The sequence below is a fragment of the Capsicum annuum genome, chromosome 12 (assembly GCF_002878395.1).
Source record: "Capsicum annuum cultivar UCD-10X-F1 chromosome 12, UCD10Xv1.1, whole genome shotgun sequence".
Taxonomy (NCBI): domain Eukaryota; kingdom Viridiplantae; phylum Streptophyta; class Magnoliopsida; order Solanales; family Solanaceae; genus Capsicum; species Capsicum annuum.
The window spans coordinates 212,613,318-212,683,066 of NC_061122.1; the positions used below are offsets into that span (position 1 = coordinate 212,613,318).

A 69,749-nucleotide genomic window follows, 5' to 3' on the forward strand; every position below is an offset into this window, starting at 1 on the left:
TAAATAAAATATTTTTCTACGATTTTATTTTATGACTAAAAATTATACATGTAGTATTACATATAATCAGATTTTATACACATTATGTTAATATACCATACATTAATTAACATTCCCAATGCATACTAATAACTAAAACATATGCATTGACATCTGTTGTATGAATAAATATCAAACATGTTATGGACTTTATAATCACATTATAGAGATGTAATGAAAACAAATCATTCATTCAACTTCTTATGCAATACATAGTAATAACGTATTAATATGCAGTTTTATTTCAGTGCTTAACATAACGTACCCATTTTAAAATGTAGCACCTAGATTTGATATTCTACCATTTGAGAAAAAAATCAAGGTTGTAGCACTGTGATACATATAGATATACGACAACCAGCTGCTTCTTCAAAACATACATGGAAAAAACATACGAACGTTATTTTTTAGCAGTTAAAATAGAGCACATATCCACGCAAGAAGACTACACAGAATCTGTTGCTTGTTCTTCTAATGAAATCGCTATAACAAATATCATTAATGGATTCTGTATTCCTGTGGGTTTACCATGGCATTTGGTTGATGAGGTATATGTTCCTGTTAACTGTGGAAAAAAATACCACTGGGTATTGGCTGTAATTGTGTTAAAGAAGAGATCAATACGGGTGTATGACTCATTGTCAAGCAAAAAGAAAAGTGAACCGCCAATTGAAATACGAAAGTTAGCAGCCATGCTGCCTACTTACTTGTCAGACAGTGATTTTTTTGAAAAGACTGAAAGTATTGACTGGTCAACACTTAAAGCGTACGAAAGGAAGCTTGGTCTGCAAATCGGTGAGATAAGTCACAACCCATTTGATGTTGAATACATCCAAAATATTCCAAAACAAGCGTCTGATAGTTTGTAAGTGTCTCTTACTTTTTAAATTTTCACATGTATAATCATGGTAAATTACTAAACTTATCGGTGTTTCATTTTATTAAAAATTCAGGGACTGGTAGGTCTTTGTGGCTGCATATGTAGAAATATTGAGTGAAGGACAGTAAGTTCATTCATGTTAGTTTGAAGCTGCTAGTCAACGTGCACGTTATGCTTTGTTACTATGGCATTGCAGAGTGACGAAGACAAAGAAAGGTTATACGAGTGATAATGATGATCCTCCTCGTCCAAAGAATACTTTTCTCCAATCACTTGATGAAAGTGCAATTGTTACTTTGGAGTAGCTTATTCTAAAAAATATTCTAATTGCTTTTTTTGTTGTTTCTGCTAAATAGTTATATACAGTAACGTTTTTTTGAATGTTGGTTTTTAGGCAACATTATATGGATGGCATTATTGGGTTCTAATAAATTTACATTTACATAAACTCTTTTCTGCTTATTCTATCTTGTTTGTTAATTACTCATTTTACCTAACTTAATATTAAAAACACTGTATAACAACAATTTACATATGTAAAAACCACATATGTATAATAAATTATATATATGTAAAACATTATTTTTTTCCAACATTAAAGAAGTTAATATTATAGTACGAGTTAATTATACATTGAACAGGTATCACTTTATTTTTAATAAATTCAGTAGATAACATCATACATATTGCAACGTCTCATTGCTTAATTGAAAACAACTTTGGTATTCAAAATATTTTTAGAAGAATAACAATAGCTCGTAAATTATAAACAAACTTAATGTATCAACATTTAGACGTAATGCTGATAACAAAACAAGAATATTTTTTACTATCATACATACAGCTTATTGTATAATCCATAATCCTCACACAAATTCGTTTGCTTCATATTTTGGTAGTTGTTATGACTTTTTAAAAGCATTTACTTTGAATTCATACATATTGTTAACGTATAATATTATACATGTTAAATGTATTATACATTAAAAATACATATTGCTATGCTGCAATAATAAGCAGTAAAGTCATAAAATATAATAATTCAAAACTGTGTTACTTTGTTTCCAAAATATCATACATTAAGTCATAATTAAAAAACACATAACAAATAAAAACATAAAATAAAATTCAACAACCAAATCAATCAAAAACTAAAAACAATTGACGTTCTGTAGTTCTATCCAAACAAGCACTTAGCATTTAGAACAATAAACTAAAATCTTCAACTTTCTTTTAGGAAGAAACCGCACGTCCTACGGTTGTGGCCTGCACGATCGCATTTACTGCAATGGTTTGAACTTGTAAGTGATTCACTAGATTTCAAATGTCTTCCTTTTTTTAGCCTCCCAGGAGGTCTTCTGTATTTGGATAGCAAAACTTCATCTGCATCAACAAAATTTGGAACAATCCAATCTTTCATATCTGGCATAGGAATTATGGGGAGTTCATATGTCTTGACAATAGTGTTTGGACGGTATAATTTTAAACAGTAACGCTCATACTCTTTTACATCTATATTTATACTCTTCAAAACCGCAATTGCGTATGCACATGAAATTTTATCAATTTGATACCGACAACAGCTATACATGCCACGCTCAATATCAACAATGTACCTCTTTTCTGATTCATACACACAGTACAGATAACTACTATCTGCCTTAACTCGTTAGCAATGATTAATTTTATACATTTAAAAATATAAAAATTAATAACAAATATAAAGTAGATTCAACTATCAGAATACATACCGTCATCTGCAATGATTTAACCCCATTATCAGTTGGTATTTCTTGAAATATTCTCCCAAGCGTTGTGTTTGTATAAGATGCAATTTCACTATTCTTAAAATTCCATGCAGGAAATAGAATCCTAACTTCTTCAAGGAAACCTAAAATAGGAAGTACTCTAACCTCTACCAAACAACCGTTAATACATTCAGCTATATTAGAGGTCATCATTCTACCTCTATTAACAGGGGCGTGACATCGAGACCATTTATCATAACCAGCTTCTTCCATATATTCCTTAACCCTTGGATCAACCTTTCCAACCTTTGACATAATGTAATCAAAATCTTCTTTTCTATACGCTTTAGCCATGGAATAATAAAGGTCACTAAGTCTATCTTTGCTTTTTCTAAAATATTTACAAACATTTTTTCATAAATGCCAAATACATGCAAGATGGGGATATTAGGATAAACAATGCTCACACCTTTTATGATACTTTTGTTTCGATCCGATACAACACACATGTTGTCCCATTCTCCAAATGCTTCTCTAAATTGATGAAAAAACCAAGTCCATGAATTGTCATTTTCGAAATCCACTACACCGTAAGCTAATGGAAGAATACATCCTAAACAAAAAAATAACAGTTCTATAATATATGTACACCATTGAACAGGCCTCAAATTATTTTACACTTACGTAATACATGACATCATACATGTTGTCCCACCATTATCACTTAATTGAAATCAAATAAAATATATAACTCCACAAATTTTAATAACGTATAACAATACATCATACATCGTAAATATACTATTAGTGAATTATATATTTAATTATTAGTAAATGTATCAGTTATTAAACGTAAAATTTATAATAAAGTATGAATATTTTACAACATCATACATACACCATGACGTATAAAAGATAATCATACACATAGCACAAAAAACCAAATCTACTTACATTTTACTCGTTCAATTTTAAAATAAAAATAAAATTTCTAAGGTTGTTTAAACAGAAACTAGCATCTACTTTATAGAAAACATCAAAAAAACAAAATTAAAGGCATGTATTGGTAGTTTATGTAATTAAGAAAGTCCAATTTTTATTATACATACAAGAGCAACACATAATCTGATAGAACACATGCACAATGATGAAATACCAAATGTAAATATTTCAAAGTATAATACATGCACTATCAAGAGTGCTTGCCGATACAAACGGTCCTTGATATGGCCCGTTTAAATGTGCACCATCTACAACTACTACTGGACGACAAAATTCAAACCCCCTTATCATGGGATGTAAGGCAATAAACAAGTATTTAAACTCGTTATCTAATGCCTTATGCATCCGAATGTATGATCCAGGATATACCTGGTTCAGCATATATATATAAAGAGGCATTTTTTGATATCCATCAGCTGGTCCACCTCTAAGCATCTCAATTGCCTTTTTTTTGCCCTCCAAGCCATCATGTAGTTAATATCAACACCGTAGATGGCCTTCATCTCTTCCATTATGTCCGACAGTGTGTGTATTCTCTTGTAATTAATTAACTTTGGTGCAGTAAACTCACTGACAAAAGCTGTTGTTGCAACCAAATTATTCAGTACTCTATCACTCAGGCTGCAACTATGTTCCGAATCAAATATCTTTATCACAAAGATTTTCGAATGATTCATCGAATATGCCTTCAGGATTCATTTACAATCTTTGACACGGCAATGTAACACATAGCTGCAGTTACATTTTAAAGCATGTTGTCCATTTAATCACATACATATAAAATCTATAATTTAAATTAAAAAATCATAACTAAATTGTTACAGTTTTATTATACATTCGAATGTATGTATGATGGAATATTATACATCGTAAATGTAACTCTTTTTTATGGAAACAGTAAAGCCAGAAATTACAGTCAATAATAAAGCTCGTTTAACATATGCTATTACAACACAACAACATCCTTCACAACATCTACAAATAAAAAATAAAAATTTATTCCATACCTTTGTTTGTCAGATCATTTAGTAAAAGTGTTAAAGCCATTCGATAGCACATATTTTGCCATAACCGATACCAAAGTTTGCTTATCCTTATAAAGTTAGTTCACTTTTATTTCAGTGTTCTTGCAATCAGTAATGAAATTATTAACTTCAAATTCTGGAACGTATAATGAATACTGATTCTGAATTTCAACAATAGTTAAAGCAACCGAATCAGATTCACTACCTTCAATACACATTACAGCCCCAGTTTCGCTATCAAACTCGATATCCTTAATCGATTTGTTGGAAGTTGTTATGGATAGCGAAAAACTTATAAGCCTAGAACATTGTATCTTCAACTCAATATAAACCTTGGCTCCATTATCATTTCTTATGATAATTGGAGAAGAATTACCATCAACAATATATTTTACTTTAATTTTTTTTGAACATCATCAATACCCAATTCCATCGCGATTGTTGCAACCAATTTCACAAAGTTAATACTTTCAGAAACAATAATTGCATCACTTTTGTATGCTTTAAAACTTATTTTCGTCTCCCATACACCGGAATGACGCAACAATATTGGGATATTCATATTTTTTCTCAGAAGAACTTACGAGCAAATATTTTTTTTACCCAGAATAGTAAATCAGAAAAGAAGACAATTAAAGGTAGTGTTTAAGATTTTTTGTTTTTGAAATTCAACTTTCAGTTACTAGTTTAACTCATACAATAATAACATCACGTAATTAAATAATGTAATTTAAGGAATATGGATACATTTACTGATTCTTTATCCCTTAATTTTAGTTAAATCAGATTTATCATACATTCAGCGAATGTATAACAATCAACCGAATGTATGACAATATTTTGCGTAGTAGGGAGAGAGAAAATCTCAAGGGAAATTATGTAAGTGGTTTCACTTTATGAGGTATATATGTTGTTTACACTTTATTTAACTCAAAGTTGATGGTGATGACCTAAACTTGTAAAACTTAACATGATTTTGACAAATTTAGCATTTAAACAAACTTGTCAACAAAGTAAAAATAACATGTGATTAGAAAATCATTCTTCTGAATTAGTGGCGAATCTAAAATTTCCACTTAGAAGATTTGGAAAATAGAAACATTAAAAATGATACAGAATGTCCTGATTCGCTAAGCTAGCTTGTTTTTTTTTTTTTTATATATATATATATATATGTATGTATATATATATATATATGTATGTATATATATATATATGTATATATATATATAGACATACTAGATGAAACGAAACTAAAAGCCCCATAATTTGCTTGAACAGTGACCTAAGGCCTATTCTCGTTCCCGACATTTATGTATATATATATATATATATGATATATCCTGATGTTTATGTATATATATATGTATATATATATGAGATATCTCGACGTTTATGTATATATATATTTATATATATATATGTAGACATGTAATTTTGTCCCTCCCGAGAGTGTGTTTTTACCCATTTACCCTCACTTTACCATAGACCTTCACCATGTGATAAATTTTACTCAATAACAAATCCAACAAACTCTTAACCATTTTTGACACCTTACCCTAACAAATTTTACCTCATCCTAACCATCACCTAACACCCTGATAAGAGACTAAGCTACTAAAATGAAATTAAAGCCTAAAAGAAACAAAAACCAGCAACTACAAGAAAGGAGATGAAGTAGAGCACACAAGCAACAATCAGATTTAATACAAAAGGAAGATAAATTGCATTAAGATGAAAAGATAGTAGTGAGACATACACCAACACTAATGAATAGCATCAAGGTGTGTATCAAACAGCAAGACACACAACACCAATGATGGATAACACCCCACTCTTAGGTGAACACAAAAGGATCAATGTCCTCAAGCACTCATCTTTCTTGCCAAAATGTTAACACAAGGCTAACCGTAGTTTCAATATCTTTTCCAAGAACTACAACTACAATATGAAAGTATCACTCAACAATTCATCAAGGCTAAGGAAAACAGAAACCTACTTGCCTATTTATACTTATTACAAACAAATACTAAAATACCCTTAATAAAGGGTGCTCCTTTGGAGTGTAAAAAGGGAGTCTCAAAAGACCATAATATCCCTAAGCTGAGGCATCTTTGGAGTGTATTCAAGGCTGCCTTGGAGTGTATTCAAATCTCTTCTTCATGTTTTAGCAAATACCTTCCTTTGGTTGATGGCATTAAACTCTCACAAGCCTCCATTTGCATGAACAAAGCTTGAAGACGTTGCAACTCCTTGGCTTGGATCCTTGTGCTCTTTATGCTTGTATCATCCTCTCCATCTTGAAAGGAATTTGACCTAAAATTCACACCTTGCAAAAACAAAGAAAGAAAAAAATAAGAACACAATCCTCATTGTAGGAAGGTTAGCATTAGTACCATAATTATATAAACACACCAAGGGGGTACACTATTGCAATACAACCAACAATCCTTCGTTATGATCATGAAACACTTACTACAAGCATTACAAAGGACACGACTAAGATAGATATAAGGAAAGAGGAGTGCAATCCGAGACTATCACGTATATCATCAAGCCAAGGTTGTTCACATTTGAAATATATCTATGGGTCCTTTGTGTGTTACATGAAAAGCTTAGCATGAATGGCACAAAGGAAGTGGCTTTGATAAATATCAAGAGATAAGTAAACTACAATGGTCTTAATGACTTTACTATACCCAAGAGGTATGACTACCTTTATCTTAGGAACCATAAGATACATTTGTTTCATTACCTCTACAAAGGGCCTCTTCAAATATGGTGCCACTAATGATCTTAAGATCCACCTCAACCATATATACTATCATGCAAACAAGGAAATCAGCCACCAAACTTCCTACCTCTACAGAATACATATTTAAAATTAATATTGTTATCATCATAGGTAAAGAGGTAGTGTAGGAAGGAATCAAGTGTGAAGACATCACGCCAAGGGGGTACACTTTTAAAATACATCCAAAAATCCTTTGTTTTAACCATGAAACACTTAGTATGATCATTACAAAGGATAAGGCTAAGGCAATTATCAAGGAAAAATGAAGACACGCCAAGACAATCCCTTCCCCACCCCACTAGTGCACCGGGATAAAATGGATGAAGTAGCCAAGGATATAAGCCAAGGTTACTCATCCCTTTTACTAGGGAATCATACAATCTCCCAAAGCATTTGATTTTAAGGGAAGAATAACATTCAAGAATAAGGATCTAAAACCTAGAAGACTTTCCTCAACAAGATGCATTCCATCCTTCACAACTTCACTAGTTGTTGGCAACTCACAAAACAACGTAGACTCACCTTGGTCTTCACAAGGGTTAACTAGTGTGTGAATACTCTTGTCACTTGGTAATGAAAACTTATTCAAGTTATAAGTTCTAGCACTAGATGGACACAAATCATTCTTAAAAAAAAAATTGATTTTGTCATCTAAAGGATCAACTAGTGCTTGTGTACTTACAATAAGAGTTTGATCCTTATGCAACCTAACAACACCAAGAGTATCACAAAAGGAAGATTCATACATCTCTACACTAAGCAAATCCAAAATGACACCACTTTGGCCACTACTAGCCACATCACAACAATTCAAGTTTTTAGGAGTGTAAAAGATAGCTTTGTTACCTTGTAAATCATGAGAAGTGTGTTCTTCACTTGGTTTTGAACCATGGAAGCCCTTATTTTCCATATCACAATGGAATATGTCAAGATTTCCCCTTGGATTTATTTCTTCATCACTTGTACCAAGATTGGAAATTTTGGCCAAGGGTTCCATTAACTCATCAACCATGGGTGCATGTGGAACTCCTTTTGGACTTTTCTTTGAGAATATATGATCTTGAACCTGCACATAATAAGAATCAATGATAGGCAAAATGCTAGCACTTGGGTTAGTGAGTAACAAGGGTTCTTTGTGGACAAGACCCACAATCAAGCATTTTTTCCCTTTCCAACTTCACTACTCACGGATTTTCTTTTCCTTTCTCTCTTTTCTTCACATTCTTCTTGTACCTCACTATCAAATTTCTCTCCATCTTGAGGCTTGGCTCTCCCTCTTCTTTTAATTAGATGGGGTGATTTTGGTTTAGTGAATCTTGAAGAGGAGGTATTGGATTTTGTAGAGTGTATGGTCTTTGGACTTGAGGTATTTAGACTTGTGAAGGGTAAGGCCTTTGGTAAAGTGGGTTTAGAACTTGGTAGTTTTGGTTTTGTGGAGGTTTTGGTCGACACAGTCTATCAACTCCTTCTTTCATTCTAATTATGTCACCTTTCATTGATCCCAAATCACCCTCAATTGACGCCACATCCTCTTTCATTGTTCCAATATTTGATTGCATCATCTTCATTTCACGGCCAAGGAAGTCAAGTTGAGCTAAAATTGCATTAGCAAGATCATTTTCCAAAGTTTGGGAAGTATTACCCTCGAATTCCATAGCTCAAATACCTAAAATCAGCAAAGAACAAAATCCTACAAAACAAACACGTTAGTTCAAAAAGAAAGCCTCACCACTCTCACACTCTATTCTTACCTCACACTTGGTCTTACAAGTGTTGAAACTTTGGCTCGTACTTAGTGAGTGATTGAGGGATGAATAAACTTTAGTCTGGAATGGATTTTCATTTGATATGACTCAAAGAGAAGTGCTCACGGACTTGAACCAACAAACTACAATGAATCGCAAATGAGAAAAGCACAAAAAAAATGATTACACAAAACAAAAGGACTCTAAACTAATTATCAACCTAGTAGGTAGTTACTAGTTTGCTAATTAGTGATATAATCAATACAAAAGAAGCTAGAAACAACAAATTAAAACTTAGAAATCTAAATTAGAGCTCAATTTGGTTGTTCATACAAGTGATGATGTGGCACTATGTGATTGGTTGTTAATTTTGCAAAATTTTCCAATTTTCAAACTTTGTGTTTTGGCCAAGGATCCACTTAAGAGAGTGTCTTGAACGAAATTGGGGGAAAATGGAGGATTGGAGCCTTTTTTCAAGTTCAAATGGATTTGAAATCAATTGGTCCCCCCACTTGTACTTTCAATTGTACTTTGATGTTCCCTTGTCCCCTCTTCCTTTTGGAAGACTTAGAATATGCTAGGGAATATTCTTTGTACAAACAAATTGTACACTCTCTTTCTTTATTTTTGTGGATCTAACACCCTTTTTGAATAGTCTTTTTCAACCAAATATGAAGATGGTGAAGAACAATATGAGTATTCAAGAGTTGACTAAAGTTTGACCATAAGGCAAATGAACCCTAACTTTAAATTTTCTTTTAGACCTAGGTCCACTTTGCCAATACAAGCACAACCAACAACAACTTAGCAACAATACTCCACAAACAAGATGTTCAAAATAATATCCCACCACAAAAAACTTCAAACACACCTCAACAATGGTGAAATAGCCCAAAATCAATTGAATCTTGCTCCAAACTTAGATCTAGACTCCTTGAGTGCTAGGGAGCAAGGATCTAGCACTAGAAACTATCAAAACAAGCAAAAAGTTAGTATATCTAGGTTTTAATTTTTGGATCTATCACTACCAAAAATGAGATTCACCTTTTTGTGATTTTTTTGACTCTAGACTTTTTTTATGAAGATTTTCTTAGATCTAAGACTTAGAGTTGTGGGAACAACTCTAAAACATGGCTCTTGATACCAAATGATAAGAGAATAAGCTACTAAAACAAATTTAAAGCCTAAAAGAAACAAAAACCAGCAACTACAAGAAAGGAGATGAAGTAGAACACACAAGCAACAATCGAATTTAACACAAAAGGAAAAGAAATTGCATGAAGATGAAAAGATAGTAATGAGACATACACCAAAACTAATGAATAGCACCAAGGTGTGTATCAAACACAAAGACACATGACACCAATGATGGATAACACCCTACTCTTAGGTGAACAAAAAGAGATCAATATCCTCAAGCACTCACCTTTCTTGCCAAAATATCAACACAAGGTTAATCCTAGTTTCAATATCTTTTCCAAGACCTACAACTACAATATGAGAGTATCACTCAACAATTCATCAAAGCTATGGAAAGTAGAAACCTATTTGTCTATTTATACTTATTATAAACAAAGACTAAAATACCCTTAATTAAGGGTGCTCCTTTAGAGTGTATAAAGGGAGTATCAAAAGACCATAATATCCCTAAGTTGAGGTGCCTTTGGAGTGTATTCAGGGCTGCCTTGGAGTGTATTCAAAGCTCTTCTTCATGTTTTAGAAAATACCCTCATTTGATTGATGGCGTTAGACTTTCACAAGCCTCCATTTGCATGAACAAAGCTTAAAAATGATGCAACTCCTTGGTTACCACACACCCCTACCCTACCCACACCCCCAAGTCATGTTTTTCCATGGTCATCACATAGACATACACCATGCGCACAATATAGAGATCTACACACAAAATTCTATGACCCTTACCAACACTCATAATTCTCACAGCTCATATCATTCACCCCCATAATACAATATACACATAATACTCACACACGACCTAAAAAATACACCTCACAAAATATACATTTCACCATTAAAATACTTAAAAATAACTCAGGATACATGTACATGTCATGAATAAATATACACGTACTGGAATCGAAGAGCTGAGGGAGATTAGAGGTAGAAAATAGAGGGAGTTTGATCAGAATTGTGAGAGAAACACAAATCCTGCATTTGTTACTATTACGGCGATGGATTCACCAAAAATGTGTCAAAACATCCAAAATCAGTTGAAACCTACCAAAAAGTGCTATTGAACAATGTCTAAATACCCATTAGCTCAAAATCCACTGAATTACGACTTAAACCACCAGCTCCAATTATAAGCACCAAAGCCCGCGACCCAATCTGGCTCAACCTTATCGAGTTTATCACTGTTAAGGCTTGATGGAGCTCTGTTAAATCCGTAACCATTCAGCCCAACGACCACTCCTTTTACCAATGAAACCCATAACCCTGTTGATGTGAATAGCATCGTGAACAAAGTCGCAAATATTAGTTTCTTGGTCTAAATTTGATTTGGATTTTTGGGGGTTTTGATTTGAGATTGTTATTTTCGATTGTTCGGCTTTGGGATCGAGTTGGCGGTTTGAATTGAATTCGGTCACTGAGGTTCAATTCGAGGTTCTCGCCGTGGAATACATATCATTTAATTGAATAATACATGATTGAAAGCGGCTTTAAGGTCCATTCTTTATCTTATTCTTGATTAATTTTTGATTGTTTGACACTTTGTGTGGCAAATTCATTGGTGTGTGGATTTAATTTTCATTGATTTGATATGTTTGAATCATCGTAAATGTTTGTTGATATTGATTGATTATTTGAGTTGGTTAATTGAATGATTTGAACTTGATTGAGGGCTAAATTGGATTTCGGGAAAAAGGATTGACGTTGATAAGAGTGATTATGGATTAATTTTGATTCATTGATAGACACGATAGTATAATGTGTTAGGCCGTCAAATATATAGGTAAACGATAGGGGGTAGGCAAATTTAGGGATTGTGGATTGTTGAATGTTTGAAATATTGGTTGAATGGTTTTGGTTTTCTCACATTGGAGCTATGTATTCCTTTTGCCGGAGAATGCCCCGAGGATATTTGTATTTATCCACTGGGGAATGCTCCAACGTATTATGTTGGCAAAAGATGATCGTGCTCAAGGCCCGAGGCATCGGGTAGTGCATGGTCTAGGATTAGTTTAGAATAGGATTTATATTTTTGTATTTTTCTATTTTGGGGACTGTATAATTCAGACTATACATTATTTTGGTTTTGAACTTTGTTTGATTTTTTGTTTGCTTATTTTATGTGTTTTATTGGTCTATTCACTTCATAGCATCACACTAGAAGATATACTCTATGGAACGACCGTGGTTGAACCACGGGTTCAAGGGGTGCCTAACACCATCTCCTCTATCAACAGAATTCCTTAGCCAAAATCTTTGTTCGCAGATCAGTTTTAAAGTCAAACTGCTTTGAAAAAGTATTTCCAAAGGTGACTTGGCACACCCGATTTATGTCAAGTGGCAACTTGAATTTAATTGTAAAATATCCTTTTCAATTTTTTTTAATCTTTTGTCACATAATAATAAAGCCCTTTCAAACTAATAAAATTTAATCTTTTTGGTAAAAAAAAGAGGTGTGATAGCTTTGGCGACTCTGCTGGGGATTTTTTAGAATTCAAGCTTATTTTGGAGTTATATCGACTTAGTTTGACATTATGGGTGTATAGACGTTGTTTGTGTTATTGTTTGTATTTGTTTTGTCATTGTTGAGTGTCTATTTGCTACGTGTTTACAATTTTTCCTCTTATGTGTTACCGCTTTATATCTGGCATAATTTGTATAACTTGAGTCAATTTTTCTACAACAAGTCCCAGAGTACACATCATGTACACGAAATCTAGTTGTGTCACCCTTATTTTAGGAGGGGGAGACGTTAGACGTATGGAGTGGGTAGAAAGTTTTTGTAGTCACTATCGACCATACGCTCCCTCGAATAGCCTTGTTAGAGGACCCCAGCGTAGGTTAGCCTTTAGGTCATGCTTATCTGTATCATACTGAGACCTAGCGAGATCCACTTGGTCCTTTGTAGGAGACTCATTTTAAAAGCATCCTTACGTGCTAAATGTTACATTTTTTAGGGTGACAGACTCATTTGACAGACTGATTTGGGAAAAACATGTGCTAGGATTAAAGGAAGGCGTGCTTGAAAAAAAACGGAAAAGAAAAGAAAAAAGTGAGTCAAAAAAGAGTTTCATAGTTTTTAGAGTTCTTTATGGCTTTTATTTTTCACAATCCAAAAATTCAAAAAAAGGTTTTACCTTTTGCACCCATTTTCTCAAAAAAAAAAAAACAAAATAAAACATCAAATTTTTTTTTGAGTTTGTTCCCTTTAGCAAGTATCAATAATTTGAAGATTTCAAAAAATGATTTTTCTTAATAGGAGCTTTTTAGAAAAGATAATTAGAAAAAGATGGTAGAAGTCTTATACATTTCATATAACGAAAATACCAAAAAAGATTTTCCTTTCATAGTGGTTGGTGTTAGTTTTATGTGATGTGAATCTTTAATTGTCCAATATGGATGAATTACGCATACCTGATTCTCCTCTCTCGAGAGTGACATACTTTGGCAGCCTATTGTGGGTTTGGGGATCTTATTTAAAAAATTCAAAAAGATTTTCTTCACTCTTTATTAGAGTAGGTGTCAATATATTTCTAAAAGAAAACCACAAAAAGATTTTCTTTTAATAGTTTCAAGATTCATTTTCATATGAAATTCAAAATTGAAAATCCAGAAAGATTTTTCTTTGGTAATCATAAATTTCATTTTGTATAGAAAGCTGAAAAATTCAAAAAGATTTTCGTTAATTCTTTTGACAATTTGTTATTTTCCTTTCTTCATAAAGTTTTAAGAAAAAGAAAAAGAAAGAGAGTTGATCGGTTGTTTTGTGGCCAAACTTCACGAACTACACACACCTGATTCTCCTCTCTCGGGAGTGAGATACGTAGGCACCCTTCTTGGGTTCGATGATATTTTCGAAAAAGAAAAAAGAGGTTTTGAAAAAAATATTGAATTCTAACGCATTTATTATCTCTTGTTTAGTTAGTTTAAGGTGGTTGATTTGTAGCATTTTGGCTGGTCTTCCATATTGCACCAAGTTGAAGAGAAATTTATGGTCAACAAGGATATTGAGGTTGTTGTCACTAATCAAATAGGGAGTTTGAGGAATTAGAATTTAGGAGCTAATGAAGAGATTCGAAAATTAAGGCAACAAATGATAGAAATGCATCGATTTTGGACTAATGGGTTGCCACCTCCTCCATTTCCCACCGATAATTTGAAATCTCTTTCTAGATTGCCTCCCATGTCACATCTATAATTTTCCATTTTTCTTGACACTCCCCAATATGCATCAGGGTCAACTCCAGGGCAACACTATCCAAACACTTCAAATATTCATTTTCTCACACCTTAACACAAAACTACCACATGCTTGGCTCCACCTGCTGTTCATGTTTTTGCAACAGCACCCCCACCTGAAGCTCTTACTTTTGATGTCCATCCACCGATTATGCCTCCTTACTCTACAAGAGAGCCTTTATTGAATATTTTTGGTGATCAGCAATATGCTCCCAAGCCCACATATAAGTTGACTGGTCCTTATGGTTACACTCACCCGCCTGAATTTTCTCTTAACACTAAGAAACCTATTGTGATAGAGGAACAAGATGAAATGACTATAAAATTAAGAAGTTTGGAACTGGCTATGAAGAACTTACAAGGATTCTTGGTTATAAAAGTGTCTCGTATAAAGATTTATGCATGTTTCCAGATGTTAACCTTCCTCTTGGTTTTAAAATGACAAAGTTTGAGAAGTATGATGGACACAACGATCCCGTAGCACATTTTGGGATATTATTGTAACCAACTAAGGGGCGCTGGAGGGAAGGAGGAATTACTCATGGCTTATTTCGGTGAGAGTTTTTCAAATCTAGCTTCAAAATGATTTGTTGATCAAGACATCGACAAGTTAAATAGTTGGGATGGCCTAGCTAATGAATTCGTGCAACAATTCTAATACAATGTGGAGCTGATTCTTAACGAGAAATCCCTACCTAATATAAAGAAAAAGAGTACAAAAAGTTTCAGGGAGTATGCGATTAGATGGCGTGAATAAGCTGCTTGGGAGAAACCATCAATAAAAAAATTAAGATAGTGGATGTGTTTATTCAAGCACAGGATGAAACATATTATCAAAACTTGTTACCTACATTAGGCAAGCCGTTTATTGAGGTCCTTAAAATAGCGGAGATGATAGAAAATGGAATTAAGACAGATCGCATTGTGAGTTTTGCAACATTAAAAGCGACTACTCAAGCAATTCAAAAGGGTTTAAGAAGTGTTGGAGGGAAAAAGAATATGAAAGATGCATCTGCTATTATAGTTGGACAGTGGGCATGGTCAAGAAGACCACGTCATCGTTAATCTCATGCTCGAGCCCAAGTTCATGCCCAAGATCCACATAATCACTCCCAAAATCCGTTATACACTGTCCCCCCACCTTTATATCTAGTATATAATTCACATCCACATGTTCAACCCCCATCTTGCCCACAATGGCACACACCAACTCCTCGGAGTCATCCTCTAACTCCACAAACATACCAAAGCCCTTCTAGGCCTGATTTTTGATCTAAGCCAAACAATGAAATGAGGCATAAGTCGAGGGATAGCTTCACACCAATTGGAGAGTCGTATGCCTATTTATTTTAGAGATTTGTATAGTGGGGCATGATCACTTTTCTCCTTGGGCACACTCTTAATCTGCGTTCAAGAAATTTGGATCCTAATGTACAGTGTGTATATCATTCTGATGCTCAGGGTTATAGTATTAAAGATTATCGGGATTTGAAAAAATAAAATTGAAAAGATTATTCAAGATGGATCAATTATGGTGTAGGACATTGACAGTGAGGAAAGATCTAGTCGTGCTGATATGCAAACCAGTGGCTAAGATGTCAGACTCAGCAATTGAGAAGTCACTTCTCTCTCTGCTAGGATGGACGTGTGATAGCTTGTTTGTTTTATTTTATGTTATCCAAATTATTTCAGGGTTGTAGTTCAAAATCTATCTTGTTTTGTCCCTTTGTCGTTATGTGCAAACCCTTCTATCTTTTATTTTAACTAAATGAAGTATCCCTTTCCCTTTATGCTTTAAATATATGTTATTTGTTTATTTTCTTTATACAGTACATTTTATGTTGATTCTAGTGATATGACATGCCTGTGGAATTTTCATTCAGATCTTAATATCCAATTTAACCATGAAACATTAAATCAGAAGGCTAAAGTTAGAAAAAACATCTGAGAAAATAGGTAGAGTGCTGAGACATTTGGTGGAAAGTTGAAGCCTTCTTTGAAAATTAAGACAATTATTTTGAGAATCACAAGAATAAATTGGTCATCAATTGATAGACATATCTCAATTAGGTCAAATAGTGGACATGTGATCCCTATATCAAGAGAAACAGGAAGATAATCAGCTCCACAAAAGCATGGATCATTCAATGTGAGGGATGTACACCAAAGGTGGAGGTGTATGTTTAATAAGTGTAGAATAAGAAGTGACACGCATGCTCAGTTAAAGTTAGTGTTGTTAAAGTGTCACAGATGATCTTTATCTTTCACTTCATATTGCATGACGTGTACTTGCATTGTCAAGGATTGATACGACGAAGACATTTTATTCTGCTATCTAAATATTGTGTCATCCTTTGTTTACCCCATTTGAGCTTTAGTTCTATTTTCTTTCATTCCTCTCTTTTGGAATCAAGATAGAATCAACAAAGTTCAAAAGAAAAGGTATCGAGTAGAACAATAGAGTAAGAAAAGTTTCAAAAAATAAAAGAAAGAAAAAAATGTGTCAAAAATAAATAAAATAGAAAAGTGTCAAGAAAAATATAGTTAGAAAAATCTCAAAGAGAAAAGAGTTAATAAAAGAAAAAGAAATCAGAATCAAGCAAAATAACAAGTTACCGGAACTACGTGTGACCCAATTCCCCTCTCTCAAGAATTATAAGGTAAATCATGCAATGCATATGATAGGCATTTTGGGAACTGCTTGTCTTCCTCAATATAAGAAATCAGGAGAGAAATAAAATAAGAGAGTCTTATTGGTGAAAATCCCCACGGTCACTGTAAGATGACTGCGAGTTGAGGGAAATGAAAATAAGAATAAGAATGCCTCATTGGTGAAAAACCCTCTCGGATACCATAAGTCAATGGCGAGGTGAGACAAAGAAAATGAGAGAGGCTCACTAGCCAAATGAGGTCTCTAAATGCAATTGGCCCAAAGAAGTAACTCAGTTTCAAGGCCATTAACTCTAGAACAATTGGCAAAAAGTTTGGATGGAAAGACCAGACAGCTTAATCCAAAAGGCGTGTCATAATCATTAGGATTGACTGTCATTTTTAGATAATTTTTTCTTTTCTCTATTTCAGTGAGGACATTCATTGTCTTTTGTTTCTTCTCTATGTATCTATTTTTATTTTGTTGAGTCGGTTATTCAATTGTTATAATTTTTCTCATATCTTTGAGTCAAGTCCTTGCCAAAATAAGTGAGAAGAGATTTCAAAACTGGCTACCAGCTTCTTCAATTGCAAAAAGCAAGGCAAAAGGGCAACACATAGAAGAGACATGATTATGAGCAAAAATAAGGCATACAAAAAATTTTATCAACAAGCAAATTTGTAACTTATGAAAATACCAAGGTTCAAAGGGTTTATCTGAGGAGCATGGCAAAGCAGAGATACTATGTTTTATTTCAGAGTCACTCTGAATAATCTAAGTTTGGGTTAATGAGGCAGCAAGTCAATGACACATGCTAATGGTTGAAAGCAAGGTTTAATGTAATGAGGGCAAAAGCGATTGCCATGAAAGTTAAAGCCACAAACCAGCCACCATGTTTTAAAGTCACAAGTTTTCTTTGATGATACAAGAAATATATTACCTTCAAATCAAGGACTTCAGAGCATAACAATCAAGGGATGCAATGCCTCACTTCTACAAATGCAGGAAGCAATCTTGCTGCACAGGTTTGATCATTAAATCATGTTAAAAATTCATCATCCTATATATTTTAGAGACACACCTCCTTCTCTAGGTATTTTAGTTTTTAATTGTTAGGTGATACACTTCTCATTCTCCTTAACTCCTAGAAGACGTACCTTCTGGTCGAGTCATTCTCCTTGACTCTTAGAAGACGTACCTTCTGATCGAGTCATTCCCCTTGAATCTTCAAAGATGTACTTTCTAGTCGAGTCATTCCCCTTGATTCCTAGAAGATGTACTTCCTAGTTGAGTCAGTATCCTTGATTCCTAGAAGATGTACTTCCTGGTCGATTCATCCCCCTTGATTCCTAGAAGATGTACTTCCTGGTCGAGTCATCCCTCTTGATTCCTAGAAGATGTACTTCCTAGTCGAGTCAGTTCCTTTAATTCCTAGAAGATGTACTTTCTAGTTGAGTCAGTCTCCTTGATTTCTAGAAGATGTACTTCCTAGTCGAGTCATTACCCTTGATTCCTAGTAGATGTACTTTCTAGTCGAGTCAGTCTCCTTGATTTCTAGAAGATGTACTTCCTAGTCGAGTCATTACCCTTGATTCCTAGAAGATGTACTTTCTAGTCGAGTCAGTCCCTTTGATTCCTAGAAGATGTACTTTCTAGTTGAGTCATTCCCCTTGATTTCTAGAAGATGTACTTCCTGGTCTAGTCATCCCTCTTGATTCCTAGGTATACTTCTGGTCGAGTCATCCCCCTTGATTCCTAGAAGATGTAATTCCTGGTCGAGTTATTCCCCTTGATTCCTTGAAAATGTACTTCCTGGCCGAGTCATTCCCCTTGATTCCTAGAAGATGTACTTCCTAGTTGAGTCATTCCTTTTGATTTCTTGAAGATGTACTTCCTGGTTAAGTCACTCCCCTTGATTCCTAGAAGATGTACTTCCTGGTCGAGTTATTCCCCTTGATTTCTAGAAGATGTACCTCCTGATCAAGTCATTCCTCTTGATTCCTTGAAGATGTACTTCCTGGTCAAGTCACTCCCCTTGATTCCTAGAAGATGTACTTCCTGGTTGAGTCACTCTCATTGATTCTTATAAGATGTACTTCCTAGTCGAGTTAGTCCCTTTGATTCCAAGAAGATGTATTTTCGTCGAGTCATTCCCCTTGATTCCTTGAAAATGTACTTTCAAGTCGAATCATTCCAATTAACCTATAGAAGATGCATTTCTTTGTTTGAGTTTTTCAAGTAGTTATGATGTGACTTTCACAAAAGTCCTCTGATGATAAATTGGGGCAAAAATTTAATTCCTATCTTTAGAACTTTACTTTTCTGGCAAATGGAATCACTCTTTATAATAATCTTTGTTTGGAATAATTTTCTTTCTAGTTTGATGTGATTTTAGGAGCCCGCTTGAAGAATAGGGCGAATAAATGGAAAGTCAAGGAACAAGGCAAAGAAATAGAAAGTTAAGGAACAAGGCGAAGAATGGAAAGTCAAGCAACAAGGTGAAGAAATTAAAAGCTACCAGATTGAAGAAATAGCAAGTTAGGAGCCCACCTGGAGGACAGGGTGAAGAAATGGGAAGTCAAGCAATAAGGTGAAGAAGTTGAAAGTCAAGCAACAAGGTAAAGAAATTGAAAGTCAACAGATTGATGAAATAACAAGTCAAGCGCCTAGGACAACTGCACAGATAGGACTTTTGTAAATTTATTTATGTTTCTTTTTAATTTGTAATTTTTATTTTCGATGTAATGACAGAGCCGCGGATCGAAACCTCGATGGGACCCCACTCAACTCTCCAAATTGGTTGTCCTTTTTCCTTCTGTTTCTTTCTTCGAATAACGGTCGGGGTTAAAATTCGGTCTCTTTGTCTACTTTTTGTCTGAAAATACTTCGTCTTTACATCCAAATAGGGGCATGATGTAGACATATAATTTTGCCCCTCCCGAGAGTGTATTTTTACCCATTTTACCCGTCTTACCATGTACCTTCACCCATGTGATAATTTTCACTCAATAACAAATCCAACAAACTCTTAACCATTTTTGACACCTCCTCCTACTAAACTTTATCTCATCACCACCCCACCCCTACTCCACCTCACTCCTACCCCATATACTCTCACTCCTTCATGTTTTCCTCATGAGATATACATCTATACATACGCAAATTCACAGGCAATAGAGGGGGGCTTCCACAGAATTCTATACACAGCACCAGCAAATAATATGCACAATTCACACACACATCCATATCGTCACTCACACAATACACCAAAGAATAATGAACGCACACACAACTATAGAAGGAGAATGAGATTTATAAACCAATAAACTCACATACATACACTCATCCAATCTAGAATTCTCCATTGATTTCATAGTAATAAATACATACATACCTTACTGCACAGACAGTACATACATACCACTCATTCTCACAGGAAATGCACACATATATCACTACATACAGAGAGACGGTAAGAAGAGAGTGGGAGATAGAGAGAGAGAGTACAAAAAGAACAAAAAATAGGGAAGAAGTAGAGAAACCAAACCAGAAGACAAACTATTCTAGTGAATTTTTGCCGGAAAATGACATCATCGGTGAAACCCATTTCCCCCATCCCAAAATCCGACCAAAACGTCCTCCTCAAATCACTAGCCATTAGCTCCACTATTAGACAACACCAAATCAGCGACCAAATCCACCGTCCTTTCACTTTCCCTCATTGCCAAAGCTCATCGAAGCTCTGACTGAACAACAATAACAACAAACCAGCTCCCTCCCATCCTTATTTTTTGCTTAAAATCCATTAGAGATAATATAACAGTCGTCAATGAAATTCTTATCTGGTTAGCTTTCGTGGGTTTCAAACTTTGTGGGGATTCATTGGTTATGGAATTGGTTGTTCAAGTTTGGTTAGTCGGGTTAGAGATTTGAGTTGGTTAGTTCTTTTTTTGAGGTTTTATTTGAGGTCTTAGACGTGGTTCTATTCGAAAAGATCAATTAATTGAAATAAAGCATCAAATTGAGGTTCAATTTTCAACTCTATTTCTTTATATTTTTGTGGTGTGTTGATGTTGTGATTTGCTTGATTTATGGTGGCTGATGATATAATTTTGATTGTGATTGGGTTTCTTTAATTGTGGCAGCTTGATTGGTTGATTGTGTATTGAAATTGGTTAATTGACCGAGAATGAAATTCAGGACGGGAATTAGAAATTTGATAAAAGGCGAGCATTGGTTTATTTGTATTCATTGATGGATGTTTGATTTGGAATAATTGTTCATCATATTAAACTTGATAGTATTATATTTTAAGTCGAGAACGGATAAGAAAATAGTAGATTGGGTAGGCAAATTTAGGGATTATGGTTTATTGAATGTTTGGATGTGGGTGTGAATGATTCTTTCTACTTTTTCTCACATTGAAAATATACTCATTTAGTCGGGGAATTCCCCGAGGTCATTTATATTCATTCGCCAGGGAATGCCTCAAAGTATTATGTATGCAGAGATGTTCGTGATCAAGGCCCGAGGCACCTGTTGGAGCGTAGTTTAGGATTAGCATAGGTTTACATTTCAGTACCTTTTTATTTCAGTTTGTAGTAAATTAGACTGGATACTATTTTTGGTTTTGTTTGTTTTCTTGTTGTGTGTTTTGTTTGGTTTGTACATTTTATAGTGTCTACTAACCGATATACTCTACAAAGCGATCGTGGTCAAACCACGGGATCGAGGGATGCCTAACACCTTTTTCTCAGTTAACAGAATTTCTTAGTCGGAATCTCTATTTGCAAACCAGTTTTAAAGAGTCAAAAATAGTTTTGAAAAAGAATTTTCAAAAGTGACTTGACATACCCAATTATGCCAAGTGTCGACTCTGATTTTAAATCTAAATAATCTTTTTCAAAATAAATTTTTATTTTTTGTCACTTAATAATAAAAACTCTTTCAAACTTTAAAAATGAATCTTTTTGGTAAAAAAGGGGGTGTGACAACTCTGGTGACTCTGCTGGGGATATTTTCAGAATTCAAGCTTATTTTTAAGTTATATTAGCTTCGGTTGGCACTATAGGTGTATAAACATTTTGTTTGTGCTATTGTCTTATCATTGTTGCATGCCTACGTGCTCTTTGCTTACAGTCTTTCTTTATGTGTTACCATTTTATATATGAGATCACTTGCATAACCTGAGTCATTTCTTTCACAACAAGTCCCGGAGTACACGTTGTGTATACGAACTCTAGCTGAGTCATCCTTATTTTAGGAGGGGATCCATCAGATGTATGGAGTGGGTAGAAAGTTGTAAGACCCCGTAAAATCCTAAAGCTTAATTCAGTCCTTTAAGCTTGTCAAGGGGTCCCAGACTTAGAAAATTCTAGCTAGGTTCCCAGACTTAGCCTATTATTGGCCTTTGAAAGTTGGCAATCTCATTTCACCACCTTAATGTCCTTTAATGGTCGGTATATTTACTAGTTCATGATCAAGAAGGTCAATAGGTGTTCTTGGACAAGTTTTGGATTTTCTGGAACACGTTTAGATCATGTTCGGAGTCCCAAAAAAGTGGACCAACGCGATCATGGTGCGCTGTGTGGCCAATCGCGTTGGTCAACATTTGTGTAGGCTGCCAGAGCTAAAACTTCTGAGGCTCGATGCGATCATGGCACGATGCGTCGAGTATCGTGTTGTAGCCATCAACGCACTGCGTCACTTGTAGCGTGGCACTCAATTTTTAGTCATTAATTGTCCGCATTTTTAAGGGCAAAAGGGTCAATTTCCTATCCTTAGATAAGCCTAATAACATGTGATTCATCCATATTTCACCCAAAATATAGTGTTTCTCTCAAGTTTCTCTCAAGAACAAGTTAGGGTTTTCAATTAAGGATTGAAATTCAATACTCAAATTCAAGAATCTCTCCATCAATCTTTGTAAAATCAGGAACTAATATGTTAAGTGTTGATTTATGGATTCCTTTCATCCATGAAGTCCAAGAACCCTCTTTCAAATTATAAAATATGATTTTCTGTTGTGGGTTGTTTGTAACCATGTTTATCTTCTTGTATGATTCCTAAGTTGGAATCTTTATGTGTTTTCATGAAACTACGTTAGCATGCAAGATGAAATCCCTGAATTGAGTTGTTTATGATGTGTAATTTGATGATTTCACCTATGCCCTAAGTTGTGAATGTAGAGTGTTTGACAAAATGGCTAGGAGGATAGAAATTGGGTATTACAGCTCAATTGTGACTCAAATAATAAATGCATGCTTTACCCTTATGACCAAGACTGGCTTCCATGATATTGTGTGCATTCTAAGTATTTGATGGAATGTTCATAAGATTAGGTTGATGAAAGTATGACATGTCTATATGGAATTCCATCCATGTACAACATTATGACAACCATGTGTTTCATAAAATCCCCGACTTATTGTATTTTGAATTGTTGATATTGGTTATGTGTTCACGAAGTGTCAAATCTTGTTAGTTTCATGCTATTGAGTCCAAGGGGTACTTGTACCCGACAATTAGCTATGTGCCTAGAGCTAGTGTCAGTTTTCACGATACTCCCATTCAATCCATGATCATGAGAATTTAGTTAGTTACATGACTCAGGAAAACTCAATACTCAGTCAGTTATCCGATCTCAGTTGTATTCCGTCAGTCAATCAAATTTAGTGAACTCTATTTAAATCAGCTAAAAGATACTATCAGTAATAGTTTAGTTCATTTTAAATCAATTTAGTGTCTCTTCAGTTGGGGGTAGGATTCAACACCGAGTGAACCCAAGAATGGGGACTCACCTGTTAGCCAGTAGAGGGTGTGATCCTTAGAAGTAATCCTTGCGTTCCAGAATTACGTAGCCTGCGTAGGTTGAGATGTACCCTATGAGTTTAGGGGTTATACACCTCATTTGAGTTTTTCCTACTAGAAGGGGTTAACGGAAGAGCTCTTTGCCAGAGAGGGTTTACTCATAGCTTGTCTTTACCCGTCGTGCAGTACTGACACTCTTCCAGCTGGGTTTACAGTTTGAACCTATTAGTTCAGTTTTGGGGCATGTCGGTTAGATGATTACCTCCTACAGTCTCAGTTTTGGATCCAGTCTCAGTAATAAAACTCATCTTAGTTCTACAGTTTTAGGACTGTTAGATACAGTCGCTTAGCTCAGTACGGAACTCAGCTAGTTCCATCAGAATCAGGACTGTCAGACACAGTCGCCCAGTTAATAGTACTCCCTCTGTTTAAAAAAGAATGACCTACTTTGACTTGACACAAAGTTTAAGAAAATAAAGAAGACTTTTGAATCTTGTGGCCTTAAATTAAAGTTGTGTCAAATGTTTCAAAATTTCCTTTAATATTGTAGTCTTAAACATGCCATGTGGAAAGTTAGAATTAAAGTATTGCCAAAAAAAGAAAGGGGTAATTCTTTTTGAAACTGACTAAAAAGGAAAGTAGGTCATTCTTTTTGAAATGGAGGAAGTATATTAATTATAAGAAATTTATGTTACCAATATTTAGATTTCAGGACTGTCAGATACAGCCAATCAGACCAGTTCTTCATAATCAGAACTATCAGAAACAATCATTCCTTTATCAGTAATATGACATCAATTCCTCAGTACTCAATAGATTTAGTCTTTCAGTATCCCAGTATTAGTACCCAGATATCAGTAAATCTACGTTATCAGAATTCATGAGTCAGTGTTATCATGATCTCAGATACAGTTACATATTCATGCATGTCTTCTCATGTTCATGTTATTCAGTCAGTTAGTATTGTTCATGCATATGAACCGAACCATTGCATTCAGCCTACCTCACTTGCATACCAGTACATTCAATCGTATTGATGCATTTGCGCTATGGTGTTTTGTACCATAGGTTCAGAAGCACGCACTCCAGAGTATCAGTAACATTCCAGTTTAAGTAGTCAGAGTTACCAATGAGTCCTCATCATTCGAGGATGTTATTATTTGATTATTTCATTCTTTCAATACTTAGTTTATTTTAGCAGATAGGGTTAGTTGGGGGATTATCCTATCAACTCTTTATTTAGACAGTTCAGTTTTAGAGGCTTTCAGACTACAACATGTTCAGACAGTTATTTCAGTTGTTTTGGTATTGTTATACCATATTTTTAGTTATGTATCAGTATTGAACCTTATGGCCTTTCAGTTCATGTTTCCGCATTTACGATATTACCATTATTATTCAGGGCTCAGATACAAATATCAGTCATGGGTTAACTTATGGTCCTTCGGGATTATGAGCACTGTGTAGCATTTTGGGTACCAGATTTGGGGTGTTACAAAAGTTCTCGCAGCCACTATGACCATATGCTCCCCCGAACAACCTGGTTAGTGGACCCCAACCTAGGTCATCCTTTAGGTCATGCTTATCTGTATCATATTAAGACCTAGCGGGACTCACTTGGTCCTTTGTAGGAGACTCACCCCTAAAGCATCCTTACGTGCTAATTTTTGCATTTCTGAGGGTAACAGGGTCATTTAACAAACTGATTTGGGAAAAAATGTGCTAGAATTAAATGATGACGTGTTTGAAAAAGAAGTGAGACAAAAAAAGGAGTTCCGTAGTTTTTTAGAGTTCTTTATGACTTTTGTTTTTTACTATAAAAAAATTCAATTTTTTTTAACCTTTTGCACTCATTTACTCAAAAGACAAAACATCAAAAAGATTTTGCCTTTATTTCCTTTAGCAAGTATTCATGATTCAAAAATTTCAAAAATATTTTTTTCAATAGTAGCTTTTTATAAAAGAAAAATTCAAAAAAAGATGGCAAAAGTTTTGTACATTTCATATAATGAAAATATCAAAAAGATTTTTCTTTCAAAGTTATTGGTGTCATTGTCATATGAAGTGTCAAATTGAAAAATCAAAAAGATTTTATTGACATTCTTCATCTTCTATTTGTGGCCGTGTCTCTCAAGTCAAGGTCCAGTCAGTTGTTTAATCCTTAATTGTCCAATTTGGACGAACTACACACACTTGATTCTCCTCTCTCGGGAGTGAGATACATAGGTAGCCCTTCCAGGATTCGGTGATCTTATTTAAAAAATTCAAAAAGATTTTCTTCACTCTTCACTTAGAGTAGGTGTTTCATATACATCTTTAAAACAAAACCATAAAAATATTTTCCTTTAATAGCTTAGTTTCATTTTCGTATGAAATTAAAAATCGAAAACCCAAAAAAAAATAAAATTCTTTGGTAATCATAGGTTTCATTTTGTATAGGAATTTGAATCTGAAAAATGCAAAAAAGATTTTCGTCAATTCTTTTGACACTTTGTTACTTCCTTTTCTTCTAAAGTTTCAAGAAAAAGAAAGAGAATTTTACTAGCCCTTTTGTGGCCAAACTTTACGAACTACGCACATCTGATTCTTCTCTCTCGGAGGTGAGATACGTAGGCGCCCTTCTTAGGTTCGGTGATCTTTTTAAAGGGAAAAAGAGGTTTTTGAAAAAGTGTTGAACTCTAACACATTGGTTATCTATTATTTAGTTAGTTTAAGGTGGTTGGTTTATGGCATTCTGGCTGGTCCTCCACATCACACTAAGTCTAAGGGTGAGTTCGTCATGTCCAACAAGGATATAGAGAGTGACATCATGGATCATACAAGAGCCAGGAAAATTAGAGTTTAAAGTGAGGGATTTTAAGACTAAGACAACAAATAACAGAAAGGCACCGAGCTTGGTCCAGTGGGTTCCCTCCTCCATTTCCCGCTATTGACCATGCAAATCCCTTGAGTTTTCCATCACAATTGGAAAGTCAGTTTCCTACTGTTGTTGATACACCACAACATGCCTCAGAATCCATTCCACATCAAATGCATCCAATACTTCCACCACTCTTTCTTTAGCTCTTCAGTATAAGCCAACCACACTCACAACACCACATACCGTCTGTGCTTTTTTCGCTCAACTTTTTACTAAGGCCCCCACTTTGACTATCAACCCAACGATTGTGCTTCCCCAATCTACTAAAAAGTAGGATAAAATGGCTTGAAAAATAAAAAGTGCAGAAAAGGTTATGAAAAATTATCTGGGACTTGCGAATTATAAAGATGTTTCATATAAGGACCGGAGTATGTCTTTAAGTGTTAACCCCCTTCTAACTTTGAGGTATCAAAATTTGAGGAGCATGATGGGTAAGAGGATTCTATAAAACACTTGGGCGATATTGCCATCAGTTGAGGAGAACTGAAGGGAGGAAGAAGGAAAACGTACCTATCGCTATTCTAGGGGCAAAGCAGAGCTCGACAGGTCCAACTCAACAATATTATCAGTATCAATTCCGAGCTTGCTCGTCAAATCCATATGCTCACCCGTAACAAGGTTCCTATTTGCAAAATCCAAGATATTTTATTTCAGTTCCTCAGTATCCTTTGAATAATGCATAACGGTATATCATCCGCTTTCTTATCCACGATGGTGTGTACCAGTTTTTCAACATCGTCCTCGACCTCCACATATTTATCAAGGAACTTCTAACTCTATGTTTCAACTGAGGTCGAAGTTTGCAAAAATAAGGAAGTCAAAGGATAATTTTACACGAAATGTATCTAATAGCAGTGAAAGCTCTAGTCATGGTGATGTGCAAATCAGTGGCTCAGATGTCAAGATCTGCAATTGGAAAGTCATTCCTCTCTTACTTGGAAGGATTGTTGGTAGTTTGTTTTTTTTTTCTTTCGATTTTTTGAATTATTTTAGGGTAGTAGTTCAAAATCTAACTTGTTTTTTTTCTCTGTTGTCTTTATTTAAACCCTTCTATTTTTATTTCATTGAAATGTGGCGTCCCTTGTTTTTTGTTTTATTTTAAGTTATTTGTTTGTCTTATTTACACTGTACATTTTATGTTGATTCCAGTGATATGATATGCTAGCGGAATTTTCAGCCAAATCTTAAAATCCAGTTTTACAATGAACTATGAATTAGATGGCTAAAGTTAAAAAAACATCTGAGAAATAGGTAGAGTGCTGAGATATTTGGTGACAAGTTGAAGCCTTCTTTCAAAATTAAGGTAATTATTTTGAGAATTACAAGAATAACTTTGTCATCAATTGAAAGACACATCCTAACAGGTTAAATATTGGACACGTGATCCCTATATTAAGAGAAATAGAAAGAGAATCAGCTCCATGAAAGAATGAGTCATTCGATGTGAGAAATGTACAACAAAGGTGGAGTTGTATGCTGGAAAACTGTAGGAAAAGATGTGACACACAAATAATCTTCATATTTCACTTCATATTGCATAATTTGTACTTGCATTTTCAAGGATTTATATGATGAAGACATTTCATTCTGCTATCCAAACATTGTGTCATCCTTTGTTTACCCATTTGAGATTTTATTTTATTTTATTTCATACACCTCTTTTGGAATCAAGATAGAGTCAGTAAAGCTCAAAAGAAAAGTGTCGAGCAAAATAATAGCGTCAGAAAAATTTCAAAAATTAAGAAGAATAAAATACATCTAAAAAGAAAGAAAAGAGAAAGGTGTCAAGAAAAATAGAGTCAGAAAGGTCCCAAAGAGAAAAAGAGCCAACAAAAGAAAAAAACAAAATCTGAATCAAGCAAAACAAGTTGTCGAAACTACCCGTGACCTGATTCTGCTCTCGAGGGTGAGATACGTAGGTTGCCCTACCTTGGGCTCGGTCCAACCAAACATGCAATTTAGAATTACCCAGTTAAAAGAAACTGGGGCATAAGTTAATCCTCATTGTTTGAGTCGATTCCAAAAGTTATAAGTCCTACCCCACTTCAAGTGTCGTTTGGGCTTCCTGCCATCCTTTCTTTCTAACCATATCCAAAATTGAAGTTACAACCATAGAAAGACCTTCAGATCAATCTTTGAGAGTGTTAAGGCTAAGCATTTAATGGATATGATGATGTATTTTGGGAACTACTTGTCTTCCTCAGCATAAAGAATCGGTAGAGAAATAAAAATGAGAGAGTCTTATTAGTGAAAATCCTTTCGGGCACCGTAAGATGATTATAAGTTGAGAGAAATAAAATGAAAGAGTCTTATTGGTGAAAACCCTCACGGGAACCATAAGGTGATAGTGAGCTGACAGAAATGAAAATGACAGAGTCTCATTACTGAAAACCCTCACGGACACCATAGACGATCCGTACGAAGGACTATCGGACCAACGATGGACCGTCGAGTCGACCGTCAACCCTTCTCCAGAACATAGCATTTTGAGCCTCTCAACGGCGGTTCACTCGACGGACCATCAGTCTACCGACGGACCATTGATTTGACCATCAATTTAGACGCGGCTTTTTCTAAGTTTAAATTTTAAATACTCTGTATCTGGTAACATACAAATATCCAGTTTAGGTTTTATTTTATTTTTATCATATTTTCCAACTCTAAACATTATTGTAAGGAGTATTCTCTGAGAAATAATTAGAATTGTGGATCTAAACATATTATTCATACTTTCTTGAAGATTTAAGAACAAATCTTTGATTCCTTGTTAGTATTTTCTAAATTTAATTATGAGAAATACAATGACTCCTTCTTGTTCTTCTATGGAGATGTGTGGATAGACTCCCATAACTAGGGTTATGGGAGCCTTGATGTGAATAGATGATTTGGGTTGTGAATGTAATTGAGTTCTGTGGGTAATTGACCTTGCATAAACCCTTCTTCACTTTAACGACTTTTCTTGGTTTCAAACTTGAAAGGTGAGCCCAAGAACATCACTTGTTCGAATAGAAAAGTGTTTGTTAGGAAAAGAAAGGGTTTACATGGAATGTAGAGGCTTCAACCTTTGGATTAAGGGCAGTTGCCTTACCGGGATTGACCTACATGAGAAAATAGTTAAATAATTAATACATTCTTTAAGTTCGAGAGAATTAAAGGATAAACTATCCATTTAGGTTGAGAAACCAATGGGTAAACAATAGGATTCAACTACTCTTTCAATTGAAGTTATTAATTGAAACTCAAAGAAGATTCATAACCCCAGTTGTTTAAGCATCTTGGGAACCATAACTCTAGTTTGTTTAATCTTATTGAATTACCATTTACAAAGAAATCACTATTTGGAACAATTTTGTTATAATTATTTAGATATAATTCGTAAAGCAAAATCCTCTTTTCTCTAGAATCTTTGATCAATAGTCTGATAACAACCACAATACTTAGTGAACACAGTATTCCCTGTGGGATTTGACACCCAACCTAGTTGGGTTCTATATTTGACAACGACCGCTTACTCTCTCGTAAGAGAGGTGTAATTTGGGCGTATCAAATTTTAGCACCGTTGCCGGGGAATACAACTGTCAATTAAGTTTGTGTTTGTTAATTGACCTTTGGTTAAGTTTCCTAAATTTTACTTTTATTCGTTGTTTTTGTTCTGCGCAAGGTACTTATTGTGTATTCTAAGTACACGGAGGTCAGGTGAACCGTTATTACCAGTACATCCAAAACCTCAGTTGATTGGCAGAATGATAGACCCACAAGATGCTAAAAGACTAGCCGCCTTGGCTAGAGCTCAAATTAATTAATAGAATGATGGTCAAATGGCACTTCATCCTAATCCCGATGATGATGATTTGGGAGATGATGACTTATTTGATCCTTCCAACCCAAGGCGTATAAAGCATGCAGCTGCACCAATGAATCATAATGTAAACAAGAATCGTCCCTTCAGTACGAGGTAATATTGCCAACCTGTGTAGCGTGATATTAATGACAATGAGGATGGAATAAATGGAGTAGGTGCAACTAGAGCTATTATTCCTCTACCTCTAGAACCCGGAGCTAAGTTCAATATTACCAGCATGATGATTCAACTCCTTTATCTAAAGGGTTTATTTGGTGGTCTACCAGGGGATGATCCTAACATGCATTTGGTGAACTTTGTCACCATTTGCAAGTCTTTTGATAACCCAAAAGTGGGCCAGAATGTCATCCGCTTGCGTTTATTTCCATTGTCTCTTTTTGGGGAGGAAATACTATAGCTTAATAAGGTGACTCTCGATTCTATAATTAACTGGAGATAGTGGAAAGGGGATTTTCTAGAAAGGTTCTTTCCACCTTTTAGGAGGGTACAGTTGAGGGATGTGATCAACAACTTTCGACTGCTTCCAACCAGATCTCTTAATGAAACCTAGGAGAGGTTTAAAAAAAAAGCTAATATAGTGCCCGAATCATAATATGACTGATATTCATTTGATGGAAACTCTCTGTAAGGCCTTAAACTCTATTACGAAACCAGTCGTGGATAATGCTGCAGGTGGATCATTTATGGATCTCACTTTTCTAGAAGTCTTTGAAATGCTCAATAGGATGACTAAACAAAGTAGAGCTTGGCATACCAGGGATTCTGTGGTAGCAAGCCCTAATGTGCCTATTGGTATGACTGTAGAACAACACAAAAAAGAGGAGGAACGTGATTAGGATATAACACATTTGAAGATGCAGATGGATTTGCTGACTAAGCATCTATTTTCTAGAAAAAAAGAGAAAGTGAAACTTGTTGCATCCCAAGGCAGAGCTGATTCTGATTTAGAAGAAGAAGCAAACTAACTAAATAATCAGGGGTTTTTTAAGGTAATAGCCAAGGAAATCAAGGTCAGAACTATTACGACAAGGCTGGTTACAAGGATAGGGACCAAGGGAATTGGGAGGACAAAAATAATAGCCACTATATTTACCTCTTGGATATTTAGAAAATACTGCAAAAAGCTTAGGTAAAATGTCCATGGAGGACATGATGGAGAATCTATTAAAGGGAGTTGAGGCAACCAACTCTGGGGTGACTACTATAAAGAGTTATTTGTCTTCTATAAGTCAGCTGGTAAACTCACACTTAACTTCTATCAAATAGTTGGAGCAACAGATAAACCAACTCTCAACAGCATTGAATCAATGGAAGAGCGGAACATTGCCAAGCGATACAGTTCATAACCTTTGTAATGATGGTTCTTGTATAGCAGTTACCACGTGGAGTGATAAGGTATTACCGGGTCCTTCTGTGGGCAAAGCTATGATTGAAATTATGATTGAAGAGGACATTAAACATGAAGAAAATTGTCCAGTGGAGCCTAAGAAGTTGGATAGTAGTGATATTCTTTCTAACCATCAGCAGGTTGATGGGTTAGAAAAAACAAAAAAAGGAGAAGATAGCAGTGGTTACCACTATTCTAAAACCATTACCTCCCTTCCCTCATAGATTAAAGAAAAAAGCAGATGATACAAGGTTCAATAAATTCATGACTTTGCTGAAGCAACTGACAGTGAATATGCCTTTAGTGAAGGCATTAGAGTAGATGCTTGGGTATGCTAAGTTCATAAAAGACCTGGTGACGAAGAAGAGAGTAGTGAGTTATGAACTGATAGATAATCTTCATCACTGTGGTGCTATATCAACAAGGTATTTGGTGCAAAAGAAAGCAGATCCAAGAGCATTCACGATTCCTTATACTATTGAGTCTCTTGATTTTGCCAAAGCTTTATATGATCTGGGACCAAGCATCAATCTGATGCCGCTCGCTGTCTATAAGAAGTTGGGTCTGGGGGATCCTACACCTACAAATATACGGCTAGTGATGGCGGACAGGTCGGTGAAGCGGCCAGTGAGGATATTATATGATATGTTAGTAAAGGTGGCCAACTTTATATTTTCTACAAATTTTGTTATTCTAGATTGTGAGGTGGATTTCGAGGTGCCCATAATCTTAGGTCGACCTATCCTCACAACCGAGAGTGTGCTTATCGATTTGTAAGATAATGAGCTCTTATTCAGGCTTAATGATAAATTGGTTCGATTTGATATGTGCCAATCTATGAAGCATCACAAGGAAATGGGTGTGTTCTCTATTGTTTATGTCTACTATGAGGATGAGCAGAAAGTTTTGATTGAAGAGAAATTTGCTGTCGAGCCGTTAGCTGTAGTCTTGATGAATTTTGATAGTGAAGGCACTAAAGAGTATGAGGAGACTATTTGCGCTTTGACAGGAATGAGATCATATTCTTATGCTCCCAAGAAGCTAGATCTAGATCTTGAATACCGCCCAACACTACCGGCTAAGCCCTCAATTAAAGAGCCATCAGTGTTGGAGTTTAAAGGGCCATTAGGCCATCTACTATATGTGTTTCTGGGTAGTGGAAACACCGTACCTGTGATTAATGCATCTGATTTGGGTGAGCAACAGGTGAAGGCACTTATTTCTATGCTTCGGAGGTACAAAAGGCAATTAGGCTGGACTATTACGGATATTATTGGTATTCCTTCAGGTATTTATACTCACAAGATTCAGCTTAAAGAAGATTGCACACCAACCATTAAGCACCAACACTGTTTTAACCTACCTATGCAAGAGGTGGTTAAGAAGGAGATCATTAAATGGCTTGATGCATGAGTTGTATATCTTATTTCTGATAGTAAGTGGGTAAGCCCTGTTCAATGTATGCCCAAGAATGGGGGCATGACTGTTGTAGAAAATGAGAAAAATAAGTTGATCCCGCTCAGGTCGATGACTGGGTGGAGAGTTTGTATGGACTATCGCAAGCTTAACTCGTGGACTCTGAAGGACCCCTTCCCGATGCCTTTTATGGATCAGATGCTTGATCGGTTAGCATGAAGAAATTGGTATTGTTTTTTGGATGGGTATAATAGCTAAAACCAGATTTCTATTTCCCCGGAGGATTAGGAAAAGACGACATTCACTTGCCCATGTGGTACTTTTGCATTTAAACGGATGCCTTTTGGATTGTGTAATGCACCTGCTACCTTTTAACGGTGCATGATATCTATATTTTTTTATATGGTCGAAAACACCTTGGAGGTATTTATGGATGACTTTTCAGTAGTTGGTGATTCGTTCGAGTTTTGTTTGGTGAATTTGAGTAGAGCCTTACAGCGGTGTGAGGAATTTAATCTTGTGCTTAATTGGGAGAAATGCCACTTTATAGTGAAGGAGGGCATTGTCCTTGGACATAAAATTTCAGCCAAGGGGATCGAGGTCGACCTAGCTAAGGTCGAGGTTATTGAGAAGCTACCGCCTCCCATTTCAGTAAAGGGGGTACATAGTTTCCTTGGTCACGCGGGCTTCTATTAGAGATTTATAAAGGACTTCTTAAAACTTGCAAATCCACTTTGCAAACTTTTGGAGAAGGATGCTAAGTTCAATTTTGATGATGAGTGCATGAAGGCATTTGAATGCCTTAAAAGGAAATTAGTTGATGCTCCTATTATTGTTGTACCGGATTGGTCAAAGCCGTTTGAGATTATGTGTGATGCAAGTGGTGTTGCACTTGGAGATGTACTTGTCCAAAAGAGGCATAAGCTATTTCATCCCATCTATTATGCAAGTAAGGCCTTAAATGGTGATCAGAAGAACTACACTGTTACTGAATAAGAACTTCTTGCAGTTGTCTATGCCTTGAGAAGTTTCAGGCTTACTTATTAGGAACCAAGGTGGTGTTTCACACAGACCACGTTGTCTTGAGATATTTGATGGCCAAGAAGGATGCAAAGCTGAGATTAATCAGATGGGTATTGCTTGTCTAAGAATTTGATTTCGAGGTCAAAGATAGAAAGGGATGTGAAAATCAAGTCGCAGACCACTTGTCCAGACTAGAGTGAGGTCGAGCACTTAAGAATGGGATAGAAATTGATGATGCATTTCCAGATGAGGAAATCTTAGCTGCTGTGTTAGAAAGAGTGTCGTGGTATGCAGATTTTACAAACTATGTAGTGAGCAAAGTTATTCTGAAGAACCCTTTTTTTCATTAAAGAAAAAAGTTTCTTCATGATATAACACATTACTTTTGGGATGAGCCGTACTTGTTTTGATGTTGTGCAGATAATATTATAAGAAGGTGTGTCCCAGAGGTAGACATGCTGAACATTTTGGAAACTAGCAATGCCTCTCCGATTGGAGGTCACCATGCGGGTGAATGGACTGCTAGGAAAGTGTTGCAAAGTGGATACTATTGGCCAAATTTATTCAAAGATGCGTTTGAGTTCGTGCGGAGATGTGACCTATACCAATGTCAAGGGTCAATCTCAAAGCACAATAAGATGCCTTTGACATAAATGATGGAAGTAGAGTTGTTTGACGTCTGGGGCAATTGACTTCATGGGGCCATTTGTGAGCTCATATGGGATGAAATACATTTTGGTTGCGGTTGATTATGTTTTTAAATGGGTTGAGGCCATCGCGTTGGCTGATAACGAAGGGAAGAGAGTTGTTGCGTTCCTTAAAAGGAATATTTTCTCTTTATTTGGGGTGCCTTGCACCATCATAAGCGATGGTGGGTCTCACTTTTGCAACCGTGTATTTCGAGCTGCCTTAGCAAATTATGGTGTTAAGAAACATAAGGTAGCAACTTCATACCACCCATAAACTAGTGGGCAAATGGAGATTTCGAACAGAGAGATCAAAGCCATACTTACTAAGATAGTGAATGCAAGCAGACAAAACTGGTATAGGAAGCTTGATGATGCCTTATGGGCATATAGAACAACTTTCAAGACATCCATCGACATGTCACTGTACCAATTGGTTTATGGAAAGGCATGTCATTTGCCAATTAAATTGGAGCATAAGGCTCTATGAGAACTTAGGAGGCTGAACTTGAATTGAAATGAGGCAACAGAATTGAGATTGAGACAGCTAAATGAGATGGATAAGTTCCGGCTTGGTGCGTATAGAAGGGAAGATCTTTATAAAGAGAAGATGAAGATGTACCATGACCGGAGGATTGCAAAAAGAGAATTTAAAAAGGGCGATTGGGTACTTCTCTTCAACTCCAAACTTAAACTGTTCCCAGGTAAGCTTAAATCAAAATGGTCGGGCACATTCCAAGTTAATCAAGTCTACTCTTCCGGAGTAGTTGAACTTACAAATGAAGATGGAACTGTCTTCAAAGTAAATGGGCAACGACTGAAGTTGTATATCAGTCCAGTGGACTCGACAAAGTGCATAGCTACTATCTATCTCAAGAAGTCTTAGTAATCGAGATAACTATGTCATAATGTGATATTAAATTAGGTGATAGTAGGCGGCAACCCACCAAATGTTGTTGTAATCGTAGTTAGAGTTTATTTATTGCTTTTGTGCAATCTGATATGTTTATGAAGTGTGTAGGGCTAAAAATACAGAAAAAAGGAGTTTTACAGTTGAAAATGGGTTGGCGGGAGGACCGACAAACCACCAGGATCCCGATGGACTGTCACATGAACCGTCAAAGCCATGTGAAAATTTGGACATTCTGGACATGGCTTGACGGTCGAGCTGGCGGACCGTCACTACCTCTACAGACCATCGTTGCCTTCGTTGGAATGAAGCTAAAATTCTGACTCACTGGAATATATCAACGGATAGGTTGACGGACCGTCGCGACACTGATAGACTGTCACTTCATTCGTCGCAGTAATGCATAAATTCCTGGTCTCTGGTAAGATGCGATATCCAGCCGGACCGTCAGACATCCGATGGACTGTTAAGTGGGTCATCAATGAAACCCTAAATACGAGTCGGGTCAGGATATTCTGAAAGATTATTTCAACCTCAAGAACCTAACTCAATTTTATTTTAAACCGACAAGAGAAAACAATTATAGATGTTGATACCTTTTCAAATTCTGAAATTATTTAACTTCCTCTGAATTCATATAATTTAGAATCAGTTACTTTCCTCTAGGACTCTTTCTCTTTTTTTTTCTCCCCTATTTAAACAAAACCATTCTTCTCTTCTCTTCATCTCAACCAAAGTAGCAATCATTGATAAAAGTCTTAAGTTATTTTTACTCTCTGAAGTTGCAAGTGAGTAGAGTGAAGTTACCGCAAAAGCAAGGTATGATCATAATCTTTTTCTTCATTCTTTGAATTGCAAAATAAAGAGTAAATCAGTTGTGTTTGATAGAAAAACTTCATCTCGTGTTCTTCTCTTGCCTTGTTGTTGATATTTTAAGTGTTGAACCCCGGTATACTATGTTTTGGGCGAAGTCTGAGTAACCCAGGTTTTTAAAGTAGAAAAATTTCCACTTAAGTATGGAATTGATGTCATTGTGATTTTGAAATTCGAATGATGTATACCAGGTGCTTGAAAAAATGCCAAAGTGAAGTCTTAAACTGAAAAGGGTTGCTGATGGTCGACTTAGTAGACCGTCGGACTTGCGACAGATCGCTAGCTGAATCATTGCAAAGGCCCCAAAAATGTGTTTACGGGATAAGGTGCGACAGATGACTCGGCGGACCGTCAGTTACCCGACGGACTGCCAATTTACCCTTCGCAAGCCTCTAAAATAATCAACTTACTGGTTGAGGCTGACGGTCAGACTGGCAGACTATCGTATCATCTACGAACCATCAGGATGACCATCAATCCATACTTTTAACTGTTTTTAATCTGTTTGATCTACAAGCTGATTCCTTTCTCTTTTTTTTTTAGAATTATGGCATGCAAACTTCCTTTGACTAGAGAGGTGTCCGAGAATGAGGACGAGCTGAACCCACCAGGAATGAGGAGGCACCAACCTTTAATACTAGGCAAAGAGACAAGACACTTCCTACACTTTCCCAGTCTGAAGAGGAAAGTGAGATTAGCACCAGCAGTACTAGCTCGAGCCCCAATGAGGCAAGGGTTGAGACATCTCATCCTAAGCCAGTTGAGGCTGAAACTGAGGCTGCTAATATGGAGATACAAAATAAAATGGCTGATGTGGAGACTAAACCTGAGGATGCCAAAGTGATTAAACGTAAGGATCCTCAAATAAGGAAAGCAGTCAGATGACAACTCGAGGGTGCAAAAAATAAATTCTATGATGGATTGGCACCGACAGCAAATAGGGCAATCAAAAGACCATTCTCTGAGGCGTTCCAGATAGTGACAACTGAGTTACATGAGTATCCTGAACTGGAGCATCAATTCAATGAGTATGAATTGGCCTGCATGAGCAAGCCACCTGCTTTATATCAGCCGAGTCTGGTAAGAGAATTCTTTGCCAATTACTTAGTGCTGATAAAGAAGGATTGTCCCAAAGGGATAAAACTTTTAGACTTGCCAAACAGGGAGTCAGTCCCAATCCGAGGAGATAACATCGACATCTCAGCTTGAATAATCAATAGGATATTATTTGGGACTGACTATGAAGCTCCACCTGCTGTTCCTGATCTTGAATACCAGCTAACCTCTGCCTCTGCTCAGAGAACTTCGTTAGAAGGGTTGTTGACTAATGACTGTAATCCCTCTTAAGAAACAAACCCACGTGAGCGCATAGCGAAGTCTTCCCTTATCTTCAAAGCTGAGTTTTGGTGGGTTGTTGTTCGATTGAGGTTGATGCCAATAGAAGGGGATGCAAACTTGGATAGTTACCGGGCTGTGCTTGTTGCTAGTTTGATCTCATGGTTGAAAATTAATTTTGGCCAGATTATTTTTGATGAAATATTTGTGAGAGCTTATAAAGTGGCAAGTATACTACTATTCCCTTATTTAAACACGGAGTTATACAAGCAAGCAGGTGTGCCGTTGATTCGGGGGGTTGATAATGTAGTTCAGGCTACACATAGATAGGATATGGAGAAATCAAAAGATGACTCAAAGTTTGAGATGAGGGTCACCAAGCCTCCAGTCTACCAGACTCAGTCTGCACCAGCCCCGGATACCTCAGAAATTTCTTCAGATATGCCATTGCTCATCACTACATATATGCCACCTGAGTATGTGCCACCAAGTACCTCTGCAAGGTCAGGGTCTGCACCACCTATGGGTGGGGTAGAGTTCGCAGAATATAGTGTAACGCAGGAGAACTTCACAAAGTCAGTGAAGCTATAGGAGAAGTTTTAGAAATAGCTGGACACATGGGATTTACAGTTCAAGCCATTTGTTGATCAAATTATTGTAGAAGTAATTCGTCCATTCCAAAATATTCAATTGAGGATGGATCGCATGGAAGAACGTATCAACAAAAGGCTAGATATAATATCCATTCCTGACCTGGCCAAGTTCATGATGGAGTTTAAATAGGCACAAGCTGACATAGCAGAGTTAAAGAGCAGGCAGTCTCAGCAGCCCATTTTTAACCCAACCCTGGTGATGAGTGATGATGATGAAGGGATCATTTATTTAATGGGAAAGCCATTGAAAGATAAAGAAAAGAAGAAAGTTGATGAGAGTGCAGAAAGAAAAGCTGCTAGGAGAAAAAAGAGAAAAACAATGACACTGAAAGAAAGAGAGCGGCATGACATAAAAAAAGCTACAAAATGGTTGAGGAGAGATGAAGAGAGAAGAATTAAGAAAGTATAAGATGAAGCTACCGGTATATCTACTAGTTTCGCCCCAGCTAGAGGGGTCGGTTCAGATCCTGTTGAGGATGTGATCCCTCAAATTCCGAAGGTTGTGTTTATGAGTATCCCCACCACCATGGGGTCAACGTTGCAATAAGTGAGGACACTAGAGCCTCACCATATTTCACAGACGCCTCAGATGAATAAAAGGCATTACAAGTATTTCCCCTTCTCTGTACTTTAACTTTATGTATTTGAGGATAAAGCTTGTATTTTTCTGTGTGTGTGGGGTGTACTTGTACCACGGGGTTTTTTGTTGTTGATGTTCTTTTCCTTTCGTGTGCTATTTAGGAGAACTGACATGTTTAGGATTGCATTTTCTTTCCTTAGGTTGTGGTGTAAATATTTGTTTGTTAATGTTTATTTATAAAAATATCTTTTATTTTAGCATCTTGTGTTATATATATGGATGATGAATGATATTGGCATAAGGCTATGAACATGTTTGTGTGACTGTTTACTTCAATCTTCTAGCATATGTGAGCAACCTTTAGTGAATCTGTAACTGGCATTAACATGTAAGATATGCATGAGATATGATGGAAATCTTAAGAGCAGTAGAATGAGTTTGACTCAGTTGCCTGTGTGTGCGAGCATTTGTGTTAGTTCTTGCATAGTGTAGTACCTAGAACTAGCCTGGTTCATTGATGCTGTTTTGTGGTTGATGAAATAAGAAGTGATAGCAGTCCGCCTTGTACTTTTAGTCAACTTAGCCAAAATAATTAACCTCACCAAAAAGATTTTTCCATTTTTAAACCCTTCTTTGAGCTTGCCATAATTTTTCTTCATCACCAATAACTGTAATTAACTCTGTTTAGATTGTTAACACCTAAATCTGGCCTTGTCCCAATATTGAACATTGTGTACTTAAACTTAGGCAAAATGCCTAAGTTGAGGGTGGCTATTGTCAAAATGTCAGTTGTCTAATGGTAAGTTAATTTAGAGCTTAGTTTAAAGCATCTGGCCTTGGTCTATTCAAGACATTGTGTACCTTGATTGACTGCATCAGCATAAGTTAGGGATGGTTGATGCTTATATATATATATATATATATATATATATATATACATAAAGAGGGCATTATGGTAAAGTGTGAATGAATAAGATAGGTAAGTGAGCTAGTAAAACAGTGGCTGTGGTAGGTAGAATTCAAGGGCAAAGAGAGTTAAATCCTACTGTTGAGTCACTTCTCTCTAAATCCTTCCTTCCTTAGCCAAAAACCTCATTACAAGCCTAGAAAAAACTTGCTTGATCTTGGCAAATCAACTACAAGGGGGCGTTAGATGATAAGGGTAAGTCTATGGGTATGGACACTATGTTTGTAACTTCTTTAATGAGTGTGAGAGTTTTGCTTTATATCCATAAATTATAATGAGTGGTGGATTTTATTAGCTGTGAGGGCAACTTGAGTTACACTTATTTGCTAATCTCTGTGAGATATGATATCCATGTTTGTATGTATGATGTATTTTAATTAATGCCGGTTATAGATCCTGATGTGTTGAGCCCATATGAGTAAGATGACAAGTGAATAGTTATGTGGAGTCTAATTCAGTAGTCAATTGTTTGTCATTGTGTTATTTATGAATGCAATTTGGTGTTGAGTTGCTTGAGGACAATCAAGTGTCTTAAGTTGAGGGTATTGATATTTTGGCTTTTGATAGAATATTTTACATTTTTTTCAAGAGATAATTGTATGTTATCAAGCAACTACTGTTGTCTTTAACACTGGATTTTAGTGTTTTCAGGTTAAGGAGTTAGCTGGAAGAAAAATATGGAAAAATAGCAGATAAAGGATTTCGATGGTCAAACTGGTGGACCGCCAGACATACGACGGACCACCAGGGTAACCGTCAGACCAAAACAGAAAGAAAAAATTGAGTGACCTCTGTGACGGTCCAAGTGGCGGACCATCGCGTCTCCGATGAACTGCCAACTTAACTGTCAGGCTAATACAGAACTTGGAGATCTTGAGGATTAAGTAACGATCCATGCGACGAACCGTCGGACAAGCAACGGACCACCGAGTCGGTCATAAACCCTTATCCAGAACATGGCATTCTGAGCCTCTCAACTACGGTTCACTCGATGGACCGTCGATGTGACCATCAACTTAGACGCGGCTTTTTCTAAGTTTAAATTTTAAATACTTTGTACTTAGGAACATATAAATACCTAGTTTAGGTTTTATTTTATTTGTAGTATATTTTCCAACTCCGAACATTATTGTAAGAAGTATTCTTTGAGAAACAACTAGATTTGTGGATCTAAACATATTATTCATAATTTCTTGAAGATTTAAGAATAAATCTTTGATTCCTTGTAAGTATTTTCTGAATTTATTTATGAGAAATATAATGACTCCTTCTTGTTTTTCTATGGAGATGTGTGGCTAAGCTCCATTAACTAAGGTTATGGGAGTCTTGATGTAAATAGCTGATTTGGGTTGTGAATGTAATTGAGTTCTGTGGGTAATTGACCTTGCATAAACCCTTCTTCACTTTAATGACTTTTCTTGGTTGCAAACTTGAAAGGTGAGCACAAGAACATCACTTGTTCGAATAGAAAAGTGTTTGTTGGGAAAAGAAAGGGTTTACATGGAATGTAGAGGTTTTAACCTTTGGATTAAGGACAGATGCCTTAACAGGATTGACCTACATGAGAAAATAGTTGAATAATCAATACATTCTCTAAGTTCGAGAGAATTAAAGGATAAACTATCCATCTAGGTTGAGAAACTAATGGGTAAACAATAGGATCCAACTACTCTTGCAATTGAAGTTATTAATTGGAACTCAAAGATGATTCACAACCTCAACTGTTTAAGCATCTTGGTAACCATAACTCTAGTTTGTTTAATCTCATTGAATTACCATTTACAAGGAAATCACTAGTTGGAACAACTCTGTTACAATAATTTAGATATAATTCATAAAGCCAAACCCTCTTTTCTCTGGAACCTTCAATCAACAGTCTGATAACAACCATAATACTTAGTGAACACGGCATTCCCTGTGGGATTCGACACCTAACCTAGTTGGGTTCTATATTTGACAACGACCACTTACTCTCTCGCAAGAGAGGTGTAATTTGGGCTTATCACAGTGCTAGAGCAATTGTCTCGAAAGCCAAAGCTACAAACCATCCACTATGTTTTAAACTCACTAGGTTTCTTTGTCAAAATAAGAAACATGTTACCTTCAAATCAAGGATTTCAAATCCTAAACATCAAAGGCTATAATTTCTTACTTTTACAAATGCAAGAAGCAAGGTTACTGCACAAGTTTGATAATCAAAACTGTACTAAAAACCCATCATCCTATATCCCTCGGACCATACTTTCTTGTCCAAGAGATGCATTTCCTTGTCTGGGTAATCCAAGCGGCATTTGTAAGGCGACATATTTCCTTATCTGGGTAATCCAAGCGGCATTTGTAAGGAGACGCATTTCCTTATCTGGGTAATTCAAGTGGTATTTGTAAGGACCCTGTCTGAGTAATTTAAGTGGCATTTGTAAGTAGACGAATTTCCTTGTCTGGGTAATTCAAGTTACATTTGTCAGGAGATATATTTTCTTATCTAGATAATTTAAGCGACATTTGTAAGGAGATGCATTTTCTTATTTGGGTAATTCAAACGACATTTGTAAGGAGACACATTTTCTTGGGTAATTCAAGTGGCATTTGTAAGGAGACACATTTCCTTATCTAGATAATTCAAGTGACATTTATAAGGAGTTGCACTTCCTTGATTGGGTAATTTGAACTTTACTTGTTAGGTGATGCACTTTCTAACTTAAGTCTTGATTCCTAGAAGATGTACCTCCTAGTCGAGTCAGTCCCCTTGATTCCTAGAAGATGTACTTCCTATTCGAGTCATTCCCTTTGATTCTTAGAAGATATACTTCCTAGTCGAGTCAGTTCCCTTAATTCCTAGAAGATGTACTTCCTGTTTGAGTCATTTCCTTTGATTCCTAGAAGATATACTTCCTGGTCGAGCCATCCCCCTTGATTCCTAAAAGGTGTACTTCCTAGTCGAGTCATTCCCTTTGATTCCTAGAAGATGTACTTACTGGTCGAGTCATTCCCCTTGATTCCTAGAAGATGTACTTCCTAGTCGAGTCATTTCCCTTGATTCCTAGAAGATGTACTTCCTGGTCGAGTCATTCCCCTTGATTACTAGAAGATGTACTTCCCGGTCGAGTCATTCCCTTTGATTCCTAGAAGATGTACTTCCTGGTTGAGTCATTCCCCTTGATTCCTAGAAGATGTACTTTTTAGTCGAGTCAGTCCCCTTGATTCCTAGAAGATGTACTTCCAAATCGAGTCATTCCCCCTAATTCCTAGAAAATGTACTTTCTAGTAAAGTCATTCCCTTTGACTCCTAGAAAATGCACTTTCTAGCTGAATCATTACAATTAACCCATAGAAGATGCATTTCTTTGTTTGGGGTTTTCAAGTAGTTATGATGTGACTTTCACAAAAGTCCTCTGATGATAAACTGGAGAAAAAATTTAATTCCTGTTTTTGGAACTTTACTTTTCTGGCAAATGAAATTTCTCTTTATACTAATTTTGTTTGGGATAATTTTCTTTTTAGTTTTGATGTGATTTCAAGAGCCCACCTGAAGAACAGGACAAATAAATGGAAAGTCAAGCAACAAGGTAAAGAAGATGAAAGTTGAGCAATAAAGTGAAGAAGTTGAAAGTCAAGCAATAAGGTGAAGAAATTGAAAGTCAACAGAGTGAAAAATAGCAAGTCAGGAGCCCGCCTGAAGAACAAGGTGAAGAAATTGAAAGCCAAGCAACAAGTTGAAGAAATTGCAAGTCAAGAGCCCGCCTGAAGAATAGGGTGATGAAACTCAAGTCAAGAGTCCCAAAAGAAGTTGCATAGATAGGATTTTTGTAATTTTATTTATTTTTAACTTGTAAATTTTAATTTTTGATGTAATGACAGAGCCGCAGATTAGAACCTTGACGAGACCTCACTCGGCTCTCCAACTCCGTTGTCCTTCTTCCTTCTGTTTCTTCCTTTGAATAATGGCTGATTCAAAATTCTGTCTCATTGTCTACTTATTTGCATGAAAACACTTTGTGCTTACTTCCAAAAAGGGGCATGATATAGACACTTAATTTTGTCCCTTTCGAAAATGTGTTTTTACCCATTTACCCTCACTTTACTATAGACCTTCACCATGTGATAAATTCCACACAATGAAAAATCCAACAAACTTTTAACCATTTTTGACACCTCACCCTAACTAATTTTACCTCATCCTAACCACCACCTTACACACCGTACCCCACATACCCTTACCCTACCCACACCCCCAAGTCACCTTTTCCATGGTCATCATATAGACATACACCATACACATAATATAGAGATCTACACACAAAATTTTATGACCCCCACTGCCACTCACAATTCTTACAACTCACATCACTCACCCCCCCACAAAATAATATACACACAATACTCACACACCACCTGAAAAATACACCTCACAGAATATATATTTCACCATCAAAATACTCAAAACAGCTTAGGATAAATGTACATGCGATGAATAAACAACATGCACTGGAATCGGAGAGCTGAGAGAGATTAGAGGTAGAAAATAGAGGGAGTTTAATCAAAATTGAGAGAGAAACACAAGTCCTACGTTTGTTACTGTTCCGACGATGGATTTGTCGAAAACGCATCAAAACATCCAAAATTAGTTGAAAACCACCAAAAAATGCTATTGACCGATGTCTAAACATCCATTACTCAAAATCTACCAGATTTCGGCTTAAACCACCAGCTCTGGTCACAAGCACCAAAGCCCGTGACCCAATTCGGCTCAACCTCATCGGGTTTGTCATTGTTGAGGCTTGTCGGAGCTCTGTTGAAGCCGTAGTCATCCAGCCCAACGACCACGCCTTTTGCCAACAAAACGCGTAACCTTGTTGACGTGAATAGCATCATGAACAAAGTCGCGAACATTGGTTTCTTGGTCTAGATTTATTCAGATTTTTGGGGGATTTGATTTGAGATTGCTATTTTTGATTGTTCAGCTTTGGGATCGATCGAATTGGCGGGTTCACGTTGAATTCGGTCACTGAGGTTTTATTCGAGGTTCTCACCACGGACTCCATATCGTTTAATCGAACAATACCTGATTGAAAGTGGCTTTAAGGCCCATTCTTCATCTTATTCTTGATTAATTTTTGATTGTTTGACACTTTGTGTGGTAAATTCATTGGTGTGGATTTCATTTTCGTTGATTCGATATGTTTGAATCATCATAAATGTTTGTTAATATTGATTGATTATTTGAGTTGGTTAATTGAATGATTTGAACTTGATTAAGGGCTAAATTGGATTTCGGAAAAAGGGGTTGACGTTGATAAAAGTGAATATGGATTAATTTTGGTTCATTGATGTTGTTGGACGCGATAGTATCATGTGTTAGGCTGTCAAACAGATAGGAAAATGATAGGGGGTAGGCAAATTTAGGGATTGTGGATTGTTGAATGTTTGAAATATTGGTTGAATGGATTTGGTTTTCTCGCATTGAAACAATGTATTCATTTAGCTGGGGAATGCCTCGAGGCCATTTGTATTAATCCACCGGGGAATGCCCCGACGTATTATGTTGGCGGAAGATGATCGTGATCAAGGTTCGAGGCATCGGATAAAGCATAGTCTAGGATTAGTTAAAAATAGTATTTGCATTTTCGTATTTTTCTATTTTTAGGATTATATGATTTGGACTGGACATTATTTTGATTTTGAACTTTGTTTGATTTTTTGTTTGCTTGTTTTATGTGTTTTGTTGGTCTATTCACTTCATAGCGTCACACTAGCCGATACACTGTACGGAGCGATCATGGTTGAACTACGGGATCGAGGGGTGCCTAACACCTTCCCCGGTCAACAGAATTCGTTAGCCGGAATCTTTGTTCGCAGATCAGTTTTAGAGAAACTGTTTTAAAAAAAGATTTTCAAAGGTGACTTGGCACATCCGATTTATGTCAAGCGACGACTCTAAATTTAATTGTAAAAGATCCTTTCTGAAATAAAATTTTTATCTTTTGTCACATAATTAAAAAATCCTTTCAAACTAATAAAATTTTATCTTTTTAATAAAAAAAAAGAGTGTGACAATATACATAAATACATAAATAAATCTATGCGATATATATATATATATATATCGTAATGTTTTACGGAGGAGAATGAGTAAACACCCTTCCGGCCCCTAGACCCAGCCCTTCTCTGAACCCTCTCAAAAAAAAAAATGTGAATTCACAAATAACATATTCACTATATCGTGCACACATTCCCTTCTCTTAAAAAAAAAGGAAGTTCAATAATCCAAATTGACCCCTCTCATTTCAACATATTACACAGCGCCCCCCCCTCCCCAATTTCTTCCATCAAATCAAGTCAACTACAACGCCGCAAAATTTTCAGTTCAAAGGGTTGCAGCAAGCAGCTATAGCCAGTTCGGCCATGGCCTCCCTCTTCCACAAATTTCAAGAGGTACCCCTTTTTCTTTTCTCATTTCTGACGTTACAGTTCAAAGCTATATAATCTTGATTCTTGGACTTATCATTTTAATGGGGCACGACAAGGTTCATTTTTTTACATCACATAGCGGGAATTTTAGTGCATTGCGCTGTCCCTTTTTTTGTTTTTTTATTATTAAAATTCTATTATTTTAATGCCTCTTGTGAAAATACAATGTAAGACTGTGTGCATTGGATCTTTGTGGTCGGCTCCTTCCCTGAACCATGTGCATAGAGGTAGCTTTAGTGCACTGAACTAACTTTAAAACAACAACAAAGTTAGTATATTCCCACAAAGCAGGGTTTGGAGAGGGTAGTGTATGTAGTCCATACCACTACCTCAGAAGAGGTGAGATAGAGAGGCTCTTTTCAAACACCAGGCTTCCTTTCCTTTTTAAAATTAAAATTCCATTTTTTAATTCATATGGGGTTTTGAGGTTCTTCGTTCCTCCTTGATAAAAGGTCACAACTTTGTTATTTGGAGAGTCAAAAAGTTTATCTTTGATTACTTTAACTGAAAAGATTGTGATTTGTGATATATACTCACTGCATTTCAATTTGTTTGTCTGGTTTCGACTTTGTGGGACTATACTGGGTATGAGTATGTTGTTGTCTGGTTTTGACTTGGCACAGAGTTTAAGAGAAAGAATCTGTTTGTTTGGTTTTGACTTAGCACAGAGTTTATGAAAGTAAATAATATGTTCGAATGGTTTTGACTTTGCATTGATTCAAAAGAAAAGTAAGAAGACGGATGAATTTTGTAGTCTTAAACTAAAAATCTGTAGAATGTACCAAAATATGCTCGACTGAAACTTCTTCCCTGCATTTGCTGCACTGTTCAAAGGTGTAATCTTGAATCTTGGACATGTAATTTTAATGGGGCACTAAGTGTTCATAATATAAAGATTTCATTTTTAATTCATATGGGGTTTTTGGGTTCTTCCTTCCTCCTTAAAAAAGACCACATCTTTGTTATTGGAGGGTCAAAAAAGATTATCTTTGATTATTTTTGAGTTTTGACTCTAAAAAAATGTGAATTTGTGATATGTATACTCCCTCTGTTTTCAATATGTTTGTTTGTTTTTGACTTGGTATGGAGTTTAAAAAAAAGTAAAAATATGTTTGTCTGGTTTTAATTTGGCACGAAGTTGAAAGGAGAGTAAAGAATCTGTTTGTTTGGTTTTAATTTGGCGCGAAGTTTAAAAGTATAAATTAAAAAGGACTGCTGAATCTACATTAAAAGGTTCTCAACTGAAACTTCTTTCCTACACCTGATGTACTGTTCAAAGGCGTAATCTTGAATATTTGGACACATAATTTTAATGGGGAACAAAATATTCATAATATTAAAATTATATTCTTTATTCATATGGATTTTTTGGGCTCTTCCTTCTTCCCTAAAAAAAAATAAATCACAGCTTTATTATTTGGAGCTTTTAACTATAAAATTTATGAATTTGTGATATGTATACTCCTTCCATTTCAATTTGTTTGTCTGTTTTCGACTTGACACAGAGTTTTAAGAAAGTAATAAGACTCTTGAATTGGGTGATTTCAGCTAAAGATATGTAGAATGTTATGTGTCTTTTAATGTTGTGGTGTTAAACATGCTGGGTGGAAAATTGGAACGAAAAAGTGTTAAGAGACGGAAAGAGGCATTTTTTATTTTGAAATGGACTAAAAAGGAAAGTAAGACAAACAAATTGAAATGGAGGGAGTAATACTTTTTTCTGGTATTTGTGATTAGGGAAAAGGCTCAAATATGCCATTGACCTATCAGAAATGACTCATTTATGCCACCAGAAAGTTTGGCTCATTCATGCCATCGCGGTTACAAAATCGGCTCATCCATGCTATTAATTTTTAACGGTGGTTTTCAAAAACAGCTTTGCCACATGACCTTTTATTAAAGGTCCATGTTATTAATTAAAATAAGGAAAAAGTCTCAAATATGACATTAAACTATCAGAAATGGCTCATTTATGCCATCAGTTAAAAGTTCAGTTCATTCATGCTATCGTCGTTATAAAATCAACTCACCCATGTAATTACTTTTTAATGGTGTGTTTTCAAAAACAATTGTCATGTGGCCTTTTATTAGAGGTCCGCGACATTAATTAAAATAAATCAATATTAATTTCAAAATATCTTAGACCCATTAAAAACAACCTATTCATTTAACATAACCCGACCCACACTCATTAAAATATTTTTTTTCCTACAACAACTACTATTTTTCTAATCAGAAAAAACAGTGATTAATGTATATCCTTTGGCTATTTCTAGTTGATTCTAAATCATTATAAATGATACGCTTAATAAAAACCTCAAAAATTCTATCGTACAGTGACTAATTAGTTTTAGTTTCAGTGACTCCTATATATACTCCGAAGTTGCAAGAAAATAAACCAATGAACGATTAGGGCAAGCAAGAAAAAGAAAGAGGCGTACCAATAAAACTTATCCATTCTCCCATCACGAATTATATTGAAAAAATCTTTTCTAAATAATGACTTAAAAGAAGTCTATTATCCCAATCATCCCGCCATGCATATGGAATAACTTCTCCCATCACGAATTAGCTCTTCGGTGAGCACAAAAGAGACCTCAACCTCCTCTAGCACCCAACGTTCCAAGCATGAATCTAACACGTATGATTCCACACTCAAGTTGGAAATCCTAGTTACAATGTTTCGGCCATAGGCCTTTCTCACAAGAGAGAAATGCTCTTCTTACAACTTTCAATATCAATAAACATCTAAGACTAAAAACCCTAAGAGGTTCTATATATAGTGTATTACAAAATAGAATATAAAATGACCACAATACCCCTCAAGGGTGAGGTGCCCATTAAGTGTAACTTAGGGGCTGTTTTTAGTGCATTTAGGCCCTCTTTCACACTTCACTTGTGCACTTCCTTGGACAGATTCAATATGCACTCGTTCTCGTCCATCCTCGTGGTCGTACTTGTATCATCCTCCCCTTCTTGAAAAGGATTCGACCTCGAATCCGTACCTTGCAAATCAAGAGAAGACAACAAGCACACATCCTCATGATATGAGGGGTTAGAGTTAGCAAAAATAACGCATCAACATGCCATGCCGAGGCGGGACAAATTTGAAGTATAGCCACGGGTCCTTTATTTTAATCATGAAAAGATTAGTACAATTGCTACAAAGGACGTGGCTTGGACAAGCATCAAGACAAAAGGAAAATAGGCCGAGAGTCATCCTTTCCCACCCTAAGATGGTACCGGGATCAAATGGAATAATTAGCCAAGGGCCTAAGCTGAGGCTAGCCCCTCCTTCCCCTAGAATGTCACTCCTACATTCACACACAAAAACATTTTCATACACATGATCTCTATGAACAAAACTAATCGCAATGCTTTTACCACACACGATGTTCAAAGAGTCATGCGCATTATCAAGATCAATTCTATAGACACCATCAGTAACTTGTGAATTTTTAAGCACTTCATTCACATGCTCAAGTAGTGAACTACATTTAAGAGTAAATTGATCATCATGAACACCAAGAGTACTACCAAGAGTACTCATTTCCGAGACTACACATTCCTTGCCCATAAGAGTACTATTATCTTTCAAGAAGAGATTTTCATCTTTAAGAGGAATGTTGTCATACTATAGTGGGTTAGCATATCGGCTATAGCCTTCAAGGCAAGCTATGCCATAATTTTCACCACTAGGTTCATTAGAGTGTTTATATCATCTTCAAACAAAATATTAAACCTAAAGAGAGCATGATCTATCTCACGGACAGATTTGGAACTAGCAAGTGCTTCACTCTCTATAAGTTCACTATCAAGTACCAAAGATGTTTCAATCTCCTCTTTACCTTGGTGTGGGTCGGGGCAGTCCACCTCTTCCTTCGGGAACCTCTCGGCAAAAGGTGTTTGGACAAGGAAAGTTGGATTTTGTGGGATAAGTTTAGGTAACAATTGGCGTAGCCTTTTCACGTGCCATTTCATTTCTTCAATATCATCATTGATGCGATCAAATGTGGCATCGAAATTAGTGGCAGCCATGATACCTAAAGCAAAGGACAACAACAAACAACAAAACAAACTTGTTAGTTCAAAATGCCTCACCACACCCTCACTCTCGGTTTTACCTCACACTTGATTTCACAAGTGTTGAAAGTCGGCTTGTACTTCGTGAGTGATTGAGGGATGAGTCCATCTTTGCTCGGAATAGATTTTCGTTTTAGTTGACTCAAAAGAAAAATTGTTTACGGACTTGAACCAACAAGACACAACAAATTCACAAAAGAGAAAAAAAAGCACACAACAAACGCTAAACACGAATGAACGAACACAAAGACTAACTAACAATCTAGTACATGAGTACTAGTTTTCCAATTAGTAGTGGTACCAACAAATGAAACTACGGAACAATAAAAAGAAGCTAATAAAATCTCAAATTTGAGCCAAAATTTGATGCGTGAACAGTGACTTAATGACGTGGAAGCCAAGTATTGGTTGCGGTTTCTACAATTTTTATTTTCCAAAGTCCAAGTCTTGACCAATTTTAATTTGGATTGATGGAATTTGTTTTAATGAGGGAAGAATAAGTCTTGGAACCTTTTTTTCAAGTTTCACATTTCAAGACTTGACTTTTGTAGTACTTTTCCTTAAAACATGGACCCTTGTTTCATGGGAAAGTGGTTGAGAAGTGATGTAAAGTCGTTAGTGTGTAGGAAAAGTCTTTGAGTCACAAGTACTACACCTTGAAACTTGGATCTATGTCTTGCAAGACTAACATAATACACACTCTTTTTCTTCAACTTCTAAGATCAACAACCACTTTTTTCGTCAACAATATATGAAGATGGTGAAGAACACCAAGAACACAAATTTTGAGTCTTGAAGTTCTAAGGTTCAAGTTGGATCTCCCAAACAACAGCAACTTCCCAAGCTTAAATTCCACAACACAATCTCCACAATACACGTTCAAAACTTGAACCAACAACACATCACACGTTCAAGTTTTGAACCCGCAACAACAATACCAACAACAATCGGCCACACTTTGTTCACATTAACAACATCAACATTTCAAGCTCAAATCTAAGATATAGACTCAACGTGTTAGTGAGGAACAAAACTAACACTTAGAGACAACAAAGACAAATAAAAATATGGCCAATACACAACAAAAACACAATTTTCGGCCAAGAACACTAAATGGACAGATTGCTCTTTTTTTTTTTTCTGGAATTTTCAGTTTTTCAACAACAATTTTTTTTTTTTTTGAATTTTCTAAAAAGCAAGTCCAAGATTGATCTTGTAGGAACAAGATCAAGCCATGCTTTGATACCAAATGATACGAAAAAGACAACGGAAGCACGAAAACACACTCCAAATCAGTCCACTAATCTTAAGGATCCGAGGACCTTTTTGGAGACCACTCTCGGATTCACTACAATAACAATAATACGAGCTAACAATGGTGTATTTGACACCAAAACAGCCACCACAAACTAACAAAGAGAGTATCAAGATAACAAGATGAAGAACAAGATGAACAATAACACAATGGAAACTACAACACACGGTTTTGACTAGAACAACAACAAAGAGTCCAAGAAATGTACGTAAAGATAGATAGATAGACAAAGTGAAGGTATAATCTTAAGAACCCAAGAGCCTATTCCACTCTTGGACCCTTAACACAAACACTAAAAATACCTATCTCTTCGGTGAGCACAAAAGAGACCTCAACCTCCTCTAGCACCCAACGTTCCAAGCATGAATCCAACACGAATGCTTCCACACTCAAGTTGGAAATCCTAGTTACAATGTTTCGGCCATAGGCCTTTCTCACAAGAGAGAAATGTTCTTCTTACAACTTTCAAGATCAATAAACATCTTAGACTAAAAACCCTAAGAGGTTCTATATATAGTGTATTACAAAATAGAATACAAAATAACCACAATACCCCTCAAGGGTGAGGTGCCCATCAAGTGTAACTTAGGGGCTGTTTTTAGTGCATTTAGGCCCTCTTTCACACTTTTGCACTTCCTTGGACAGATTCAATACGCACTCGTTCTCGTCTATCCTCGTGGTCGTACTCGTATCAAGAAGTCTACTATTCCAATTATCCCTCCATGTATATGGGATAACTTCTCCCATCATTATGGTATAAATGCTGGAATAAATAATCCCGATACTAACTAATTTAAGATATTTTGAAATTAATATTGATTTCTTTTAATTAATGGCGTGGACTTCTAATAAAAGACCATGTGGCAAAGCTATTTTTAAAAACCCATCATTAAAAAGTAATGGCATGAGTGAGTTGATTTTATAACGGTGATGGCATGAATGAGCCGAACTTTTAACTGATGGCATAAATGAGCCATTTTTGATAGTTCAATGACATATTTGAACCTTTTTGCTTATTTTAATTAATGACGTGGACCTCTAATAAAAGGCCACATGTCAAAGTTGTTTTTGAAAACCACCGTTAAAAAGTAATGGCATGGATGAGCTGGTTTTGTAACGGCGATGGAATGAATGAGCTCAACTTTTAACTGGTGACATAAATGAGCCGTTTCTGATAGTTCAGTGGCATATTTGAGCCTTTTCCCTTGTGATTATAAAATGTGGTATGTACTTATTGTATTTTACTATTGAATATTGATGTATTTAATCTCCTGAATTTGAAGAAATGTGTTTCCTGACATGACTTTTAGGCTGTCAAAGTTCTTGCTAAAAGCCCCACATTTGCTAAAGATCCAAGGAGTCTTCAGTTTGAAGCTGATGTAAACCGCCTCTTCCTCTACACTAGGTAAGGTCTGTTTCCCGTAAACAGACTGGTGAGACAACTTCGACTGAATTGCGTTTTATTTATAATAAGTCGATCAACTCTGGGTTTTATCTGTACTCCTTGAAATTTACTCCAAGAATATAGCCTTATCATTGATGATTGTATGAAGAATTGGCAGAGCCAAGTTGTTTGGCTACATTATGTGTACTTCTCCTGTCAAAGCCATTTTCTTAGAAGGAAAAGTTTGTAAGTTGCGTAGGCTTTTTTCATCTAAATTATAAATATGCACCCTTGTAAGATTTGTTTTAACAAGTGAAGGGCAAAGGGCAAGGGGTACATAAATAGGTTTCCGTTGTAAATAGATGAAGTTATGAAAGTTTACCTTATTATGAGCATATTTTATATTTTTTCTGGTTATCTCATATTTTATCTGATGATGGAAGTTTAAATTATTTTTGATTTGAGTAAGATCATTTCTCCGTGCTGACAAACATGTATGGGACTGGTTGAAGTACTGATGAATGTAATGCTGCTTTCAGTTCTTTTAAGAGCTAGGATTTTACTTGAGTCATCACCGAATGGTCCTTATTCCACATTTTCATTTTTGTTTCTTCTTTAGTGAACTTTTGCTTGAAGTCTTTTAACACTAGTTGCAATATATACCAATCCAGAGGGGTGGGGTTGCAGTAAATTATAGTCCTCTATGGTTCTTGCCTGTAACTAATTTCTTTTCAGCTGAATTGCTTGGTAAAATTGCATATGTATTTTGTGCTTTAAGTTTCACAACGTACAGTTTCAATTTGCATGATTAACTTCACCTTTCAGTTACAATCGTTTGGGGAAGGATGCTGTTGAAGCTGATGCAGAGGAGATCGTTGACATGGCTGGCAAGGCCTCCCTAGCTGATCAACAGAAGCAGGTCCAAGAAAATGTGCATTCCCAGATTACAAACTTTTGCAAGCATATGGATTACATATTACAACCTGATCTTACGGGCAAGGACAAGCAGGGCACATCATCTTCCGAAAATAATTCTTCTCCTCGTCGCAGTGGACTTAGTTTTGCTACTAGTAGGACTGCTCCATTAAAGGACCACAGCGGTAAGAATCTTAAGCTGAATTTCCATAGCATCTTTCAAGTTTGTTGCTTTTCTAAAATTTGTGTAGAAGTTTCCCGAGTGCCCAACTTTAGCATACATGTCGGTAACTCTTTGCTATCCTGATTTTGCTATGTTATGTCAGATTAGGAAGATAAATTTCAACTCCTAGCAATAAAAAAGAAAAGTTGGACTCAATGTAATTCTGACTAGACGGGATTGTGGATTGTAATGCCTAAATTAGATGTGTAAATTCATGGTGATCATTTGCAAATTGATTAGGTGGATGAAATTTGACCCTCAGTTCAAGCCTCTTAGCATGCTAGATTCACCGAACAGAGCCGTGTGTATGTAAATTGCTAAAAATTGATGGAATTTTCCCTTTTTGCCTTCTTAATATATGCCGATGTTGATTTACCAAACAGAGCTGGCGGAAGTTGCTAAAAAATGGAAGCAGTTGTTCCCATTAACATTCTAAATATGCTGGCATTTTCTTTGTTAGCTTTTCATATTTTTCCAATGCCGTCTTATTGTTTAAGAGTAATTGAACACCCTGTTTGTGTAGATACTTTAGATCTTACCTCTGCCGGCGAGGCTAGTTATTATCAGGAATGTATTGAACTAATGAATAGCTACTTACAAGGAGTATAATGTTATTAAATATAAAGTTTTTGATCTAACATTTTTGCTCTTGTCAGCTCTCATTTTTGAACATTGCAAGCTTGTTGTCCTCATGTCCTTCAGTGTATGCAACTGCCACGGAACTTTAAGTTTCATTATGTTAAAATGTATAGTTTTGCTTGTAACTTGTGTCTTCGACTGACGACTATCTTGGCTTGTTCAACATCATTATCAGCTCTTAATACCAATTGGATTATTATGAGGATCTTCATCCCAAGGTCTTATCATTAAAAGAGGGGTTCTTCATCCCTTAGTTAGCTGTCTGATCTTGTAGGGATTCATTTTGCTAATGACACGTTCTTTTGATTTTCTGCATTGCTCCCTGGTATGGATGACCAATACTGGGCTTTATGCAGGTTTAAAATTAATATTTGGTTTCTTTGATGGTTGGTTGTTGATTTTTCCGGACCCCACTTTGTGGGAATCCACTGGGTATGTTGTTGTTGCTGGTTGGTTGGTGATTTCCCTACTCAATGACACTACATCTCTTTCTTTTGATGTTCTTATTTCTTGGATAAGCTTCTTACCTGTGCGACTCGGGCCTTTTAAAAGCATGTTCCATGTGTTAGTTCTCCTAGTTTATTCGCTTTATGAGACAGCTACAACCTTGGCATTGTCAATTAAACCTCTCTATAGCTGCATTTCGAATTTTCTTTGGAACGATTGTTCCTGTTATATTTACAATTAGCTGCATTGCACCCTGGATTTTGATTACTGTTCTGTTTTCAGCGCAGCTATACCTGAAAGCAAGCCATTGAAGTTCACAGAGGTTTCACAGAGTTTAAAGGATCTTATGGGCTATACTCTTGAGGTCAAACCCTCTCAAATTCCACATGAGGATGCTGGGCAAGGTTTATTCTTACATGGTGAAGCTGATGTTGGTGCTGTGTTAGCATTCTACCCTGGTGTAATCTACTCCCCTGCATACTACCGTTATATTCCTGGATATCCAAGAGTTGATGCCCAAAATTCATATTTGATCACACGATATGATGGAACTGTGATAAATGCACAGCCCTGGGGTGTTGGTGGTGAATCTCGTGAAATATGGGATGGATCGTCTCTTCCTGAATCTAAGCACATCCTGCAAGCTGATGAAAAGGGTTCTGAGCGAATTTGGAAAATGCTCAGTAAGCCGTTGGATGGAACGCGTCTAGGAGGCAACCATGAAGTGCTGGAAAGAAGAAACCCTCTAGCCTTTGCTCACTTTGCCAACCACCCAGCAAAGGACATGGTACCAAATGTAATGGTATGCCCTTATGACTTTCCTCTTCCGGAGAAGCACATGAGAGTCTATACACCAAATATTTCATTTGGAAATGGTGAGGAGGCTAACATGAGGAGGTTTGGCACCTTTTGGTTCAAATCGTGGAAGTCTGGCAAGAAGGGATTAGTAGATGTCCCTGTTCTAAAGACACTTGTTCTTGTGGCAACTAGAGCAATTTGTAATGAAGAAATTCTCCTGAACTACAGATTGAGCAACTCAAAGCAAAGACCACCATGGTACACTCCAGTGGATGAGGAAGAAGATCGAAGGAGGTGGAGCTAAGATGATAATGATGAATTGTGCATGTTGAAGTGTACCAACGAAAGCAAGTGCATTTCTGTATACGACGGCAGGAAAACAGTGAGAACATTTATTTGGTGACCATAATCTGGTTTACTTTTTGTCATCTTTTTGAATGGTTTGCTTGTAGCAATTATGGCTGATGGTCTAGTTAACCTGTTAAGAAAATGATTTGCTGCGCTGAACAACAGAGCTACTATGGTTTGAACTAACCTTGAATTATTTTTGCATGAGTTCATAATAAACGAAAAGGAATCCATCCTTGTTATACAAAATATTAAATGTTATTCTGATTGCTAATGAAATTCACACGTGTTCCTTTTCTCAATGATTATTGTATGATTACTCCAGCTTCCTGTGTTTATACATGTTTCTTTATAAGTGGTACGTTACTAATCTACTTTTCAGCCACCAAAGATTTGAAAGCAATATTGATTTGATGCTGTCATCAAAATTTTGATGTGCGTGCACTAAGACATTTGTGCTGCTTTTTTGTTATATTCTTTGCCTCTTTTGATGATTGATCAAACATCGAGCTGGTATGCATATTGAAACACATACATGATGAGTCATAACCACCACAGTAGTGAGCTCTTGATTGGTGAATCCTGATGCATGCTAACAGGTGAGGATCAACTTCAATGCATAATTGATTGATATTTGTATTCAGGTATTGCGCAAACGAAAGCGAAAGGCGTAACATAGATTAGATGTTACTATTTATTAGCTACTAGAAGTTTGGGATTGAGACGTAGTAGTTGTATTAGGAACTAAAAGAAGAGATGCTAGAACAGGAAGCCTGGCCTCTTTAATAACTACTGATCATGCTCTGCAAGCTGTGAAGAATTAGCAGGTACTTGAGATTACTATTCACTTTACTTAGCTTTCTATGGTAAGTGTTCCTAGACAAATGTAACGCTGTGTTTCTGCATTTATTACTTCTGTTTGAAACAGAAAGTGCAGGGGAGAATTGTGATTACAAATGAGCAAGAAGGTTGTCAATATTTTGGCGTGGCCTACATTTTGCTAGCAATGGTATAGCCTTAGGCATAGTGAGTCCAGGTCCTCCAGTCATGTCAACCAGTTCTTCACTTACTCTCTCCCATTCAAAGCACTGTATAAGGGATCCTAAAGCCAAACCAGCCACATGCATTGCCAAATTCTCACCTGGACATCCTCTCCTGCCATATCCAAATGGCATTAGCCTGAACCCGTCTCGTTGCCCTTTGAAATCGTTAAACCTTTCAGGCTTAAATTCATTCGGCTCTTCCCATAACTTAGCATCATTTTGTATTGCCCACAAATTCACCAGCAACTTTGTACCATGGGGTACACGAAAACCTCCAAGGACACTCTCCTTAGAGGACTCATGTGGTACAAGACATGGAGCAGCTGGGGATATTCGGAGAGTTTCGTTTATGATTCCATGGAGATAAGAGAGTTGATCAAGGTCTGAATCATCAAGTAATCTTGATGACTCTCCAATGTGAGTGTCTATTTCGTCTTGAGCTTTTTTTAGTGCCTCAGGATTGTTCAGAAGAAGTGATAATGCCCATTCCATTGTGCTAGCTGTAGTATCAGTCCCTGCTGTTAACATGACTATTCCCATGCCTCTTATCACTTCATCTGTGTAATAATCAGGCTCTGAATCTTGGAGTGATAGAAGAACATCAATCATGGTGTTGTTCTTTTGCTCCAAAGAAGATCCCTTTCTTCTATTCTTGTGCTCTTCAATCAAATCTTGCATGAATTTATCCCTCTTTTCCTTCACTAACTTCACCTTATCCTCAAGGTTGTTTGCTCCTATCCATTTAAGAAGTGGCACAAAATCTCCTATATTTGTTGCACCACTCAGTAGGAAACTCTCTCACAATCTCTTTAAACCTCCTAGATTCCTCCAATCTCTCACCAGAATCACTGTAGTATCTTTTCCCAGCAATCATCATCGTTAAGATGTTAAGCGTCATCTCAAAGAAAGCCGCTTTCATGTCCACCGTGTTTGTTTTAGGATCTCTGCCATTGGTTTTGCCCCTCACAAGGCATTGGAGAAGAGCACGAACCTCATCTCTACGGATGTCAGAAAACATTTGAATTCTCTGAGTGGATAAGATTTCAAGAGTAGCAATCCGTCTTAGGTTGCGCCAATGTTGGCCATAGGATGCCCAAACAAGGGTGGCATAATTGTAACCAAGATGTTTTCCAGCTAGCAACCTTGGACGGCTGGCAAAAACAACGTCGTTTTTGGTGAAACATTGCTCTGCAAAAGAAGGGGAAGAGACAAGCAGGACAGGACGCGATCCAAATCGGAGGAAAAGCAAAGGACCATGCTTTTCTGAGATCTTGGCTAATGTTTTATGAAGTGGTTTCTTGAGAAGATATAAATGGTCTATTATGGGCAAAGAGATATAGGGACTCGGTGTGAGATTTTGGAATTTTCTAATGATATGGTTCTTTAGCAAGTAAAGGAAAGTGAAGATGAGGATGTAGTATGAAATTTCCATGGTACAATCAAAGAAAGATTTTTCAGAACAAATTATAGGTCCAGGATTTAGGCAGATGGTGTATGGAGTGCAGCTCTTATGCAGGAAATCTCTGTTTGTACTATGTTGTTTAGTTATCATCTGTGGACAGCAAGGTGCCACATATCTGTTAACCATAGTTGTTGATATTTTATGGTTTAGTTTGACTTGTGTGCACTGATAGTGTAATCATGTCAAGATAACTTCACATGCAAGATTATGGAAACCTCCAAGTGGTGCAGTGCATGGGACTGCTCCTCCCTTTTTCAAGGGTTTTGCTTTCAAGCTATGAATATGAAAAAATCCTTGGTAGGAAGCGCTACCCTGAATGAGCCCTGCTTGACGTGAATGAATAGACAGAGAAGTTCGGTAAGCCTATCGATTCAAGCAAGTCCGACTAGTTTAGGCGCCACCTTCCAGACTTCTAAAAGCGGGTGGTTTTAAGTCCAGAGCCCTATTCTGATTACAGAGTGCGGGTAGCTGACAAGTAGGTTAGCAAACTGCTGAATCAATAGGCTTTGCTCCTCTTTATGCTAACCAAACAAGTTGTGCAAGCATCTGAATGCTTCTCTCCTACCATATTATCCAGACGATGCATACGGGAGTCACAGGTTCGAATCCGCTTGCATGCTTTCTCAGTCGAGCTTGTCACACAGGGCTTGCTTAGTGCCGTTTACCTCTTTAGTGAGCTTTGTGGGCTATTACACTGGAGTAGGGTTTACATATGCGCAACCGAAGAATCTTAGAACTATGATATACATGTATTTTAGTCTGAACATCAACAATCTCCATCATAAATAATCATCCAGCAGATACTGTTGATCTAGAACCAAACAATAACTGGTAGGAAACTGATCCTTCATCAGCCCTCATCACACCATGTGTCAGATTGCAACTGTAAATGGAAGGAAAGGAGAAGGTTTGGAACACCAATTCTTCTCATGAAAAGACTTAACTTTCTAGAAAAGAGATGCTTCCTTTTACTTATTTGATGCGACTATTCATCTAGTTGTGTATATAAAGAGAACAGAGTTTGCCTTTGAATTTGTGAATTTGAACACCATAAGTAAATTCATGGACTCTGTTGATTTATTTCATCCGACTATGGATACGAACCATGAATTGTAAGACAATTCAATCAATCCTTTGTTTGAAAGAACTAGTCCTTGTTCATCTTCTAAAAGTTCATATACTGATATTACACATCTTCACCACTTTATTAAAATTTCCCTAGAAAAAAAAGCGTTCTCAAGGACAAGGTTTCCAATTTAAGGAACGATAAACTTTCTTAACTTTATGTCATTTGTGTCTTCAACAGGGGAGCGAACGCGAAACAATACAGCCGACAAACTCTTCTAGACTTGATGTTTGTCGACTGTTTCAAGTCTAGAAGAGTTTATCGACTGTATTGTTTAGCATATCCAGTATTCGACTATACAACGTATACTAAACTCTTGGTACCTTTTGAGTAAAGACACTTAAAACTTGACTCAAAATGCTGCTTTGAGATTCCACTTTATTCTGGTTCGTGGACCTTTGTGTTCAGCCACAGAGAAAACCCCTGAATACAAATTACCTTACAAACAGAATTTGTGACTAAGTAATCGCTATGATCTAGGTCCAAGAACCATATGACAATCGCCATAAAACCAACACTGAAATAGGGAAAAAAAGTACGTGTGTATCAGAAATGAGATCATGATGAGACTAGATATTACATGCCACAAATACATTCAGGTAGCAGGGCGAGCACACGAGTCAATTTCTCTTGCCCCGTCCAACCAGTGTTCAGGGAAGCGTGATGCCGAAAAAAGCGACAAAACCCGCATCATGCATTACGCGAAGCGTGAAACGATGCGAGCGCATCTCTGAAGTGAAGCAGTGAAGCAGAAGTCGCACAGTAAAGAAGAAGAGGTCGCAACAATGGACTTCAAAATTAACCCTAGAAAATTGCAGCAGTGGAAGTCACAACACGAAGTTACTCTTTTTTTAAATTTAAAACTGACCCTAAAAATAAAATCAACATGATGCGCTCACATCGGCCACATATAGCGAGAGGGGCTCGCGTCACTTCGCATCATCACATTATGCGACAATGCGAGCGCATTCTTGAACACTGCATCCAACTATGATAGCAATAACGATAACGATGATGTTTAATATTCAACAACCATAACAACAACAGCGACCACATGGTCCACATACCCAATGTATTCAGACAAGTGCGGTCTGGGGAGTGTCTAAGTGTACGTAGACCTTACCCCTACCTTGGAAGGTAGAGAGGTGTTTCCGATAGACTCTTTGCTCAAGGAACTCAACAGCCATAATGTAAACATATAAAATGCTTATAGGTCTTATAAGTTAAAATCAACCAAAAGTCCAAGGGTAAAATGGATAAAAATAAGTAAATTATCTATTGATTTTATAAGATGGACGGAGAGTAGTTCATAGTTGTAATATCTCAAATATTCCAGCATGGTTAAAGCCAACCCACAGTAGGAAATCTTCTGTTGTTCCTGTAAAAAGAGTTCAATTTTCTTTTGATAGAGTTGCCTGTTTCACCCCATATTTTTCATCATCGAACAGGACATTGAAACATATGAAAAAAGATACATGAAAAATGATTAGCAAGTTCAAGAACTTATGAGTCAAATTCAGCACGATTTGCCGTACTAGACAGCGGCGAGATAGTTTGAAAAGTGAAAGATTTAAAGCTAGCTGTAAAAAAAGAATCTCTACTCACGAACAAATTAATAAAGTTTAGAAATGAAATAGTAATAAATTAACTGCATCACAAATCTAATAAAAAATAAAGTCCCTTCCCCTTCATCTTCCTCTTCTCAAGGGTTCTTATTGCCAGCTCCCCACTTCTGAGATGCAGCGGCTGATCATTACCATCAAAACTTTTATGTTTTTCAATTGACTATGCCAAGGATTGCTTCTTTGAAAAGAAGAATGACTCAGACTCTTCATATCCATTAAACAATCGATGAAACATTTAGTTGTTTCAATAGTTGATGATAGATTGAGTCTCCTAGGATGACAACACAGCAAAGCATCTATAAATGTTGAGCACTCCACAGCTGAACTGAAGTGGACATTTAGAATGTCCACTTTGGGGGTAGCAATTCTGTGGTGCAGTAGCAAATCTTTGATGTTGATATCATCGCATTTGTCAAAAATAATGGTAACCTGAGATGAAGAGGTCAAATTTGATAGGAACTTTTTCAACTTATAAAACCATGCATTCAAAACCCAGTAGCTATTAAGAACGATTTTTGAGTGCTTCAATTGGCTAGACTCATGTGCCATTTTAAGTTCAGGAATTTGATTGCCAATGTACTCAAATAATACCAAATTTGAAGAATCAATATCTGTTATGCGCCAACAATACAAAATCTTCAAGACTTTCAGGGATTGAGATCTAGAAATAAGGTTATCGAGAAATCCATTCGATATCCCCACATGTTTTAGCTTTAAAGATTTCAGGTTCTGACATCCAACATCCAAGTTTCTCGATGAATACAACAACAACAACAACAAACCCAGTGTATTCCCACTTAGTGGGGTCTGGGGGAGGGTAAGATGTACGCAGTCCATACCTCTACCTCTGATGAAGTAGAAAGGCTGTTTCCGAAAGACCCCCGGCTCAAGTCACGAGATATCACACAAACACATAGTACAGCACAGAAGCAGATGACATAACATAGATACGGCACCCATAAGGAATATAAAACAGAGTAAAGCAGGAATGCAGGAATATAAAGCAGAGGAAAGCACACAGATTCGTAATAAACATGGAACACGGAACACGAAACACTGAATACGGAATCATAACAGGAATACACCCCCACCAATTAATTCCCTACACTAGCGACCCGAACTGGCCCTAATCCTCTGCCGTAATTCGCATATTCCAGACCTTCCTATCTAGGGTCATGTCCTCGGTGAGCTGTAACTGTTCCATGTCCCGCCTAATCACCTCACCCCAGTACTTCTTCGGTCTACCCCTTCCCCGTCTAAAACCATCCAACGCTAGCCTCTCACACCTACGGACCGGGGCATCCATGCCCCTCCTCTTCACGTGTCCGAACCATCTCAATCGTGCTTCCCGCATCTTACACTCCACTGAAGTCACACCAACCTTCTCCCGGATAGTCTCATTCCGAACTCTATCCCCTCGGGTCAGTCCACACATCCAGCGCAACATCCGCATTTCTGCCACCTTCATTTTTTGGATGTGGGAGTTCTTAACTGGCCAACACTCCGCTCCATACAGCAAGGCCGGACGGACTACCACCCTATAGAATTTGCCTTTAAGCTTGGGCGGCACCTTCTTATCACACAGCACCCCCGATGCGAGTTTCCACTTCATCCATCCCGCCCCAATACGGTGCGAGACATCCTCGTCAATCTCACCGTTACTCTGGATCACGGACCCGAGATACTTGAACTTATCCCTCTTCCCTACTGTAACACCCCGTACTTAATTACGTGCATTAGTCATTGTTATATGTGTTGGGGTATATGTATTGATCCTAAGTTAGGTATATATGAGTTTAAGTATGAGTATTGATTATTTTGAGATGGTTTCAAGTGTATAGTTTGATTATAGGTGTATAGGAATCGACTTTATTTATATCGGAATTTTCCCGTCGATGGTTCCATACGAAGGTTATTGAATAAGCTTTCCAACGATATAAATATTTCCAAAAACGGATAAGTTTCGGATATAAGCGAGCTCGTTCGAAACTTTAAAACGGTGGCCGGGATGTGAACAGTAAAATGTGCAGGAAACTACTGAGGCCTGCCAGTTTTTTTTGGGTCAACTTTGAACGATCATAACTCCCTCAATATAATGAACTGGTTGAGCTACCATATATCAAAAGAAAGATCTTTGAGTCTTCTTTCCAATGAAATTGGTTTCATCCAAATCCAACATCTGAGTAAGGAGTTATACTCGTTTTACTTCAGCCTCTCAAAACAGATTTTTAGGGTCAACTTCAAACGATCATAACTACTTGTACAGGACGAACTGGGTGGATTAATTTATATTAAATGAAATACCTTTGAATTATCTTTCTAACGATACCAATTTCACCCAAATCCGATATCGGAGCAAAGAGTTATGGCCGATTTACTTTAGCCTATCAAAACAGTCCACCATGGACAGATTCGGATTTACTTAAATTTTTAAGGGCAATATGGTCATTTTCCATCACCTCATGGACGAAAATTGGTCATTATATACATATACTTAGCCTTATATCCACCATTTATCATCCAAATCATTGAAGAATAAGAAACCCTAGCCTAAGTTCAACTCCAATTATCTTGTGATTCAACCGTAGAAAATCCAAATTGATTCCGTAGTTGTGTTCACCGTCTCAAGGGCTTCGAGAAGCACCCCTTATTTGTGCCAACAGAACTTCGAAATCAAAAGGGCCATTTTTTTTGGTAAGGATGTAAATTATGTTGGTGTTATTTATATGGATATGTATATATATATATATATGCATGTGAGCATAAGAAGTATGTTATTTGATTGTTGTTGAAAGATGATTGGAAATGATGTTGGATTATTCTTGTGCATGGTTGGATTATGTTAAATTGTGAAGGAATTTGGGGTGATGATGTGGTATTGATGATGTGGTATTGAGATGATGATTATATACATATACGCACATAAACCTATTGTTCAAGTTGGTTTTTGGAATGTTTTGCAAATATTGGTAGTATGGAATTATGGAAGAGAATTGTGGTGTTGGGTTGCTAATACTAGATGCCAAACATTTCATTGTAGATAAGTGATTTGTAAAGGCGGGAAGTTGTGTTGAATTGGTAGCTGAATCTACAACGAGGTATGTAAAGCATACTCTAACAATGTTCTTTGGCATGAAAACACCAATGTTCCATCAAGTAAGATTCCGAGGTTGTCCAAAAACATGTATTGTTCTACGTTACCAACGAAGTTGTTTCCATCCTATAAAGTGTCAAAATGTTCATTGATATACCAAAAGGCTCTTATTTCATTGTTGTGATATTGATGATTCTGAAACATATTGTTGATGTACCAATGAGTCCTTATTACATCGTTATTGTATAGAAGGTCTATTACTTGGTTCCTATTGATGTATCATTGTTTCAAGGTATCAAAAATGTGGTGACGACCGAAATAACAATCTCAAAGATTAATTGAACTAAGTGATGAAAGTTCTCTCTTATCGGGTGGTATCCCAGGGGCATAAGCCTAGCATGGGTCGATCCCTATTTCATGTATTTATGGGTGGTATCCCAGGGGCATAAGCCTAGCATGGGTCGATCCCAGTTGATATGTACTGGAGGCATCCTAATGGTCACAGTACAGTACAGTAATGATTACAAAGACGATAAGAACGAAGGTAAAGTGATTGAATAAATACAATGTACAGGTTGTCACAAGTTCTAGTAAGTGTGGTCCACTCCTATTACGACTTATTCACTTGTTTCTGATTTCTATTGAGCTCCTATATCATATGTGATTATTTACAGCTTTACATACTCAGTACATATTTCGTACTGACGTCCCTCACGGGGGACCTGCATTTCATGCTGCAGGCACAGGTACCTCAACTCATACACCGCACAAGTAGGAGCCAGGTCATACAGCTATTGTTGGTGAGCTCCAGTTTGCTTCGGAGCTTTCCGAGTCGGTTCCTTATGTTTTGTTATTGTACATGAGTCACGTGTGGGCGGGGGTTTGTCCCGACCCTAGTTATGTCATGTATATCCTAGAGGCTTTGTAGACATAAGGAAGGGTAAAGTCATGGAAGTTTATATAGTAACGTTATATTTGTATATGTGGTGGCCCCGACGGCCAAGTATTATATATATATATTTGTGCGTGTTGTGCTGATACAGGTAATTAGACCTTTCTATATGCAACGAAGTGCTGTCCAATTTTTTTGGTGACATGTAAGTGAAAGTACAGGTATTTGAACGGGTTCTCCCGGGCCTTCTCGGCTTCGGGTGCCAGTCCGGCCCGATGGGATTTTGGGGCGTGACACCTACCTCCTGTGCTTCTAGCGTCACTCCTACCTCATTCTCCCGCCTCACGTCATTAAACTTACATTCCACATACTCTGTCTTGGTTCTGCTCACCCTGAACCCTTTAGACTCCAGAGTTTGCCTCCACAACTCTAATTTGTCATTCACACCCCCTCGAGTCTCATCTATCAGGACTACATCGTCTGCAAAAAGCATTCACCACGGCACCTCCCCTTGGATACGCCGCGTCAACACATCCATTACTAACGCAAACAAAAAGGGACTAAGAGTAGATCCCTGATGCAATCCTGTCAGGACAGTGAAATGCTCTGAGTCTCCTCCCGCCGTCCTCACCTGGGTTTTCGCTCCCTCATACATATCCTTAATTACTCTGATATATGCCTGCGGTACTCCACTCACCTCCAAGCATCTCCAAAGCACTTCCCTGGGGACTTTGTCGTACGCCTTTTCCAGGTCGATGAACACCATGTGCAGATCCTTCTTTCTCTCCCTATACTGCTCCACCAACCTCCGTACCAGGTGGATTGCCTCCGTCGTCGAGCGGCCGGGCATAAATCCGAACTGGTTTTCCGAAATAGACACTATCCGTCTCAGCCTCACCTCGACCACTCTCTCCCATATCTTCATAGAGTGACTCAGTAACTTAATCCCCCTATAGTTATTGCAACACTGAATGTCCCCCTTATTCTTATAGAGGGGGATCATGGTACTCCACCTCCACGCCTCGGGCATCTTTGCCGTCCTGAAAATTTCATTGAACAATGCAGTCAACCACCTTACACCAGCCTCTCCAACGAACTTCCAAAACTCCACCGGTATCTCATCCGGCCCCGTCGCCCTACCCCTTCGCATCCTGCGGACTGCCTGTCTAACCTCGTCTACCTTAAAACGTCTACAATAGCTAAAATCCCGACACTCCCCTGAGTGCTCCAGTTCCCCTAACACAATAGCTCTGTCCCCCTCGCCATTCAAGAGCCTATGAAAGTACGACTGCCATCTCTTCTTTATGTGACCGTCCTCCACCAACACTCTACCGTCCTCCCCCTTAATGCACCTCACCTGATCGAGGTCACGACCCTTCCTCTCCCTAGCCTTAGTGACTCGGAACAACTTTTTCTCCCCTCCTTTCCCCTGTAACCCTGCATACAAGCTCTCAAAAGCGGCCGTCTTAGCTGCCGTGACCGCTGACTTCGCCTCCTTCCTCGCTAGCTTGTACTCTTTCCTGTTTACTCGCTTCTCTTCTTCGTCCTTGCTTTCCACCAACTTAGCATACGCCTCTTTCTTGGTCTCCACTTTCTTCCCCACCTCTTCATTCCACCACCAATCCCCCCGATGATGTCCGGCCCGGCCCCTAGAAACACCCAACACCTCCCTTGCATTCTCCCTGATGCACGTTGCCGCCCTGTCCCACATATTATCCACGTCCCCCCTACACTCCCACACCCCCATTCCCGCCAACCTCTCCCCTATCTCCCATGCATTCACTGGCGTCAAGCCGCCCCACTTAATTCTCGGTCTACACTCCTTACTCCTCCTCTTTCTATTCTTCTTTATACCCAAATCCATAACCAAGAGCCTGTGTTGGGTCGAAAGATTCTCACTCGGGATGACTTTACAGTCTTTACACAACGCCCTATCCCCTTTCCTAAGCAACAAAAAGTCAATCTGGGTCCTGGCTATCACGCTCCGAAAAGTGATCAGGTGCTCGTCCTTCTTCGGGAAGCCCGAGTTCACCACCACCAGCCCAAACGCCCTCGCAAACTCCAATAGGGTCGCACCCTCTTCATTTCTCTCCCCAAAACCAAAACCACCATGCACATCCCCAAAGCCTCCCGGTAGCGCCCCGATGTGCCCGTTGAAATCCCCCGCTACAACAATCTTCTCCGAACTGGGCACGCCTCTCACCACCTCCTCTAAAGCCTCCCAGAACCGCATCTTCTCCTCCCCCTCCGATCCCACATGCGGCGCATAGGCACTACACACGTTCAGGGTAAACCCCCGAATGACCAACTTAATAGTCATCAACCTATCGTTGATCCTCTTCACCTCCACTACCTGACCTCTAAGCTCTTCATCTACCAAGATGCCAACTCCATTCCTACGCCTGTCGCTCCCAGAGTACCACAGCTTGTAACCGTCCACATCCCTAGCCTTAGACCCTACCCACTTGGTCTCTTAGACACACGCAAGGTTGATCCTTCTCTTCCTAAGAATCTTCACCAGCTCTATGGACTTCCCCTGAAGGGTCCCTATATTCCAAGACCCAACCCTCAGCCTACCGTCGCTATCCACTCGCCCCCCATTACCCCCCCCTCGGCCAAACCTTGGCCTCCCACCCACTCCCGCTCTCTCCCCATCTCCCGCCCCCGCCACAACCCCACGCCCCAACCCCCTCGGACATGACCCTAACCACCCATTACCACCCACAGCCACTACTACACGAAAAAATAGGAAAATATAAGGATATACCCGGTGGCAATATCAAAGCAGCAGCAAGGAGATACAAGGCACACACACGTTCAAAGGAATACTCCCGAAGCAAAACTAAGAAGCGACCACAGCAACAGCAACAACAGACAACAGACAATGTTCACAAATCCCACGCAAGTCAAGGTACACGGGCTACTACGAGCATAGTACTAAGAATGGAATATGAAATAATGAACTAAAATGCAATATGAAATAACGAAATAACAAAGGTTAGAAGTCACCGGATTTCGCTTGGGGCTGCGGCTGCTGGAGATGGCGTGGCGGGTGCAGGCGGAGTGTCGGCCTGTTGGAGACCAAGTTGGCGGCTGAGGACCGGGCGGCAGCTGGTTGAATGCCGGGTTGGGGGGGACTGGTGTACCTCGCG

The 69,749-nt window shown here is 37.3% G+C and overlaps 1 protein-coding gene and 1 pseudogene across 1 annotated transcript; one reads left to right on the top strand and one right to left on the bottom strand.

Moving 5' to 3' along the window:
• Window positions 1–46,857: 46,857 nt before the first annotated feature.
• On the top strand, window positions 46,858–57,657 carry LOC107851225. The gene is made up of 4 exons (XM_016696165.2): window positions 46,858–47,167; window positions 53,912–54,006; window positions 54,811–55,085; window positions 56,497–57,657. The coding sequence occupies exons 1-4, from the start codon at window positions 47,138–47,140 to the stop codon at window positions 57,309–57,311; spliced, it is 1,215 nt and encodes a 404-aa protein (XP_016551651.2). The 5' UTR covers window positions 46,858–47,137; the 3' UTR covers window positions 57,312–57,657.
• A 577-nt stretch (window positions 57,658–58,234) lies between these two features.
• On the bottom strand, window positions 58,235–59,902 carry LOC107849885 (annotated as a pseudogene).
• Between the last annotated feature and the right edge of the window lie 9,847 nt (window positions 59,903–69,749).

Bases quoted from the DNA above. Each gene is read 5' to 3' on its own strand.
- LOC107851225 (XM_016696165.2), top strand. From the start codon at position 47,138: ATGGCCTCCCTCTTCCACAAATTTCAAGAG. The intron at 47,168-53,911 runs GTACCCCTTTTT...CATGACTTTTAG, and splicing joins TCTTCCACAAATTTCAAGAG to GCTGTCAAAGTTCTTGCTAA. The intron at 55,086-56,496 runs GTAAGAATCTTA...TTTTCAGCGCAG, and splicing joins TCCATTAAAGGACCACAGCG to CTATACCTGAAAGCAAGCCA.